The 72,089-nt window shown below is 35.8% G+C and overlaps 3 protein-coding genes, 1 long non-coding RNA gene and 1 other non-coding gene across 6 annotated transcripts; 3 read left to right on the top strand and 2 right to left on the bottom strand.

Annotated features, from left to right (window-relative positions):
* The first annotated feature begins 4,092 nt into the window (after nt 1–4,092).
* On the top strand, nt 4,093–5,088 carry LOC145073804 (uncharacterized). Its single transcript, XR_013691547.1, has 2 exons — nt 4,093–4,465; nt 4,758–5,088. It is a non-coding gene; the product is annotated as an uncharacterized LOC145073804 (long non-coding RNA).
* A 17,310-nt stretch (nt 5,089–22,398) lies between these two features.
* LOC145073328 (E3 UFM1-protein ligase-like protein) lies at nt 22,399–27,155 on the top strand. The gene is made up of 19 exons (XM_079019878.1): nt 22,399–22,694; nt 22,776–23,087; nt 23,284–23,550; nt 23,634–23,681; nt 23,769–23,834; nt 23,911–24,014; nt 24,141–24,234; nt 24,334–24,390; nt 24,474–24,864; nt 24,947–25,098; nt 25,181–25,315; nt 25,419–25,511; nt 25,610–25,675; nt 25,823–25,869; nt 26,224–26,287; nt 26,386–26,463; nt 26,558–26,620; nt 26,725–26,817; nt 26,922–27,155. The coding sequence occupies exons 1-19, from the start codon at nt 22,521–22,523 to the stop codon at nt 27,039–27,041; spliced, it is 2,424 nt and encodes an 807-aa protein (XP_078876004.1). The 5' UTR covers nt 22,399–22,520; the 3' UTR covers nt 27,042–27,155.
* Nucleotides 27,156–27,334: 179 nt separating this feature from the next.
* Nucleotides 27,335–31,437, bottom strand: LOC145073329 (putative NOT transcription complex subunit VIP2). Its single transcript, XM_079019879.1, has 13 exons — nt 31,273–31,437; nt 30,403–30,536; nt 30,206–30,317; nt 29,553–30,119; nt 29,261–29,464; nt 29,080–29,181; nt 28,909–29,003; nt 28,620–28,778; nt 28,141–28,551; nt 28,005–28,057; nt 27,886–27,927; nt 27,668–27,812; nt 27,335–27,583 (listed from the first exon to the last, which is right to left on the bottom strand). Exons 2-13 carry the CDS (start codon nt 30,421–30,423, stop codon nt 27,524–27,526), a joined length of 1,971 nt encoding a protein of 656 aa, XP_078876005.1. The 5' UTR covers nt 30,424–30,536; nt 31,273–31,437; the 3' UTR covers nt 27,335–27,523.
* On the top strand, nt 30,206–30,289 carry LOC145077341 (small nucleolar RNA snoR35). Its single transcript, XR_013693122.1, has one exon. It is a non-coding gene; the product is annotated as a small nucleolar RNA snoR35 (small nucleolar RNA).
* An 18,267-nt stretch (nt 31,438–49,704) lies between the features above and the next one.
* Nucleotides 49,705–56,160, bottom strand: LOC145073327 (putative LRR receptor-like serine/threonine-protein kinase At1g51880). Of its 2 annotated transcripts, XM_079019876.1 has the most exons (9): nt 56,016–56,160; nt 55,401–55,914; nt 51,186–51,667; nt 50,967–51,099; nt 50,812–50,880; nt 50,656–50,727; nt 50,437–50,508; nt 50,185–50,363; nt 49,705–50,014 (listed from the first exon to the last, which is right to left on the bottom strand). In XM_079019876.1, the coding sequence occupies exons 1-9, from the start codon at nt 56,080–56,082 to the stop codon at nt 49,866–49,868; spliced, it is 1,737 nt and encodes a 578-aa protein (XP_078876002.1). In that variant the 5' UTR covers nt 56,083–56,160; the 3' UTR covers nt 49,705–49,865. The 2 variants fall into 2 exon arrangements, with proteins under 2 accessions (XP_078876002.1, XP_078876003.1); XM_079019877.1 differs by lacking the exon at nt 50,185–50,363 and having other exon boundaries at nt 49,924–50,014.
* Nucleotides 56,161–72,089: the final 15,929 nt, after the last annotated feature.

Here is a 72,089-nt window from a genome sequence, read left to right as displayed (position 1 = left end):
TTCAGGCCGAAAAATGTTTGGTTTTTTCGGAAAATTCGGGTATTTCGTGCGATTTTGGTTCTGACTCGTAAATGAATTTAATTATATATAACTAGATGATTTTCTGAACCAAGAAGTTTGACGGAAACTCAATAAAATTCATATTTTATTAACGGAAATCGGTTAATGGTAACGGAAAAAGGTTCGGGTTGTCACAGATATTAGTGCCTTTGATCCACAAGTACAGTGAGAAGACTCATCTCTTAGACAAGGCTCAACTGCTACTGTTATCACTGTTAAAACACCGCTACTACGCACCACCTATACAGTCATACCAGATAAAACTCTTAGCTCTTCTTCCAAAATAGGTGTTTGACCAAAAGTCAACTCAAGCCAAAAGTTAACGGTCAAAGTTAACAGTCAATGTTAACTTTAGTCAACAGCCACGCTGTGGCCATCCATGGCCACGTCGTGGCCCTCATACATCGAGACAGTAGTGATTTTCCCAGTCGCCACTTTGTGGCGACCTAATGCCATGTCGTGGACACTGGGTTTCCAACAACTTAATGGTTTAAGCCGTTTTCTTTGATTCGCAAAGCTCTACAGCTCGGATCTAGTCCAAAACATTGTCTAGAATGATAAATTTTCCAAATTTATCAATTAATACCACCCCAAAGATTAAAATCTCAAACTCTAGGCTCCAAAAAGAGTAAATAAGACATGGATTCACCCACTAAGCACTTATTCCAGAAAGTCCTTAGCTCATTTACTCTAAAAGGGTTACTAATACAAAAATCATCATAAAAGTCTGTATTTTATGGACATGCATGTCTAGAATCCATAAAGAATCAAAATAAGTTTTTGATAAAAATCACATGCATGGCTCAAAAACTCAACTACACTTCAGATCCAAAACCATATTCATACCAAATGATCACCCACCTGGAATTCGAGGTCCGATTGACACTGGTCCATATAACTCTTCTGCCGACTTTGTGCGATTCACAACTTATCGATCATCTGTTATATCAACTCAGTGGTCTTAAGTACTATCTCAGTACTCCCCATGACTCGATGCCCGACCTTGCCCCACCAAACCGAGGTCCTGCACTTCCTTCCGTACAAAATCTCGAAAGTCGGTCGATCAATACTGGCTTGATAATTATTGTTGTAGGAGAACTCGGCCAGTGAAAGGTAAGTATCCTAACTTTCGCCAAAATCTAGTACACAAGCCCTAAGCATATCTTTGAGCCTCTGAATCGTCCGCTCATTATGTCTATCGGTCTGGGGTTGTATGTTGTATTGAAATACAGTTGAGTACCCAACTCCTTATGAAACTTCCTCCACAACCTAGAGGTGAAACGAACATCTCGATTCGAAACCACCAAAACTGGAATCCCGTGCCGAACCACCACCTCCCATATATAAATACCAGCCAACTTCTCAGTAGATATACTCTCAGCGATCGGTATGAAATAAGGACTGTTGGTCAATCTATCAACAATGAACCATATAGAGTCAACCCCACATGTCTTCATTGGCAACTTTGTGATGAAATTCATGGTGATATCTTCCATTTTCTACATGGAAATGGGTAACGACTGCATCTTGCCATGGGGTCTCTGATGTTCGACCTTGACTTTCCGACAAGTCAAGCACCGCCCCACAAACAATGCTATCCCCCTCTTCGTACAGAGCCACCAATAGCTCAACTTCAAATCCTTATACATCTTTGTGGCCCCTAGGTGGATCGAAAACTTTGACTTATGAGCCTCCTCCAACACTGTCTACCTAACCCCACCAGTAGTTAGGACCCAAACCCTTCTACACTTAGTCAACAAGCCCAGACTATCTCTGGCGAATAATGGAATTTGATCCCTGATTCGTTCCGATTTCCAATTTTCCTTCTTCAATCCTTCCATTTGTGCCTTCTTAATCATATCTAAAAGAGGAGAAACAATAACCATCCCCAAACATAAATCTTCAATAGGTGCACTAGTCGCCTTGCGGATCAAGGCATCGACTGCAACATTGCCTTCTCGGGGTGGTATAGGATCTCACAATCATAATCTTTCACCACATCCAACCATCTCCACTACCTCATGTTCAGATTCGGCCGATCCATCAAGTATCTCAGACTCTTGTGGTCAGCATAGATAGTACACCTGAACCCATACAAATAGTGTCTCCAAATCTTGATGAAAAAAACCACAGCCCCTAACTCTAAATCGTGCGTAGGGTTAATTCGTCTCATGATGCTTTAGTTGTCTTGAAGTGTATGTAATCACGTGACTCCTCTGCATGAGTACAACCCCCAATCCCAAGATAGGCGCATCATAATAAAGTATAAAATCATCCATACCCTCGGGAAGTATGTGAATCGGGGCCTCACATAATCTCTATCTCAACGTCTCAAAAGCAGACTGTTGTTCGGGCCCCCATCGAAAAGTAACATTATTCTTCGTCAAGTGGGTTAATGGTACATCGATCTTGGAGAAATCATGGATAAACCTCCGATAATAACCACCCAACCTAGAAAACTCCGAATCTCAGATGGCATTCTCGGAACCTCCCACCTCATTACTGCCTCAATCTTGGCTGGATTGACCAATATACTTTTATGGTTGACGATGTCCCTCAATAACTGCACCTTGTGCAACCAAAACTTACATTTAGAGAACATTGCATACAACCTCTCCCTCCTCTAGGTCTCCAAAACCTCCCAAAAATGATTCTCGTGTTGCTCCCTGGTCTTGGACTAGATCAAAATATCATCAATAAACACAATCACCGACCGATCCAGCATCGATATGCATACCTGGTTCATGAGATCCATGAATGTTGTTGGTGCATTGGTGAGCCTGAATGGCATCACAACGAACTCGTAACCAAGATATTTAAAAGGAAAGGATCTCGTTTCACATCCAAGAATATTGGCCCAGTTTGCAATTTCGCCATTGGAAGTCCTAATTCCAAACACCCTTGATTTGTGAAAGTTCACTTTTAAATCAGAAGATATGTGAAAGAATCTTAGAATTCGTGCAAGATTTTTTAGATTGGATCTCTACCATTCATCAATAAATATCGTGTCGTCTACATAAAACAACTCTGAGAGAATAGGTCCTCCATTTCGGATTTGGACACCTTTGAATAGTCCTTTGTCTTTGACAGCCTCCACCGTCACGTTAAGACCTTCCCTGGCTATCATGAAAAGGAGTGGTGAGAATGGGTTGCCTTGGCGTATACATTTGGATATTTTGAATTCTTTCATCGGAGAACCATTAATGATCACTGAAGCATGGGATGAATTCAAGCATCCCTTAATCCAAAATCGCCATTTAGAACCAAAGCCCATCTATGCAAGGATAGAGTCAAGGTACTCCCAATTTATCGAATCAAATGTTTTATATAATATAATACTTATAACCCAAAATAGCGGGGAAACCATTTCCCTCAAGGCCCTTATAGCCTTCCGCTCCCAATCACATCCCTGGCATACATACTTGTAATTCAAATGATCCTTCCTTTTCATTCAAAAATTTAGAGACACACACTCAAAGAAGTTATTGAAGAACCAATTAATACAATAAGTGAATGAAGAACAATAAGCCCTTATCTCAATATAAATCAAGGGAATTAAAATTTGTATAGGTCACCACCACAACGAAATTCATACAATAATTATTGGTGAATGAGCAAAAATTCATGCCTAAATCATCTCAATGGATTATCTTATTCTCAAGACAATCAAGAAAGATCAAATGAGTCTTCCATCAACAATACATTATGTTTTTCATAAACTATTTATGTTTTGAATTTACCTAGTTATCCATCTTAAAAATGTTATTTTAAATTGTTGAATATCATTCAAGCAAATAGTGCATTAGAAAAACAATCAATGCCGAATATACAGTGTGTGTTTGTCCCAAGACTTTCTAATCTCTCTACCTAATAAAAACCTCTTTAAGGTGCCACATGTCATTCTTATAAACACATCCATTCCACGTGTAATTTTCTCCCATTTTCTTAGAAAATTGTTCCCGCCCACTGCATTATCAATTTAGTCAATATTCAACAATAATTTTTTCGGTTATATCATCAATCAAAGTCAATATTCAGCAAATCGGTTTCTATATTCTATCTTATACCTATAATTCGTTCCTACAAATAAGGACTTTTGAGCCAGTAATGTTTATGGTGTGATTTTTCTTCTGGATATTTACACCGTGAATGGAGGGATTCAAAATTGGAAATTTTAATACCCTGTCCTCCATATCTATACCATGCGTTTCTTCCTCCTATTCGGGTATCTCGCTGGATTAGCAGCTTTTTGATTCACCTGGTAGAAAGTAGAAACGTTATCAATGGAAGAGCTATTATGCTATCTTTGATTTTTGTTTCTCTAAAAACCCTATCCACCGCTAATCATCTTTATGAGGGAACAAGAATCATCATACCTTCTTCTTCTATGCAGAAATTAGCAAAGGTTAGTCAGATATCTGTTTTTTCTATTTGAGCCCTAAAATGTTCATATTTTATGTTGATTGTTGTTTCTTTTTTGTCTAACGTCTGGAACACAATAGACTGGTGCAATCTACTGTCTTTAATATAAATCTTATCCTAAATTAGAATTCAATTTAATTCCTATCTAATGAAACATTCTAAATTCAAATAGCCTAAAATTATTCTGTATCCACAAATTAAGGATAAATAAACGGATTCCTTATATGCTTTCTGAAGTCGTATGAAATCTCTTCTTAGACCAACTCTATTTACAGGTTTTATACGGTTCCTAGCTACACTGAAGGCAACTCGTTCTCCACGATCTGCTATCTCCCCTCTACGATCATGGTAATGTTGTGTGGCATGTGTTTGATTCCTTTCATTCTTCCATCTACGACTATGAATCCTGGTATCGATGGCGATTTCTCTTTATCTCTCTACAAAAATAATCCCCACTCTTATAGGCTGAACAATACATGTATAGAATACACGAGATGATTAAGGACATACCTGATGATTGGGTTGCAAAAATTAAAAAATCCAATGTGTTATTTGAAATGTTTAATCATTTTTTCAAATTGCTATGAAAAGTTACTGTTTTGGTTATTTGTTCAGGTATAATTGATAATGGTTTGTTGTCTTTTCATTCTTGATATTACAGAAAAGAGTTGTTTGATTGTCACTAGGTCGATGTGGAATATTGATAGCAGTTGAGTTCATCATGTAGCTATATCCCCACATTAGCCCTTTTTCTTTTACACTATTTATCCGAGGCTTTGGAATCAGAGTATGTTTGTGTCATCCACAAGAGCATATAAGAAAATTAGAACTTACAGTAAAACAAATTACCTCTTAATGTGTATATTCCAATGTGTTTCTGCTATTATTTCGCTCAGAAAACCAGAACTTGAAACCATAAAATGCCTTTGTAGATTGATGGCGAGCGTTAAACCAAATGTTTTAGCAGGTAATAATGGTTTATGTTCTTCAATCAATATTAAAAGCAACTGTTGCTATAGAAATATTATAAGGAATTTAATGAATTCACCTTGATAGATGATCTTGTATTGAACACAATATAAATACAGGGAAATATAACAAACTATACTATTTTAGAGAGGATCATGTATCTATCTCTATCGTTGACTCTTATCAATGATTTTAGCTCTTTAAGACATATTTACATCGGAAATAGCAATACACTTCAATTTTTAGCAGGTATTCATGGTTCCTGTCGGAAAATGTCATTTCTTTTACTTGCCATTTAAACTGTGATGCTATAAACATCAAAAAATACTGTTTTTTTTACTTTTCATTTTATAACTGTCACAATTTTTTTATATATAAAGATAGTTTCATCAATACATGTAACTTTGTACAACAAAGTCAACATCATACCTTTTAATTTTTGTGTAAAGATAGTTTCCATTTGGAAATAACATTTTACCTTCATATTACTGTGTCTTTGTATGTGTCGCACAATTGTTTTTACTTAATTCTGTTTCTGTGTTTATTTTCATACCAATTTTCGTAACTTTGTTGCACATGTTGATGTTTGGTATATATTTTTATTATTAATGCATTGTACTTTGTAACTTGCTATGCCATTTTTCTATTTATTGCATTTATAACCTTTTTGTATAAATGCAAGAAATAGCAAGTATTGATATTGATTTGTTGTATGGCACTCTTTCATGCAGTAAATTTGTTTTACTAAAGTTCAACTACTACTCTATTATGTTAGTTTATGTATTCCTTTACAACAGGTACCATTTATGATCCTTTTTTTACACTACAATGCTTATGATGAAAATAACATTAATAAAGAAAATAAGAAATAACATGATGTATACCTTTTGGTAACTCTTGGCTGGTCTGTAACCATCTCCTCTAAAAGCATATGTCTCTTTTGTGATTTCTACAAAAAAAATCAAAAAAATAATTAAAGGGTGTTTGGATGTTTGTAATTTAAATGTTGAATAATCAGAAATACATCACACTCCCGCATTCACTTTTGAAGTCGAGTTTCTTACCTTAGAGTTGTCACGTTAATACTATGTCAAGGAAAAAAAAGATCATGATAAAAATGCAAGTTTGTTTTAAATGAAATTATGCTAGAAAACAAACTTGCATCTGTATATAATTAGATCCAACAAAGAATTGTGTTAAATCCGAAATGAACTTTTATAATTTCAATTTCACTCTTAGTTTACTTTGTTAATAACTTATGGTTCCAATTTTCCCATACGACCCTATCATGTATAACTAGATTCGTATTACACTATTATTTTTCACATTAATTATGAATCAAATAACATTATTTGAATTTAGTAACCATTTTTTATATTATTTATAAAAACTTTGTACAATTTTATTATTTATATCAAATTTTATTTTTATTTTATTTAAATTTTGATCCAATTCTACAAAAATGATATTCTTCTAACATATATAGAAATGCAAATTGCCGATTGGATATTCAAACCACTATGCTTTCGTAATTTTAACGAATCATCATATCATTATGACATGACTAATAAAACATCTATATTTATTAATTATTAAAAAGTTCATTATCATTCTTCAATTATTAAGTATTAATAAATATAAATAAAATTACTTTTAATTTTTTCATCCGTGGTGTCCACGGGTTATAACCTAGTTGGAAATAATATAGTTTTGCTTAGACTAACACAAAACGAAAACTAGTAACCAATATAAGGTCATTAAAGTAGTACCAAAAACCAAATAAAGGCATGACCATTTATGGGATTTTCTAAACCTTTATATAATAACCGGATGACAATGACCTTAAAGTATAATGACTGAACCAATGTACATCCGTCATGTATCATGTACTAATACCTACTTAAAGGGATGAATCTTTAATATTGTGTCCTGGACCCCTTGTTAAGAAAAATATATTGGGTTGATTAAAACGTATTCAAAACACAAATAATTCAACAAGGACCATAGTTGGTATAGGAATTATAAGCATTCAGATGGATTACATTTTTATGTTTTTGTGTAACTTAATGAATATAAATAAATTAAAAATAGACGTCACTTATTTGCATGGATTGGACAGATAAGGTCATCCGTTATACCCACCACTAACCACTATAGTTGTGGATGTCACATCATCACCACACTCTCTTCCACTAACTATGGAATACCTACCACTAAACACACCACTCCACCTCATTTTTTATTTAAATTTAATTCAAAAATATATAGAAAATCATATAATTTATTTTTTTAAATACTATTTTTCATTAATTTAAAATACCAATTTTTATTAATTAAAATAAAAAAAAACATTAGAAATAAAAATTACATTAATTAAAAAAAATAAATAACAATATAAATAAAAATTAAATTAATTAAAATAAAATAAAATAAATAACATTAGAAAAAAAAAAAAAAAAAAAAACTAAAATTACCAAGTTTAACTAAAAAAACTATCCCCTATTCCTACGTCGGACTTGAACAGACTCCTTCATCGCAAGAAATAGCTCCAAATCTTCGCATTCGAGGTCATCCGTTTTCATTTTCAAGATTTCCATATCGGTTTTTGTTTGAATCAACCATTGTGTTTCTATCATTTTTTGTTCTACCCGACTCAACATCTCCGCCTTCGTTTCTGGAACGTGCACATAAATTTCTCTCCAAGTTGATCCATAACACTAGATCCCGAAGACGTCGAAGCCGGTTTTTTTTGCTTTATTTCTTCTAACGAGCCGACGAAGAGGTTGCTAGTCTTCAAGATCGAGCGGTTCGTCGTTGATGTCGAAATGTGTTCGGTCGTCTGATTGTTGAGACGTTCCGTCAGGGTTTCTTGAACGCTTTGAACCGGAAGATTGTGAACTTCCTTCCGTTTGCTCTTTCCGTTTCGGAGCATCTTTCAACTTTAGCCAAGGTTTCATATACGGAAAAGCTTTGCGGGTTGCAGTTGTTTTTTTCAAATTGATCCAAAGCCGCCTTGAAAACATCAAAATCATTTGACCCGCTTTTTCGTATGTTTAGGAGGTTGTTGTAAATTCCTCCAAACTTGGTGCATTTGAGTCGAATATCGCGCCACTTGGAGCTAATTTGATTGGGATTTCGACTTTCATTTCCCATTAACTCATAAAACATCGTGCGAACTTTCTCCCAAAAACAACCGAACGTTTGACTATCGCCTTCAATCGGGTCTTGGGAAGCCGAAATACATGCCTCTTCGTGTAACGCCCCAAATTCTGGTATGTATTTAAATACCTATTTTTCAAATCTTCAAGAGGAACTCGACGATTCTGTAGCCCGACTCGTCGAGTAGAGACGGGATAAGCACGTGTTTGGAGCCGGCTACTCTGCGAGTCCATATGCTTGGACTCGGCGAGTCCACCAGTCTGGATGAAACCCTAAATCTAAGGGTTTGCACCTTATTTAAATGACTTTTTGTGCACTAATCAGCCTCCCTCACCCACAGAGAGTTCCCTACTAAAAACCTAGCCGTTCCTTATCATTTTTGGTGTGATGTCTCATATTGTGCAAGTTGTTGGTGCAATTAAAGCTAGAAGAAGAGAAGAGAAGATGAGGAATCAAGGGGGAGCAAAGTAGATCCGATTTCCTTGTTGTATTTCAGTCTTCTTTGAGGTATCAAGCTCAAACCTCTGTCCTTCTTCAATTAGATCTCTTATTTGGCTTGTTTTTGCCATTTTTGGCTTGATAGTAGTATAAAGAACATGCGGTGATGAATAGCCATCAGATCTACCCGTGTCTGAGCTATAGAAGCTCAGATTTATTGCCTTTATGGGACCATTCTTGCATAAAAGCCCTAGATCTACACTTTTGGTCCCTTTAGAGCCTTTAAACCTTCATCGATGCATATACACACGTAAAGTTGGAAACTTTACGTGTGAAAAAAGCCTTAGGAACCCAGATCTATAAGTTGAGTGCAATGGAATTGATCAGAATCGGCTGTATAGTGTTTGCATGGAAGCGACTCGACGAGTTGTTCTTCAGACTCGGCGAGTCGAGTCATGAGTCCCCGATTTTTCCCCTTTAGAGTTATGTCGAGGGGAACCAGTGAGTTGGAGGTGGACTCAGTGAGTCGGAAGTCAGACTCAACAATGGAGGGACTCGGCGAGTCAATGCCCTAACTCGGCAAGTCCAGGGCAATCTTTTTGCCTCAAGAACAGACTCGATGAGTTGTTCATACTACTCGGCGAGTCACAGGCTAGAATGTTCTTATGATGAAGGAGAACTCGACGAGTTGTTCATACAACTCGGCGAGTCAGATGAAGATAGACTGTTTATTAGTATCGAGGAGGGACTCGACGAGTTGGCGGCCCAACTCGACGAGTCAGGTCAACTATATGTTGACTTTGACTAAGAGGTTGACTTTGACCAGGGGTAAAATAGTCATTTTACCCTCAGTATAGATAACAATAGTTGAGTGAGTGTGCTTATGGGAATTGTAGACGGGAGAGACCGGAGCAACAACAGACAGTTCCTGAGTAGAGTTTCAGCAGCCAGCTTTCGAGGTGAGTTTTCCTTCCAGTAGGAACGGGTCTATGGCCACAATGCCGGCCCGTTTAGTTAGCAGTAGTTCCGGACCTCGGTCCGATGCAGTAGTTAGATTGCTTGATGTCTTTGTGATTCAGGCATGTTTCGTGTTATGTGTTCCGGACTTCGGTCCGATGCAGTATGCAGTATATGTGCTTATGCTAGTTGATATGTTTATGCTATGCTATGTTATGCTCAGCCAATTTCGGACTTCGGTCCGATGCAGGGGACAAGGTCCCAGTCATTTCCGGATTTCGATCCGATGCAGTTAGTTCCGGACTTCGGTCCGATGCAGGGGACAAGGTCCCAGACAGTTCTGGACTTCGGTTCGATGCAGTTTCCGGACTTCGGTCCGATGCAGAGGGCAAGGCCCTGGTTAGTTCCGGACTTCGGTCCGATGCAGTGGGCAAGGCCCGATATGTGTTTATATGATTGTATGGTATGTGGTAGTTTGGGGGAGCTCACTAAGCTTCGTGCTTATAGTTTCAGTTTTGGTTTCAGGTACTTCCACAATTAAAGGGAAGAGCCCGGGATGATGGCATCGCACACACCACAGCTTCAGTTTTATCCTGGGAGTTGGTTCGGTTGTCTTAGATATGACTTGACCCAGTTTTGATACAGTTTTTATCACAACACTTTATTATGGTTTTGAGACATTAACATATGATTTATATTTTATGACATTCGATGTTATGGTTTTAGTATTATTTAAACGAAAATTTTTAGGTCGTATTTTGGGACGTTTCACTCCGAGCTTTTCTTCTTCGTCTTTTGTCCATGGGACCCTTTCTTGGGTGGTGTTGGGTCGGGCCGATTTTTTTCCTTTTTGTGACAACCCGAAGTTCTTCCGTCGCCGCAACCCATTCCGTAAAACTCGTCTTAAGCGAATTGTTCCGATTTCGTCTTTGAACTAGGTCAATTAAGTTAAGACTTTTATTTTGACCTTGTAAGTATCCAAACATGTTGGAAACATGTGAAAACGTCCCAAACTAGTAATTAGAAAAATTTTAGTTTCGACCATATCGGGTAACGACAACTTAATCGGGTGCGGCCAAAAGCCTCGGTTAACATCAGTATCGGGTAGAATTCCACCGTGTATCAAATTCAAACCATTTTTAAAATGAATTAAGACTCATTTGGAGCCTTTTCACTCTCTCTCTCTCTCTCTAACCTCTCTCCTCAATCAAAGATTTAGGTCCAAAAATCATCCATTTCAAGCCTCAAAACACCAAGGTAATCATCCTAGCTCCTAGTATAACATCCTTAGCCTTCAAATTCGAGTTCAATTCATGGATTACGACCTTTATCATGAGTTTACGGCCCTAGAACAGTCCTAGGCCGTGAACTCATATAAATGGGGGTTTTGAGCCTTAAAACCCTTCTAAATCACCATTAGAGCTTAGATATGGATTAAGGACTTATTGGATTGGACTTAGGACACCTTGAACATCATTTTTGAGGAGTAAACATGAGTTTACTACCCAAGAACAAGCTTGGGCTGTAAACACCATTTCATGGGGAGTAAACTCCTTTTTGGGTGTTAAAATGCAACTTACACACCTCATAAGCCCTGGAATAAAATCTAGAAGCAAAAATGAACAACTTAGAGGCCTAAAACATAAAGAAATCACCCCTCTAAGGAGTTCACGGCCATGAGGGGATTCATGGGCCGTAAACTCCTAAAATCATGTCAAATGATGCCTTTAACTCACCCCTTGGCTTGTAAAATTGAGTAGAATCACTTGTGATAAATCATTGACCTTCAAAACACTTAAGAATGATGTGGGTGAGAGTTTACAGCCATAAACACTTAGTTTGCTTCCGTGAACTCATCAATTAGTCCCTATGATTGATTTAGTCCCTTTCAAATGCCCTAGAACCAAACCTAGCAACACCCCTCATTTGATTTAAGGCCATTTAGTGCATAAGAACACCCCACCATGAGTTTACGGTCGTAAACTCATAGGGATGTGGTGTATAGGGCCGTGAACACTCCTTAGAGTTTACTCTTGAAAAGTAAACTCCATATCCTAGCCATTCATGTCCAGAAACGTCACCCGGGTCACTCCATACACTTATTTTGAAGTGTTTTCGCGGCTTGGAGTGTAAAATCGTATATGATTAGTGTTTTAAAGTCTAATTAGATACATTTGTGTATCATTTAACATTACATAGGAACCTCGCACGTTTTCAAGCCTTGATCCGACGTTTAGCATCCCAGTCGTCACATTTCCTCGTCCGGTGAGTTCATACCCCTACCCTTTTTCAATGGTTTTTCAATGTTTTCAGGGGGAGAATACAAGCAAAAGTACAAGAATATATTGTACTTAAATTCATTATTTCATTTAAATGGTTTCATAATCCGTACACTTTTAAGAATTGAAAACATATTAACAAACGGTTTAACTTATAGAATTGTTCTTCAAACCTATTTCAATTCTTATTTAGTGATATACTTTATACTTCACAATTGAGTTGTTCACACTATTATTGATAGAAGTCATAGAACATTTGTATTGTCCTTAATAAAACACCTAGGTTCGAGTGTGAAGGACAGGCTTCATTAGAACTTAGCCAGTTATAGATACTACTCCCCTAGGCACGAGAGTAAAGAGTAATCTTAAAGATTGGAGACACGTCCTTTGTAACACTTCCCTTGGCATGAGAGAGTGGAGGACTATCCCTGTAACCAGAATCTCCAAAAGGGAGAACGTGACTTGAGTGTATAGATCTATACGAGACTGACTATCCCGCACCTGGCTGCTAGCTACAGCCGAACCGCAAGGTTCAAGGGTGACAAAAGTCATAAAAAGATACTGACCACGGCTCGAGTCATATCTAGTCTGAAGTATGGTTAAGGACTCGCAATCAAGATTATGAACACTTGCACTTATTTATTAGTCTTCAATATGTGTTAGAACAAATGTACATTTAAAGGTAATCAGACTTTCAGGAGACTCCACGCACACACTTTAAGTATGGTAGATACTTGTACATTACTTTCAGATTTCGATAACATCTCACACACATTTAGGAAAATATAGGATTTTCCTGGGGTAACAGTAGTACGTAACCAGAAACGTGTAACAATTTAAATAACTAAACTTTACAATTCACAAGAACAATCATGTTTTCAGTGTACATCTTTTACATTATATGTTGGATTCAATAACATTACTTTTAAGAAAATATGGGATTTTCTTGGTGTGAAACTTTTTCAGAAAACAGAAAGGAACTTGTACATATGAACTCACCAGCTTTTTGCTTCTTTTTAAAATGCTTGTATTCTCAGGTTCTACTTAGACAGGTAACCCGCGTCCTTTTGCAGAAGACGGAGCGAATGGAAGTCACGTCTTTCTTTTGTTAAACTTATGTATCTATGAAACTTGTACTACTTTACTTTTCAACTGATGTAATGAAATCTATGTAATGTAATGTTTTGTGTTTTACTTCGCTTACTATGTATATTGGTTATGATATTCACATGAAGTCACCTCCGCCCTGAGACGTTTCCGCCTTCGGTTTCAGGGTGTGACCTTTTTTTTTAGGTTGAGGTGGTGGTGAAGGTTGAGTTTCTGAAACAAAATTCAACGAATAAGGTGGTTGTGATGGTTGTGGTTGGAGTTGTTGGAATTGTTGGAAAGCTTGATATTGTTGAAGTTGTTGTTGTTGGAAGGCCGTGAAAGGTTGATATTGTTGGTGGAAAAATGTTGTTTGTTGGATAGGGGAACTGGTTTGAAGCAAATTGACAAAACCACCTTGAGGTGATTCTATGGTCGGGATTTGGCGAGGGGTTGTGTCTAACGCAAATGTGTTATCAGTTTGCGAGTTATAAAGTTTAGGAGGGTGTTTTGGTTGGGATCCATTTTTGATTGATATGAAATTATTGTGTGGGTATTGTGTATAAAGAAAGAAAAGAATGGTGTAAATATTGAGTGTAAAAATGTGGTATTTATAGGTAAAAATAGAAGTTGTTTTTTTTTTAAATTGTTTAAAAAATTAGTTGTTCAATGGCTAATTGTTTTTCTCTTCCCCCATTGGTCCTTATCCCACAACCAATACAATTCCGTCATTTCAATTCGTGATGCGTACCACAAACGACCACGAAGGTCCGGGTAGTGTGCACGAGGCCACGAGCCACGATCATGGCCACCTAGACCACAGAACCCTTCGTGGTATGCATACCGGAAGGTCTAATATATACAGGTTTTTCTTTAATGGTTTCCTGCTCAAAGACCAAAAATCTAGACTACCTCTTTACAACTCTACGCTGATACTTCATAGACCGAAACGAACGTTTATATACCTCTAAGTTCTTTCATAAAAAATAAAGCCTAACACTTGATTAGAGGTAACATCATACTAATTGACAATTATGATTAACGTGACAAATTAATCTTTAAGTGTTTAGTTAATGAATTTCGAAGAAATCTGGAGGATTTAGAAAGATAACTTTTAATAAAAATTGTGTTTGGTTGACAAACTCAAAGTAATTGGAATTTCTAAAATTCTATTAAATTTTGCAAAAATAATTAATCATTCTTTGGCTAAGGTCAATGATTTTAGATTCATTTTCATATATATTATTAAAAGGACAAAAATGACCCCGTCTTATTTTTAATTTTAAACATAATTCATCAAAATGAAAACAAATTATGATCATCTTTCGCACACCTCGACCATCCACCCACCCAACCCTGCCATCACCTACCCACATACATACTCACCCTCACTCTTACACCCGCACCCACACCCACACCCACACGCCTACATTTACACTACTTCACGCGACGTTGTCCTCACATCAAACCCACCCCACATCCTTCTACCCATATTGCCTCACCCACTCATACACCCACCCATACCCCACACTCACATACCCCACATTCACACATAACCACAAGCTGACATTGTTGTCAAACCCCACCACACCACACCCCACACCCAACTTTGCTATCCTCTCCACACCTGCAAACCAATGAAGGAAAAAAGATAATAAATCTACTTTGCTTACACTACTTTGCTTTATATATTATGTGCAAATTCATTAAAAAACATAGGTTTGAGTAGGTAAGAGTTTAATAAACGGAATGGTTTATTAAATATTTGTCTTTTTATTAAAAATAATAATAAGTTACAAAAAAAAGTAATAATAAATATGTAATTTCTTAATAAATTTGCAAACCAAAACAAATTGCATAATGTCAAACAAACCCATAATATATTCCAATCTATTCAGTTTTTGCTTTCTTTGACATATTTCATTTCTTCCTAAAAAACATTATGTGAAATGCACCTTAAGAATTTCAATCCTTTTGCAAATTTAATTTTCTTATTACAAAACAAAACAATAAATCATATTATATCACCTCATTTGCTCAAATTTACTTTCGTAAGTGATGATTCTTTGCTTAGATTAGACTTGCACATTAGTGGTTCCAAACCAGTTTGAGGTTAGTCTCAGAACGATTTGATATTGTTTCAGGTATGAGGTTGTCTTTTTTTTTTATCCAATTTTGTGGTCATCGCATGCATCTTTTTCAGTTTAGTTTCAGGGTTTTTTTGTTGGTTTTTGTTTCATATTTTTACAGTTAACAAATATGTGACTAAAATTAATATAGTTTTTTTTTAATAGTGTTTGATTACTATAAGAATTATATGTATGTTAAACTTTAGCTTTGGGTCTTTTATGATACCGATATTGAGCCAGTTTTGAATCGATTGTTGTCTTTTTAGATCCATCTCGAAATGATCATTTTTCGAGATGATTTTAGTTAATAAACTCAAAGTAATTGGAATTTTTAAAATTCTATATATTTTGCAAAAAGGAACTAATCATTCTTTGGCTAAGGTCAATAATTTTAGATTCATTTCCATATATATTATTAAAAGGACAAAATGACTCTGTCTCATTTTTAATTTTAAACATAATTCATCAAAATGAAAACAAATTATGAGTATCTTTCCCACACCTCGACCATCCACCCACCTAACCCTACCATCACTTACCCACACACATACCCACCCTCACCCTTACACTCACACCCACACATGTACGCCTACGCTTACACTATTTTGCGCCCACATTGCCATCACATCAAACCCACCCCACATCCATCTACCCATATTGCCTTACCTACTCATATACCCACCCATACCCCACACCCATATACGCCACATCCACACCTAACCACAAGTTGATGTTGTTGTCAAACCCCCACTACACCATATACCTAACCTTGCTATCCTATCCACACCTACAAACCAATGAAAGAAAAAGATAATAAACCACTGTCACCTCTGTCATAACCATCTCGTCTACCATCAATTGTCATAATCATTTATGATTACTCAATCTGTGAACAGACATATATGTATAATCATTTATGATTAGGCATATATGTATAAACATATATAATCCTATATGATTATACATCTTTGCCATATAATCATTTATAATTAGGCATACCCGTTGTTGTCGGTATGCTGGAGCATTAAAGCGACAAATGAGAAATATGTGGTTGAGGTTGAATGTCAAGATCTCTGCTTTCTTTTTAATCTCAAATGAACCGTCCCTTATATATATATATATATATATATATATATATATATATATATATATATATATATATATATAGGTAAAGGTTCAAATGAGAACCGTCAAAAGTTAAGAACCCTAAGAACCTGTAAAAAACATCACTTCATCTTTCTAACATAAACATCATTAGTCCATTCTTTCACCTGACTTCAAACATATCTTCATCTTTGCTTCTTTCTTCATCAGATAACATCCACCATTTCCGTCGTCCTTACTACCGGGCCCCGGCGACTTTGCTCTGACGACTTACCACCGTCGTCTTCGATGTCGACAACATCATCGCCACCACCATCTCCTTCGCCGACGTCTGCTACCACCATAAATCACCACCTCCTTCTCCGATCCTCGGTGAATATCCATATCTACATCAGATCTTACTAGATCCACATCAGAGATCACCAGATCTACATCAGATCTGACCAAATCTACATCAGATCTGACTAGATCTACATCAGATCTCCAATGAAACATCCATACCTGACTATATAGCCTTCTATTCGAGATTCTGACATCATCGTCGAACCTCCGACATGTACCACCTCCAAATGCGTCATCACCATCATATCTTCACTACACCTTCAGATCTGATTCGCCTCTATAATTTTGTGTCATTTCGTTGTTCATGCTCGTGATTCCAGATCTGATTTTCAGATCTAGTTTAAAACCTTCAGATCTGATTTCCTTCATGTTCTCCATGTCTAAAACCTCTGAAGCTTTTTTGTTTATTTGGATTTTGTTCTTCGTTTTGAAGCATGCTCGCAACTGAAACTCTAGCTGCCACAAGATCTGAAGAAATCTAACAGAGCTCCTGTAAGATTGAGACCGGATCTAAGACCACAGTCAACCGTCACCACCTATGTTGCTTCGCCGCTCTATTAAACACTGTCAAATATCCTCCATCTATTTATCTCTGATCTCTAGTGAAACACATCAGGCATGTTGATATTTGTTTACTTTGTTTCTTTCTGTTAAGTTGTGAATTTAATGTTCTAATCTCTCATTTGTTAAACATAGTTTTTTCTACTATTAAGTTGTTAATCCATGTTTATTATGTTTTTTATAATGTTTGCATCAAGTTTTTATTCACACTTTATGTTTTATTGTTGTTAAGCTGTGAATTGAATTTAAAATATGTGTTATTATGTTAGTGTTTTCTCAAATAATATGCATTTTGATTTTTTTTAAGCTTTGAATCGTGATGTTTTAGTGTTTCAACTATTGTTTACTTCTATTTAAGTTAGTTACTGTGAATGCGTGAATGAATATGTTTTTTTTGTTATAAATACTAAGAATGAAAATCCTAAACTGATGGTTAAACTGTGAATGAGAGTTCTGAAAAGCTCTATTAAACTGTGAATTTGTGTGGTACACATAATGTATCTGATGAATTTTATATACTAAACTATGAATTATGTATTTATTATATTAACGTATAAATATAAGTGTTAATTTGAAAATATGGTTGTAAATATAAAAAAATTTGTCTTAAATTTTGAATTTATTATATTAATCTGTGGATTTTGTATATTAGGCTGTGAATTGTTTATTACATTGTGAATTTTATTTACGACTTAATATATTAAATTCACAATTTAATACATATAAATGTCTTCATATATTAATGTATAAATATAAGTTTTAATTTGAAAATATAACTGTCAATATAATTCTTTTTCTTAAATTGTGAATTTATTATATTAAGCTGTGATTTTTTTTATATTAAACTGTGAATTGTATGTATTAAGAGTTTCAAATTGATATGATTGTTGTGAATTTATATTTTTTGTATTAAACTGTAAATTTTACGTATTAAACTATGATTTTTGTATTTTTAAACTTTGAATTAACTGCATTAACCTGTGAATATTTATTTAAATTGTGAAATTGACTATATTAAACTGTGAATTTTTTATATTAAACTGTGATTTTTGTTTTTAAAAATGTGAATTAACTGCATTAAACTATGGATTTTCTGTTTAAACTATGAATTGACTGCATTTTGTTGTGAGTTTTTTATAATTTGTGTTAAAATATGAATGATTTATGTATAAATTTTTGTGCTAATTTTCTTATGAACATATTTATTTTTTTGTTGTATAAATTTATAAGAATCCACTAGTTTTATAATTGTTTTGCATTAAATTCAAAATAAGTGAACTAATATGTTTTCTTAGACTGTGAATGTAGTATATAAGTTGTTAATGCATGACTTTATTTACAGATCTGATTTAGAAGAAATAACGGCTACTATGTTGATACAAGTGGTTGGTGACGGCATGTGGTGGTAGAGTTTGAATTTTTGACTTCTTTGAATTAGTGAATTATTATAAACAGTTTGTATTAAGCTGTGAATTTTTGCATTAAACTGTAAATGGACTGTGTAAATCTTTATTTTATATAAGTTTTGTGTTAAAATATGAGAGCATATACGCATGAAAATATTAAACTGTACAAATTATAAGTTTGCTATTTTTGTACCAAAAACACAAAAAAAATTAGGATTTTAACATGTTTAAAAAGAATATAATGTAAATATTAACTAATTAGTTGGGGTTCTTAGGGTTCTTAATCTTTTATGGTTCTCATTTGAACCTATATATATATATATATATATATATATATATATATATATATATACACTAGCCGTCTACCCGCGCAAAGCGGCGGGCGGCGAATAGTTTGATCTCTTTAGAGTTAAAACCATTTTGCATTCACTTTGAGAAACGAATATTAAATGACATCTATTTTTCAAGAGCATTACCATACCATATTAAGTTAAAAAAAGTGTTTGAATTAAAATAACTTATTCCGGTAGGAAACCTCTAATACGTCATTTTTTCATAAGTTACCTTACACTTACTTATTAACTTATAAGTTAATAAACTAATAAGCAATAAGTTTTTTTGCCAAACACCCCCTAAATGGTTATTACTTCCATTTATACATACCCAAACCACCTGTACTGTTTATCGTCCTCTTTTTTTTCGTTTTCCTTAATTCCTTTATTAATTTAATGTCCTATTAAGTAAAATGCTAAAATATATAAATAATAGTTTATAAAAATAAACCTTTAGAATATCAAGTGTTGTGATTCAAAAGTCGATAATAGTTTATACATACCCAAACCACCTGTACTGTTTATCGTCCTCTTTTTTTTCGTTTTCCTTAATTCCTTTATTAATTTAATGTCCTATTAAGTAAAATGCTAAAATATATAAATAATATTTTATAAAAATAAACCTTTAGAATATCAAGTGTTGTGATTCAAAAGTCGATAAATAGGCCTTTGAGAAGGACAAAATACTCAGGTGTCAACTTGTTCATTGTGATTTTAAACCAAGTTTGGTCACAAATTAAAACATTTTCAACGATGGTATGTAATTCAAGGATTCATATTGATTTAGGTTCTCGAAACCTTAAAATATTGAACAAAATCTATATAGAACCTTCTAATAAGGACAATAATCACCATAATTAGGAAGTCCATGTGATGAAACTTGATATTATAAGGATCAATGATGAAAAAGGTTTCATTTTTAAACTAAACAAGATGAAAAATATATAAACTACCTTAATCATGTCAAATCTTGTGTTTAACCGTTCTTTATTGCAAAAGTAAGATGCCAAAATACACAAACTAATGATAATACAATGCTCTAACTGGCCCTCTTGGTTGAGTTCTTTGAACCTGCAAAGCCAACACATTAAAGAAACATAGTAAAAACCTTTTTAGGAACAAACCTGATATAATAAAGCCTTCACCCAATATATTTATAAGATAAAAAATACAAAAAGTTAAAAATGATGAAATCAATTACAAGTAAGGATTAAAATAAAAACCTGTTAATATTGTTAAGATAAGGCCTTTGCCCTATCCATTCCCAGAACCATCACATCCATAAGAAGATCCAAAAAAAATCAAGTGTTTTGAAATCAAAGAATGTCTAGGTCAAAAATGTCACCTGAAAGTGGAGGAATGAAAACACTTTGTTGACATATCAGTAACAACAGAAATCCGAGCTTTCTGTTACCAAAAAATCACATACAAATTGATCATATGTCTAAATAAGATGAGAGGTAAACAAAATCTTGAAGCTTTATCATTTGATGTGTAGCAAATAACAACTCCAAATATGACCTGGGTGTTTTGATTTGCGATTCCAACTCAAGATACAGACAAATAAGAAGTGATAGGAAGGAGTCGCCTGATGTGGTGGTGTCTGATGGTTTTGACAGCGATGATGGTTGATCTTGTGAATACAATGGTGGCTGATGTTATTAGTGAAGACATGTGAGAATATAGGGGTGCAAGATAACCTGAACGATTCGAGATCATCATTGTGTTTAGAGAGAGAAAAAAGGATTCAAGAAGAGGATTCTTACCTAACTATGATAAAATTTTAGATCTTCAACATCAAAAATATAACATGCTATACTTTGCAAAATGTTGCAAAACCTCCATTAACAATAGATTCACGGTAGGCTTTATAGCAGGGGATGTAAGAAAGAGCCATCTGCAGGAGGGATATTTGAATCAACATGTATTTTCTGATGGTTTCAAATTTTGAATTATCCGAAATTCGGGGAAGGAGATAGAATTTGTTGAGAAATATAAGGATTCAAAACACGGGTTAAATTTAATATTATTTTATTGATGACTACTTATACTATTAGCTTAATGATTTGAACGTCTTAAAAAAATAATATTATTATATTCAATCTATTTTTAGAAATAGTGAGATTTCTTTTATAAGATAGTAAAGATATATATATATATATATATATATATATATATATATATATGTGGCAATCATGTCGTGTCGGGTTCGTGTCGTGTCGAAACACTAAACGGGTTGAAAGTGTTTGACCCTAACCCGACCCATTTAATTAACGTGTCGTGTCGTGTCAACCCGTTTATTTTCGTGTCGAGCTCGTGTCGGGTTTCGGGTTAGGGCTATACCTTGAAATATGTCGTGTCATATGAGGTTAAAAGATTGAGCATGTTGAAAGAGTATGAGTTAGGTAGGCGGAGAGGGAAAACTAATGGTTTGGAGGCAGAATAGATGAAGTCAAAGCAAGTTCAGATGACAAAATTAAAAGAGTAAGAGTTAGAGAGGCGGATAAAAAGGTCGCGAGGATGTGAGAGTGGTGAAAAAGACTAGGTAGTTTGGGAGAGAATGGAAAAACTAAAATTAAGTCTTGATTTAGACGGCTAAGTCATTTCAAAATTACAAAATGACTCAATTTGAAGGTTTTCTTTTACTTATGGTTTTGGTTTTGTATCTTTCTAGTTTATTTAAATAATTCAAAAAATTTGCATATAAATAAACGGGTCATATTCGAGTTGAAATTCTCAACCCTAACCTTACCCGTTTAATTTTCATGTCTTGTCGTGTCAACCCGTTTATTTAAACGGGTTGAAATATCTTACCCAAACTCATTTATTTCGTGTCGGGTTAATTTTTGTCACCTCTCTCTCTCTTTTTGTGTGTGTGTATATATATATATATATATATATATATATATATATATATATATATATATATATATATATATATATATACACTTGTCTTTTAATAATGTATGATTAATATAAGAATTATATGTATGTTAAACTTTAGCTTTGGGTCTTTTATGAAACCCGTATTGTATTGAGCCAGTTTTGAATCGGTTCTCGTCTATTTAGATCCATCTAGAAATGGTCATTTTTCGATCCGGTCTATCGAAAACCGGTTCCCAGTCTTTTAACGGACTCGTCTAAAACCGGTCTTTTTGTTATGTCTCGCTTAGATTCCATCTTTGAGACTCTGCATCTTTGTCTCTTACTTAATAAACCCTTTGCAACACGAAAACCTCACCACTTTGAAGTGATCGGCGATCAGTCATCGGAAAGATGGATGAAGAATTACTCGAACTACAGCGACAATTTGAATCCGCTCAACAAGCGAAATCAAGCATTCGTTTATCAGAACGTAACGTCGTTGAATTAGTACAAAAGCTTCAACAACTCCATATCATCGACTTCGATCTCCTACACACTGTATCCGGCAAGGAGTACATCACTCCTGTACGTATACTCGCTGTCCTGTGTGTAATTTTGATTCATTTCTAGTAATTTCTTATTGTCATTTGACTTAATGTGTTTTAGGAGCATTTACGGCTTGAGATTGTGTCGGAGATAAAGAAATTAGGGCGTGTCTCGTTGATTGATCTTGCTGATATTGTCGGTGTTGATTTGTACCATGTGGAGAAACAAGCGCAAGTTGTTGTTGCTAATGATTCATCGTTAATGTTGATCAATGGTGAAATAATATCTGATTGGTACTGGAATAACGTATGTGAGGAGATTAATGATCGGCTTCAAGAATGCAGTCAGATTGCGCTTGCTGAGATTGCGGCTCAGTTGCAAGTTGGTTCGGAGTTACTCGTGACAGTGTTGGAGCCTCGACTTGGATCCCTGGTAATGCAGGAAGTTTCAATTTCATTTGAATTAACCTTACAAAATTGTAGAGAGCTGCTATTGTGCTACTGCTTAAGTCCCTTATGGTAATAGAATTTGCTTATGAAACAAAAGAAGATGAAGAAAAGGTCACCTTTATAAACAAATCTATGTTTATGATATCAAATTTGATAGGATTATGTTGTATGGCATGTAGATAAAAGGCAGACTTGAAGGTGGACAGCTGTACACACCAGCATATGTTGCGCGTGTGAATGCCATGGTTCGAGGGGCTGCTAGAGGCATCACTGTCCCTATGAACCTGTCAGTATTGTGGGGCTCGTTGCAACTATTACTACAAGAAATGGATGCTGCAAGTGGTGTGGCTGTTGAAGCTTCATTTTTCCAATCAATGTTTAATGGATTGGTGAAGGAAGGTCAAGTTCTTGGATCAGTTCGTGCTGGAGTTCATTGGACACCTAGTGTAAGTAACCATATCTTTTTCCTTCATTGGTTTGAGTCACGAATCATCATCTAGTAACCTAATTAGGTAATTACACCATTCAGGTGTTTGCCATTGCTCAAAGGGAATGTGTGGATTCTTTCTTTTCACAGGTATGAAGTCATAGTTAACCTAATTAGGCAATTACATCACTTCTTTTCAGTGATATATTTTCAACTAAGTGATACTTTATGTTACAGAACTCTGTTGTCAGCTATGATGCTCTGCATAAACTTGGAATTACACAACCAATTCAGTTTCTTCAGGTATTACAAGTCTCTTTGTTGTAAAGCTTTTTGTAATATTTATCTAATCAATGGTGTGATCATGCATGTAATGTAGTCCAGGTATCCTGAAGGTATACCCTTGATTACTTTATTTGTTCACCCTTCAACTGTTGAGATGCTGGATGCTGCTGTGGAGGATGCCATTGAACGTGGCAGCTGGTAATAATTCTCTTTTCCTTCTATGTCTCTCTTCATAATTCTCAAAGGTTAAACTAATATCATGTTCTAGTAATAATTAAATAATCAAATATTTTGACCAAAGATCTTTTCTGTTGACTACTACAGGATTGATTCCCTTTCAGTTTTACCAGCATCCTTTGTTTCCCAGGATGCACATAAGATGTTGTCTCTTTGTCCATCCATACAGTCAGCACTTAAGGTGTTTCTCTTTCTCCTATAAAAGCTCCAATTTTTTTTCACAATCTTGATGCTATTCTTAAGCTTTTATTAAACCATTAGCACTGTGTTTATTTTTCAGGATAATAAAGCACTCATTTTGGGAGACTCTTATGTTTTCAGCACCACATTCATCAAGGTATTATTGCATCGTACTTTTATTTCTTTCTATTAGAGTATTGTGAATTAAAACTTAAAACAGTTTGTGAATTGTTTTTTTAGGATCTTTATGAACGAATGGAGAAAGATCTGGATACCATTAGTCTTACTGATGTTGCTAAATCAGGACAAGAAACAAATGGCACTCCATCTGAAGTCAATGACACGATTAGTGAAAGTGGGTCCTACAAACAACCATCAGATAAAGGATCAAAGAAGAAAAAAGGAAAATCCAACACAAATACCAAAACAGCTGATTATAATCAAGATAATGATCAAGAACCTATTCCTCCTAAATCAAAGAAGAACCACAGAAAAGGAAAAGCTGCATCTTCATCACATGGATCAGACCAAAAATCAAGTGCCAAAAAAGACGAGGATACCCTTGGTATCTTTTCAGAAGAAGAACTATGTCAAAAGATAAATGGACTTGTACCTGACTTTGAAGATCAAGGTGAGTTCTTGTTTCCTATTTAACTTCCTTATTTACTTATTTATTTATTTATATATATTATTTTTTTTTCTTCTCAATTTAGGTGTTGATCCAGAGACAGTTGTTGTGCCCTTAGCTAATCATTTACGACCCATGCTGATCAATGCATGGAATGAGAGAAAAAAAGCTTCTTTAACAGATAATGCACAGAAAATCAAACGTGTCCTTGATAATTTGCAAAAGAAACTAGATGAGGTAACTTACATTTAACATTTTCATAGAATACTAAATTAATTTTAATTTCTTTTTATTGCCTCTGAAACTTTTTAAATTGCAGTCTTCATTGAATATGCAATTATATGAGAAAGGTCTAGATTTGTTTGAAGACAACCCATCAACTTCAGTTCTTTTGCACAAACATTTACTAAGAACTACAGCTGCCCCTATGGTCGATATGCTCTTATTACATTTGGTAATATTATATATATAATATACAAATCTTTGCATCTTAATTTTTATTATATTGTAGCCACAATGAAATATAAAGACTGACATGATTATGGCTCTCACATCAGGATCTGCTTAATAAATTGAAAAATGGAATTGATGTTCAAGATTTTGACAACACAGAATCTGTTTCACTTAGCTCTGGGGATCGAGTTGCTCTGGTATTAGATATTTTTATATTGTGTTTGTTTTTTTAATGTTGTTATTTTATTTTTTTTATTACATTAAAAGATTTTTTTTTTGGCTTGTTTGATCATAGGCAAAGAAATTTGAGGGACCTCTATCTGTGAAGGCTAATGCAGTTGTTGAAGCTTTGGAAGGGAAGGTAATTTTTTGTATGTTTTCCAAATTCCAATAAAACAATTGAATCATACTTATTTTAATAGTGTAATGAAACAATTATAAAATATGAATTAGTACCTTATTATATATACAGTCTGATGTTTTGTCCAATGAATGGTTTATGTGACAGCGTGTTGAAGCATATATGACAACACTAAGAGCATTTGCAGATGAGTGGTAAGTAGCAAGAAAACTAATTATCCAAAATAAAAATTATTATATTACTTCTCATACTAAACCTAAACCAAAGATTTGTTTTTTTTTTTTTTATAAAAAAAAAAAGCAATTTATTGATATAATAAGATGAAAAATAATATAAAGGACAATCCTTTAAAAATATTCAGTGATAAGTGATATAAACAGGGCACCCCAACTTTCAATTTGGGTGTTACCAAATATGATGTAAAAATTTACAATCATTCAATTATAAATTCAGAAATTCAATTTTAGGGACCAGACTTTATTGAAATGACAGTTGGGCAAAGTATTGTGATGAAACTGAATATAATAATTTAATATATATGTGTGTAGTGGGTTAAGTGTGAAAAAGCTTGACAAGAAGTTGGACAGAAGTCTCCTCCATTCATATCGAAAGGTGCCTACCTTACCTTACCTTTTTATGGGTTCAAAAAGGAAACATCACTTATATTGACTACTTATTCACTATAAAACTATAAATAATAATGTTTTCAGGATTTGTCAACTCAAGTTTCTGCTGAAACTGATCCAGTCACCATTCTGCCTAAAGTCGTTTCTCTACTTTATATACAGGTTACTTCTTTTCTATTATTAAAATAATTATTATCTCATATTTTTCATCTGTTGACTTAGTTGTGTTGTCTTGTGTTGTGGGCCATATACACAGTTTTTTGGAAGAGCTCTTCAAGCACCAGGGAGGACCATTTCGGTTGCAATCTCTAAATTAAAGGTATCGTATTCACAATGGTGACGCCAAAACTTAACTTATTTATGAAATGATTTGCATGTTGATTGAAGATTATGGAAAAACTGAAAAAGAAAATAATCTGACAGGAGAAACTAGATGATTCAGCATACAAAACCTTGGAAGAGTACCATGGTGCAACAGTCACACTTTTGACCCTTATATCAGCATCAACAGGCGATGTAAGTCCTTAACATCTTTCTTTGTGTATTTATAAAATAAAATAAAAAATCAGATGACTTACTTATTATGTACATGTTTATTAATTACTATTATTATTGTTTAGGAAGAAGATTGTACATCAGACAGAGCTTTAACCAAAAAGGAACTCTTGGAACGGTTAATGCCAGCATTGAAAGCCCTAGTCTCCCCCAACTCCAACCCTAACCCTCGCCCCTCTCAATAAATACCGCTTCTAGTCTTCTAGATAGAGACACAACAATTTCATTTTCAATATAAAGTATTTATTATGTTGGAAACTTTTTATTATGAATGCAAAATAGATGAATTATTGTGGTCATTTATGTCTATACATGGAACTGAAACTTTAAACAATTGACTACTTACGAAAAAATCAAATTATACCAAAGTAGAAGTAGGATAAAAAAATACAATAATACATAATGTATATACTTTTACAATGTCGGTCACCAAAATTTGTCTCATATTTTCAAAATCTGCCAACAATGAAAGATGTAGTAAAATAATGTTTCCTGATGATGACTATTATATGTAAATGATGATAATATTTGACAAATTGAACCTAAAAGTAAAACCCTCCCTAGAGAAATGAGAAATGAGAAATGGAATCTGATCTGACTTACTGACTGAATCACTACCTAAAATCCAAACGACTTTACATGTAAAACTGAAATACTCAATCAAAAGTCAGTGTTGAGGTAATGCCGGTCTTTTTTCAAACATCTCATAGTAGATCACAAAATTATCCTGCACACACACACACACACACATATATTTATTAAGGATTTTTCAAATAATAAACAAATAAAAAGCCACAGCTAGCAACCTAACCTTGCGTATGGTTTCCCATGTGTTTGGGTCAAAACAAATGTAGGAACCTCTCTCGTATGTGTTTGTCTTGACAAGAGGGTCTGTGTTTGCAGCTCTCATAAACCATAACCGGTGCTCTCTGTGATAAAACCACCCTCTGTTGTATCTGCACCCACCCAAAATATATAAATTCACATTCAAATTCAAATGGGATATTGTGTGAATTTCTATTTACTTACAATTCATTTGCAGCATACAATTGGGCTTCATCTTGAGGCATGCTGCATAAAACAATCAAATCACTTTCAAAATATAATAAATCACAACAAAAACAACAGACTGTGCTCTAGAATTCTACCTGTAAAAGATGTAGAACAATGTGTTCAACTGAAACTTTGAAAAATACCGTTGCTGCAACAACAACACATATACCCATTTGAATTAATAAAATCCCAACATATTAAACAATAAAAAAAAGAAAAAGAAAAACTCACATTCAAAACGGGTGCTTGTTTAGCATAATAACACTGAGGCACCATGAAATCAGGGTCCCCTTTGACCGGTTCATCTGACCATGGAGACCCAAATGTCCTGTGAAGATTTTCAGCCGAATTCAAATTCAACCCAAGAGTTGTCAAATCAATTCCAAGGGCAAGAGATGTCAAATCTGGATCACTCATTCTAATTACACTCAACAATCCAAGCAAACCGAATCGATCTGGAGTCTGTAATGACTTATTAACAACAACCCCTTGATCCCCATACGATTGCAATCGGAATTGAGACTGATTCCTTTGTTGTTGTTGTTGCTGTTGCTGTGATGGATAGTGTTGCATTAGTTGCTCATACGAACCAATTCCAGAGATTGGATTCTGAGAATTCATCGGTCTCAAACCTCCACTTCCCTAAAACCAGTTCACAAGGTCAATATGGTAAATTTCCATTCCTTATCTCAACCATCAATAATTAATACCTGTGAGTGATATGATGTATGTGAGCCTTGTTGGAACATATCCAAATGGTGTAGATCTTGATTGTTTGCGGATGCAAAAGATGAGACATTGCTACTTTGTTGTTGTGGACGATGTGACGAAAATGCCCCTCCCAAGTTGAACCCCGAAGACCTTCCCATCTGATACATATATATATATATATATATATATATATATATATATATATATATATAAATGCAAAGTAAATTGATAGGTAAAGGGCATATATTATATTTTGGTAAAAAAGAGAAAATATTTAAATTAACTCACGGAGAAATGTGGAGACTGCATCATTGAAACATTGGTATCATGAAGCTGTTGCTGTTCCTTCTGGTGCAAATCCATAGGATAATCAGCATTGCCACCTGTACAAAATCTAAAACAGTGTTAATAAAATTAACATAAACATATTTTATAATGACAGAGTGTTAATGTTATCACCTTTAAATCCTGGTAGAGCAGGAAAATCTTCATTCTGTATGCTAAATTCTTGATTTTGCTGTACAATTGGACTAACCCCAAGTCCTTGTTTTCTTAAAGAACCTGAAATTTCAAAATTCAAATCAAAAAAAAAAAAAATACCCAACTAAAAAAAAAAAAAAAAACTTTATTTGGTATTTACCTATTTGCCCTTGGGGACCTCCGGAGGAACTAGGGCGACTACTCAACTGAGGGAAATCATTTATATCAAATGGGGAACCATCATTGTTGTTTACATCATTCAACATGCCCATATTAAGACTGTTCACACCCTGAACATGATTTTGAGAAAGTGGGCCCCCCGAATGATATGAATTTCCTAACATGGACATTACCTGTGGTGAAGCTGCATCAAAAAATCATTAGAATTCATACATATTTTATAATGCCATACATTAATCTATAATAATAATAATAATAAATACAGTATGTACCTTGTTGAAGCATCCCACCCATTAATCTATTTGAACCCTGAACATTTACATTTCCAGACCCACTATTTGTGTTGAGATTTAAGCGAGAGGAAAGACCCGGAATCGATAATCCCCCACCAGAATTTAATGTTCTTCCAATATTGCCCCCACCAACAATGTTCCCAGTTGAGTTTGTGATTCGAGGACTGGAATTACCTAACATAGGAGACACACCAACCCCACCAACCCCTGGAATGGAATTGCGGTTTCCGATTGCGGCGGAGGTGGGGAGGATTCCGGGGATGGAACCACCGACTGCATTCGTGCTGCTACTATACCCAGGGCCTCCAACCACCCCCATTCCACCTCTATTAGCTAGCCCTGGATGACCATGTGAATTCCCATGAGATATTTGAGAAAGAGCTACAGGAATATTTGATGTAAATCTTCCACTAGAAAGGTTTCCAGTTGGTTGTTGAAGCCCACTTGAAGGGACATTAGACATTGTTGAGTTTCTTGATCCAAGTGTGCCTTGCATGTTGGGAACATTGTAACTACCATGTATGTTATGAAGCCCTTGAATAGATCCTAAAAAAAGATTGTTCCTATGTAAATTTACAAAAAGAAAGGATGCAAATGTTTATATAGTAAAATGCATTAACTATATAACTAACCACTGTGTTGGAAAACAGGGGAAGGTGCGCCAGATTGAGCAGTGAAAGAAGTGGAAAATTGTCGCCCTGCTGAATTATCTTGAAGATTTGAAGCTGATCCGCTCAAAGATGACTACATAAACAATAACTAATTACGTAAATAACATATATTAGCATCACACAAATAATAAATGGTTTAGGTAAAGAAGATGGGGTACATTATTAAGCAACCCTGACATTGAAAAAATGTCAAAATGTCATGCAGGAAAGTGTTCCTTGATGAAGTGGAGCTTTCTTCTTCAGTATGGTTTGCTATTATTAAACTCTTATCTGTGCCTTAAAAGCTTATTATCTGAAAATAAGAGCAAGATTGAGAACCAAATCAAAACATAAGTTATCAATGAGATCTTTTAAGGGAAACATCTACTTAACCAATTATATAAGATTTTTGTTACATAATCTAGTGATATCTAAACTACTTATCAATGTCACCTATACTTGCATTAAATCACCATCAATTATATATTATAATAGTCTCCAAAATGTTGTGAACATGTGAGTGTAACACCAGTATTTAGTAGAAACAAGTGTCTTGGACAGTTGTCTGTGATATTAATAAGTGAACCTCATTTCATTTAATGTATGCCTCTCATACTCAAAGAAAAAACATCATAAATTTCAATAAATTCATCTCTAATTCAACCTAAATACATCTCGTTTTCCTCGTTAGAACTTGCAACATCATTGAATTAGTCCAAGCTCTGTAACTTCTACAAGAAATAGCATAACAGTAACCAAAAAACGAAAACCAAAATACACCTTCCACTCTCATTACACATGGCTATAACAATTGTAACACAATAATTTCATGCTAGACATACCGAATCGCTGATAACTTCTGGTTTTATGAAAAATACATAAATTCAGATAGCGTCAACCGAATAACCGATTCTGTTCTGGATTATCTGAACTATTTTGGGAAGTTCAAAAACCCTAACCCGTAGAGATTCGAAACTTGTGTGTAAGCAAACATATACATACATACGCGTGCTCTCTCTGTGTGTGTGAGTGTAAGAGGGAAAGATTACCTGCAGGAGTAGAAAGGGTGAACGGATCTGTCAAAAAATGTCAAAGCGTGAATATGTGTTCGAGTTTGAAGGTGATAAGAAGAAATTGAAGACGCAAATAGAGAGAGAGAGAGAGAGAGAGAGAGAGAGAGAAGTGGGGAATCCAATTATATGGAACGACCCGAAAACGCAAGCCGATGCTCATACACGCACACGGCCTGGTTAAATTACAAAGCCCCCTTTATTGGGCTGGTTAGGATCTGGTTTGGATTTAGCTCCATTTTATTTTATTTTATTACCATTGCATTTTCATATACATCAATTAATAAGATCTCTCTTTCACTAAATTAAGCATTGATTATTATTAATTAGTTTATGAATTAAGCATATACATCACTTAATAAGATATCTCTTTCACTAAATTAAGTATTGATTATTAATTATTTTATTAATTAATGATTTGTAAAAATAACTTACTTTTTCTTGTGTAAGTTTTTTAGATGATTTATTATTAAATTCTAAAAAACATCATTATGATCAAGTATTAGGTATTGTAGTTTAGTCTGACATCTTCAGTAATCATTTCCGGCCAAAATCAATTTTATGATCATATTCTCGTACATGAGGAAAATCTAGATCAAAACGATTTTCACATCAATGTCCCTAAGGAAATCCACATCAAACATCCCAGAAACGATTTCCACATCAAAACGATTCTCATTCAAACGTCTCAATTCAAAACGGATTTTGGATCAAACATCTTAGATCAATTAATGAATGTGTGTGTTTATGATCCATCTCATAAATTTCAAAGAAAGGTCTTGTCCTTATGATTCGTACAACATTAGGACAAAATCAAGCGAAAATAGGTTGTTTCTTTTTGTTATGGTTCATCTCACAAATCATATAAATAAATAGGGTCTTATACTAGTTCTAAGAAAAGGAAACTAAGTTTGGACCATATCCGGAAAGTCATAAACACAAGAACAAAAATGTTGTTCGGTATTTAAGGTTTGGGGACATATTAGGCATTAAAGAAGCATTGTAGTAAGCATGGGGTAGTTTTATTGTTTTCTAAACAACTATGAATGAAAGTTAAAAGAAAAGGGAAGGCATTACTTATGTTTTGGAAAACAAGGAAAAGTCAAAACAAAGTTACAAGGATGTTTTCGGTTTGCAACTATTTGAGATAAAATTTTGGGGATTACGTGTTGGTGAATTGTTTCACAAATTGTATGTAAGTGTAATGGATTGACTTGTTGCCAAAATCAATCTGATCAATATTAAACAAGTACGAAAGGTGCGGAGTGCACACTTGTTTAAGTTTATTCAAGATTCAAAGTAGACTGTCATTTATGAGTGAAACCCCTAAACGAACGGGGGTCCGGAGGCAGTGTGTAACATCCCAAAAATTTGTAATAAATTTTAACTTTTCAAAAACAACCCATAACCATAAATGTTTACAAAACCATTGTTTCATGAATGTATTTTAGTAATCAAAGTATCCCAAAATCCAAACAACATAAAAACCAAAGGATGTGCACGGTCACGCCTTCGCATTGCCACGGTCATCTGAAGTACCTGAAACAATAAATTAAAACTGTAAACCAAAGCTTAGTGAGTTCCCCCTAAGTACCATCACATATACAATCATGCATACTTGGTCCACAACCTCCCGGTTGGATTGCCCTACATGTTATTATTGGGTCCACAACCTACCGGTTGAAATACCCTAGCCCATAACCTCCCGGTTGGATTACCCCGGTTTGTTGACTGAAAGCACAAAGTAGTAGTCTCAACCCCAACATAACATGGCGACATATAACAGATAACAAGCGTATTCAGTAAACAAATAACTATACATACAGAAATCACAAGTCGTCCTACAGATCTATCAACCTAACGCATATCAGCGTCCATCATACAGTCATACTGATCTACCACATACTCAATCAAATGGGCTGGCCTTGGTGCCTTTGACCCACAAGTACAGCGAGGAAAACTCACCTCTCAATCTGAAAAAGATCGATAAACATGACACAACTCTGAATATTAGCTCAAACGGTAACCTATTCATCAAATAATGACCAGTCTCAATTACCACTCAAAATACTCAAAATACCCAAAATACCCTTAGGTTAAACTTGGTTAAAACATGTCAAAGTCAGAAAGTCAAACTTTGTCAACACAGCTAAGTATATGCCCAACGTTCGCAACATGGTTCTTTTCCTTCTTATTAAGAGCTTAATTCTTAAGCTCTTTTGTCCATATTCTAGATCTAGCCTTAAAATAACATCCTTAACCATAAAATTTCCAACTTTATGGTCTTGCATGGCCATTAAGTGCCCAAACACAAAAACTCTAACTACTTAACCCATTAAGACAACCTAGATCAAGCATGGAAGGAAACTACCAACCAATATTACATTTTTAAGCTTTTAAATGCTCCAAAACATTTGAAATGACAACTTATATGGATTGGAGTAATCCATACTCATAATACCAAGCTTATGGGACTAAAAGAACATCATTTCATAACTAAACAATATCAAAACAACTCTTAATCAAGTTCAGATTTTTTTACCTCCAAGTAATGCCAAATAATGTTGCTATTATGGATCCAAAGAGTCCCACTCCTCCAAGATGATCTTCTTTTCTATCTCTCTCATTCAAGAATGCTCTAAAAATGGATTAGGGTCTTCTTGGGGATAAAGGTGGGTTGGAGGTTGATGAAAGAAGGTAGGTTTAGGACTTAGGGATGTTTAAATAGGGCCTAAACCCTAAAAATCAAGGTTTGCACTCTGGCAACTTACGCCCAACGTACGTACCCAACTCCCATAATGTATGAAAATGCCAATTTGGTCCAATTTTGCAAATAATTCACATCAAAGGTCTAAAATGAAATAAATTCTCATACTTATGGTTTAAAATGAATATACCTCAATATCAAGATGTTATAATTTTCCCCCACTTGAACTAGACTTCGTCCTCGAAGTTCGTTGTTGAGAACAACTCAGGGTAATACTCCTACATCTCCAACTCGGCTACGTGCACTCAGAAACCTTTCGATGTTGCCACTGAACATTGACCAAAGACACCACCTTGTTGCGCAAGGCATTCATCTTCTGATCCAAAACCCACTGGTCTCTCAACATAGTTCATGCGATCATCAACCTGCATATCATCCATAAGAACAACCGTTGAATCATAAACCACACACTTCCGAAGCTGAGACACATGGAAGGTGTTGTGAATTTGACTGAGCTCCTCAGAAAAATCCAATCTGTAAGCTACCTTTCCAACCCTGGCAATCACTCGAAATGGCCCAATATACCGGGGGGCCAACTTGCTCCTTTTCCTGAAGCATATTACACCCTTACAGGGCGATACCTTCAGCAAAACCATGCCACCAACCTGAAACTCCAACTCAGATCGACTCTTGTCGGCATAACTCTTCTGTTGACTATGAGTTGTCTACAATCTTTGTTTAATCTGTTGAATAAGCTCTTTCGTGTGAAGGACTACCCCAGTCCTTCCCATAACTCTATGAATAATCTCTCCCCTACCAAACTAGGGTACGAAACTTCCTCCCATAAAGAAGCTCGAATGGCGGCACGCCAATACTTGAGTGATAATTATTATTGTAAGAAAACTCAACTAAAGGAAGGTAAGAGTCCAAACTCCCACTAAAGTCTATGATACAAGCTCTCAACATGTCCTCGAGTTTCTGAATGGTTCGCTCACTCTGACCATCAATCTGCGGATGATAAGCAGTGCTAAGATGCAATTAGTACTTAGTTCCACATGGAACTTCTGCCAAAAACGAGATTTAAACTGAACATCTCGATCAGATACAATGGAGATTGGAATACCATGCCGAGTAACAATCTCGCACATCTATAAATATTAGATGTCCATCTTAAGCATGCTCAAGTACTGGGTCATCTGAGCTTGCTCAGAAGCAGGAAACTCAGGGAAAAACATAGCTCTCTCTGTAGACATCTTGGTGATCTCCATTACCGACTCGGTTCCCTGCCTCAAATCCAAGTACTTCTAGGCTAACCTTTCTCGCTCCACCATTGGAGCATATCTAGAACGGAACATCTCAGAGAATTACTCCCAAGTCACGATAGTCCTCTGCTCTGGAGAATACGAGCTAGTAACCAGCCTCCACCAATCCTTCGCTCCATACTGAAGAAGGTTCAGAGCACACTTGACCTTCTGGTCAGCTGGACACGAGCACGTAAAGAAACATCTCTCGATGTCAGACAACCAACTCATGGCTATGATCATATCCTGAAATCCATCAAACACTGATGGCTTCATATTATCAAAGTCCTGGTATTAGAAAGCCCTCCATCACCAATCCCCGCAACAACAACGGTTACAGTGATTACAGTGGTTACAGCAGCAGCAGTCTCAGAGAGTGCAGTGTATTGGTCATCAAAGAACTCTATCATAGTGGTCTTAATAGACCCAAACAACTCTGCTACCTGACCTCGGATGATAGAAACGACCTTTTTCCTGAATGATCTCCCTAACCTGGTCCTCTGTTACAGTTGGTCTATCATGGCCACCTACTCCTGATCCTGATCTGGATCTTGTCTCAAATCGCCTTGTAACCGCCATACTAAAAATAAACAAGGGAGATATCAGATAAGCGCACATAATACCATAGGGACCAATTCCCAACAAAACCTTAGGGGTTGTGACTTCCCTGCTATGCGTAAGGGTCATGTGCTTCCGGTAGTACGGGCCCATACTACCTTCCACACCTACTCGTATTTGTCTCAGAAGATCATCACAACAACCCTAACAATACTCACTAGAATACACATACACCATATTCTCATTAACTAGAGGAAGGTTAAACATTACACAACTGGTCGGCTGACCCCACACAACTCATCCATTAAACTTCCACCAACCCTACAACACTCGTGTATGCTAATCATATATAACATTGGATCCTATAGTCAGACGAATACTCGATTCTACCATAAGCCCACAACCAAACAAGGAATAGGAAATAAGGATAAACCAAACATTCTCAGGCTATAAAATCTTAGTTATGTACAATTTTGATGTATACACTAAACAACTACAGTAATGATGTCAATTTCATATAAGGAAAACCCTAGGTTATCAGGCATCATATAACCAAACAATTCTATCATGCGATTCCTGAAGATCCCTAGCATATCACTAGCATGTTGTTCTAACATATCACAATATCAAATAACAGTGTGGTAATTTGGGGTCTACTTACTAGCTCCGGTTAATCGTACACATCACATCCTCTCTTGATTATTTTGAAAATCATTTTTAAAACCTTTTCATTTCCTTAGTTTGAGACTGGATTCACACGGGTGTTCCTCCAATTCACTCAAACCAAGGCTTTGATACCAACTTGTAACATCCAAAAAATCACAAAAAAAATTAAACTTTTAAAAACAACACATAGTCATAAAATGTTTACAAAATCATTATTTCCAAATTGTTTATCTATATCAGAGTATCCCAAAATCATAAAGCCATAAACCCGAGGATGTGTACGGTCACGCCTTCGCCTTCCCGCGATCATCAGAAGTACCTGAAACAACAACTAAAAACCGTAAGCCAACATGTCAGGTCTAATCAACATGTCAGGTCTAATCAACCATCGGGTTGGAATACCCCAGGCCCAATCAACCTCCGGGTCCAGTCACCCTCGGGATGGAATACCCCAAGTTGGAATGCCAATATATAACAAGTCCAATCATCCTCGGGATGGAATACCCTCGGGACCAGTCAACCATCGGGTTGGAATGTCCCTGGTCTGTTGGCTCACGCACAAAGTAGTAAAGCCTCTACCACAACTTAAATATGTCAACATATACATAACAAATAAACATATAATTAGCCAACAGACAAATAGGCAAATCTATAGATCACTACCGCATAGCAACACCCTAGAAACTAGGATACATATCTAACAGATCACTATAACATAACAACATACGGTAAACCAGGATATCAATCCAATGGGTCAGCCTTGGTGCCTTCGACCCGTAAGTACATCGAGGAAGACTCACCTCACTGTCTGAACAATAGTTGATGAGATCTTGAATCCGAGTCTTAGCTCTAACCGTCACATATCCAACCAAATGACCAATTCTCAACCATAACACAAAATACCCTTAAGTCAAACTTGGTCAAAGTGAAATTCAAACTGGTCAAAATCAATAAGTCAACTAAGTCAACCCAGTTGAGTCAACTCATCCGAGTCGACATAGAACGTGTATGTGGGGCGTACTTTGAAGGTACGTTGGGCGTACTCAAGCCTTGAACGTAGTCGGGATGGTTGACCTCGTACGCGTTGTGTACTTCAGTTATGCAGGGCGTATTGTGACATCCCCAAATTTTACGGCCAAAAAAGACAGATTTGTTTATGCTTTATTTTTTTTTTTTAAATCAGAGTAATCATTTAAAAAAAACTATTGCGGAATTTGTTCCCAAATACAAAAATATGATAACCATTTATCAAAACATTTCTCAAAGATAATGTATTTTTGTTAAATAATAAAACCTCGGGATGTCATGTTCGATACAGACCAAAAGCATAAACAATATAAAATAAACCTTACAACAATTATTTATAACTACTGATCTATAATCCAAAATCTCTCGTCAAGTCCACCAACTTATACCCTTGTGCCATTACCTGTAATGAAAAGAAAACTGAGTGGGTCAGACTTGGGAGTCTGGTGAGCATATAGAGTTTTCAATCCACAATAATACATTTATTATATTCAAGTATCAAACAATCAACCCAAATACCCATCCCCATATCTCCTTTATTTTCTCAAGGGTTTTCCCTAAGAATCCACTATCATTCATTCATTCATTCCTAAGGAATTACCTAAGGAATTGGCACAAGGTCCATTTGCTACCACAGTTTATACAACAGGCACTACGTCACATAGTCACCAGGGTTCATACAATAGGCACTACGTATCATAGTCACCAAGGTTTACACAACAGGCACAAAGTCACATCGTCACCAAGGTTTATCAAACAGGCACGAAGTCGCATCGTCACCAAAGCTTACTCAATAGGCACAAAGTCGCATCGTCACCAAAGCTTTACTTAATAGGCACGAAGTCGCATCAACACCAAAGCTTTACTTAATAGGCACAAAGTCGCATCGTCACCAAAGCTTTACTTAATAGGCACGAAGTCGCATCGTCACCAACTATTCCATCTACCCATGTTCTATCCAACATTTTTGTAGATATAAAATACAAGCACAATTTAAATCATTTAACACCCATATAAAAACATCAATTCCAAGCCCATCTCAAATAGACAAATAATATATAACACATAGCACGTATTTCATAGCTAATACTTTATATTTATGTGTTAGAAGAAAGTAGTTATACACTCACTTGATCAGAAGATGATCGGACAACACTACGGCTTGTAAAAGTAGTATTCTTCGGTAGATCTGGAAGATCTTCACAAAAACCGGGCTCCTCGCGGGCAGAGCTTCGGCTCGGGAATTTCACTTCTCGGGATCTTCGGGGCCTCGGGACTTGCTTCGGGGCTTCGGGATAATTCTTGCACGAAAAACGATGCAAAAACGCGAGAGAAAGAAGAGAAATTAGCAAATGAATCGGCTGCACTCGACTCCCTTTTATAGGGTCTGGATTCACGATTTACGTTGGGCGTAATCTTAGGTTACGCTGGGCGTAACCTGGATAAGCCCGGTGACTCCCCCCTTGGATAATATCGAAAATTTATATTTAAATTTAATATCGAAAATATTTAATAAACTTCAAAAATCCATATCTTCCTCATACGAACTCCGTTTTTGACGTTCTTTATATCCCCGCGTAGGTGAGACTACGCTCTACAACTTTCGTTTAGACTCCGTCGGCTAATTTTGACTTTATTTTTATTATTTATTTTTAGTAGGCCGGGACAGGAAAACTCCGTTATAAATTGATAACTTCTTCATCCGACGTCCGTTTTCGCCTATCTTTTTATCGTTTCACTACAATTAACGAGATATTTGATTCTTGTTTAGATTGTTTCAGCTAAAAAACTACTCGGTCTCAAATCGAGTATTTGGGCTGCATACTGCTAAGTCGAAACTTAGAAAAATCATAACTTCCTCATACGAAGTCAGATTTGGACGTTCTTTTTATGCACGCTCACGGTTTAACGTATTCTACGACTTTCATTTAGATTGCTAAGGATAAATATCGCTCTAACGTCTTTACGTCGCGTTGTGTCGTGCCGATTCTGTCGCGAAACTTCGACAGGTCATAACTTATTCGTTATAACTCGGATTTCGGCGTTCTTTATATGTACGGAATCCTTGTAACATATACTACAACTTAGTTAAGATTATTCATTCTAAATAATCTTTTATGAAAAAGTCATTTTTGACGCTTATCGTCTCCAAATTGACTAGCCCTGATCTACAGGCGTTACAATTATCTCCCCCTTAGGATGATTACGTCCCGGAATCATCAACGAAACAGTCCTTAAGTTAAATTTCCATCCTTATTAATAACCTTGATGCTTAATCTTTCATCTGCTTTTCATACTATGTTGGACTTTCAATCGTAACCTTCAAGTTACAAAGTAAATCCTTATTGTGGACTCCTTCTTCTTCTTAGGATAAATACATTCATTTATCTATTGTAACTAACCAATGGGTTGTGTCCCGATGACCTCTCATCATAGTCGGACTCAATTGATATGACCACTAGGGTCGAAATAACAACTATCTTACTAGTCATTACCGAAACAATGGTAATGACATACTTGAATAAAACGGAATCAATTACTAGCTTCTTGGTAACCTTGCGACTTCCCATGATCCAAGTGTGAGTCCTGTGCTTCCGGTAGTATAGATCTCTACTACTATTCACACCTACTCATACTCGTCCCAAGTATTGTCTCGTAGTTAACCAAGTCACCATACATAAATCATATAATCATTCAACACATCAGATAACAAAACCAGGGTTTATATTTAAAATTTTGAAACTATTACACAAAAGTTCAAGTTCACCCTATACTATGCCTCTAGCAGGCTATGTTTCCTGATACAGACTTTATATATTAATATGAAGTCTTCATCTTTTAATCCTCCCATAGTTTTCTGCTTCGTCGAGGAACATGTGGAATGCCCTTGGCTGTGGCGGTGCGTTTTTCTTTGGGCAGTCTCTAGAAACATACCCTTCTTCGTTACATCCGTAGCACGCCTTTTTGTTAGCTGCGCATTTGTTGGCAAAATGCCCTGTCTTCCCACATTTGTAGCAGGTCGTCTCCTAGTTACACTTCCCGAAGTGTTTCTTTTTACACTTCTCACACCACTTAGCTTCATCTCTTCCTCCAGATTTCGAGAATTTTGTTTCTTTGTTGATCATTGAAGATCCTTCGTGTTTCCTTTTCTCTCCGACTTCAGCTCTCTCCATAACCTTTTCTTTTATTTGGGTCTCAACATTTTTGGCTGCCCAGATGGCGGCTTTCAGAGTGGTTGCTTGTTTGACTATCGGACCAAAGACCGCTGGTAATCCATTGGCAAACTTGTTGACCTTTGGAAAGTTCCGTTGGAATTAGGTATGGAATAAGCTTCATCTTCTCCGTAAATCTTGTAGCGTACTCAGTGTCTCTTAATTTTCCCTTCTTCAGATTCTAGAACTCATTGTTGATTTCCAGAAGATCCTACTCAGAGCAGTATTGCATTTCCAGTTGTACCACAAACTCTTCCCAAGACATCTTGCTAGCTTCCCCCTTGGGCATCGAACCAGCTAGTAACTTCCACCAGCTCAGTACTCCAGATTTTAACAGAGGAATTGCAAGAGCGGTCTTCTGTCTGTTGCTACACTCGCAACTTTCGAACATTGTCTCCATCTCGGAGATCCAGTCCATGACTTGCACCGGTGTCGGGCTCCCAGAAAGACACGGTGGTTTGGATGCCATGAAATCATTATACTTGCATCCACGTCCGTCATTTCCTCCATCCTAGTTGTTTTGGCGAACTATTGGTGGGTTGGCTTGACCAACGGTCCCATTGTAGTTTCCTCCTTCAGACTGCCCTCCATTTACTTTGGGCTCTTCAACTTGAATTGACAATTCTTCGTGATTCTGCCTAATCAGACGTCTGGTTTCTTCCATCTGATGATCCAACATTGCTTGGATCATCACTTGAACTCCGGCCATTGTCATTGGTTCAGGCGTTGCTGCTACAACAGGTATTTGTTCAATTACTGGTATTTGATTCCTGTTTTCATCAGCATTTCCAACTCCACTCCTTGTTCTCACCATTTTTGATCTATACACCGAATAAGGTGAAATTAAATCCTTATTCACGATAGATATTCAAATCATCCTTATCACTCTGAAACGTTTACATGCTAGTTCTAATATCGTAGACGCACGCTTAGAATCCTAAACACATAAGGTTTCCAGATCCGGTCGGCAACAGACCATAGATCCGAACAAATAATATCATATATGGCAAACATATAACAATTAGCACATAATAGCATTTTAGGCAATTTTCTTAAAATATACTAGTGCTCATGTCTTAAAATATGGTAGACACTCATCTCACAATCATCGCTTAGCATTCTAAGTTTAAGTCTAGAAATCCTACAAATTCCTAGTTCGCTTAAACTAATGCTCTGATACCAACTGTGACATCCCCAAATTTCACGGCCAGAAAAGACCGAATTGTTTATGCTTTATTTTTTTTAAATCAGAGTAATCGTTTAAAGAAAACTATTGCGGAATTTGTTCCCAAAAACAAAAATATGATAGCCATTTATCAAAACATTTCTCAAAGAGAATGTATTTTTATTAAATAATAAAACCTCGGGATGTCATGTTCGATACAAACCAAAAGCATAAACAATATAAAATAAACCTTACAACAGTTATTTATAACTACTGATCTATAATCCAAAATCTTTCGTCAAGTCCATCAACTTATACCCTTGTGCCATTACCTGTAATGCAAAGAAAACTGAGTGGGTCAGGCTTGGGAGCCTGGTGAGCATATAGGTTTTTCAACCTACAATAATACATTTATTATATCCAATTATCAAGCAATCAACCCAAATACCCATCCCCATATCTCCTTTTTTTTTCTCAAAGGTTTACCCTAAGAATCCATTATCCTTCATTCATTCATTCCTAAGGAATTGGCACAAGGTCCATTTACTACCATGATTTATACAACAGTCACTACGTCACATAGTCACCAGGGTTCATACAATAGGCACTACGTCTCATAGTCACCAATGTTTACACAACAGACACGAAGTCACATCATCACCAAGGTTTATCAAACAGGCACGAAGTCGCATCGTCACCAAAGCTTACTCAATAGGCACAAAGTCGCATCGTCACCAAAGCTTTACTTAATAGGCACGAAGTCGCATCAACACCAAAGCTTTACTTAATAGGCACAAAGTCGCATCGTCACCAAAGCTTTACTTAATAGGCACGAAGTCGCATCGTCACCAACTATTCCATCTACCCATGTTCTATCCAACATTTTTGTAGATATAAAATACAAGCACAATTTAAATCATTTAACACCCATATAAAAACATCAATTCCAAGCCCATCTCAAATAGACAAATAATATATAACACATAGCACGTATTTCATAGCTAATACTTTATATTTATGTGTTAGAAGAAAGTAGTTATACACTCACTTGATCAGAAGATGATCGGACAACACTACGGCTTGTAAAAGTAGTATTCTTCGGTAGATCTGGAAGATCTTCACAAAAACCGGGCTCCTCGCGGGCAGAGCTTCGGCTCGGGAATTTCACTTCTCGGGATCTTCGGGGCCTCGGGACTTGCTTCGGGGCTTCGGGATAATTCTTGCACGAAAAACGATGCAAAAACGCGAGAGAAAGAAGAGAAATTAGCAAATGAATCGGCTGCACTCGACTCCCTTTTATAGGGTCTGGATTCACGATTTACGTTGGGCGTAATCTTAGGTTACGCTGGGCGTAACCTGGATAAGCCCGGTGACTCCCCCCTTGGATAATATCGAAAATTTATATTTAAATTTAATATCGAAAATATTTAATAAACTTCAAAAATCCATATCTTCCTCATACGAACTCCGTTTTTGACGTTCTTTATATCCCCGCGTAGGTGAGACTACGCTCTACAACTTTCGTTTAGACTCCGTCGGCTAATTTTGACTTTATTTTTATTATTTATTTTTAGTAGGCCGGGACAGGAAAACTCCGTTATAAATTGATAACTTCTTCATCCGAAGTCCGTTTTCGCCTATCTTTTTATCGTTTCACTACAATTAACGAGATCTTCGATTCTCGTTGTGACAACCCGAAATTTCTATTCTGAACAAACCATATCAAGCCAATAGATGTAAATCAGTTACAATGTAAACTCAGACTTCGAGTATAAGTTTGGCAGTTTTCAGGGTTTTACACCTAAGGAGATATTAGGAGAGTGGATGCACTAGGGTTTTGTGCAACACTGTAATTCCAATACTCTAGGACATTAGAATTCATTCCGAGAATAGAAATATTTTCTGCCAAAAATCTCAGGACTATAAATAGAATTCTGAACCAAATTGGTTCATTAGTTGAATTCCAATTAGAGAAAAGCCAAATTCTCTCTCACGGATCTTCGGGTTTTTATCCCAAATCGTGAGTACACTTCTCTAGTTGTGTTTTAATGCTTGTTTTATGCCTATTAACATAGATTGTAAGTCAAATGTAAGAGATACAGGAGTTTACCGCCCAAGAACGTTCTTGGGGAGTAAACTCCATTTTAAGGTCCTTAAGGGTTCAAATGACCCTCAAAGCTTTAGAACTCGAACTAGGAGCCTCCAATTCATGCTTTATACCACAAAACAATTAGGAATCATGGTTAGAAGGGAGTTTACAGCCAAGGAGCTTCTTAGGCCGTAAACTCCATGTTTTAGGTGCCAAATTGCTTTGAAACACTACCTAAGGCTTGGACTCTATTTTAGACAAATACCCTAAAGGTTTAATACCTAGAAAACATAAGAAAAGCACAAGTTTTGAAGAGTTTACGACCAAGAGTGGTTCTTGGGCCGTAAACTCCTATTAAGGGGTCAAAGGACACCCTAAATCCTTCCTTGAGCCAAGAAACAATTTGGGCATGTACCTAAATGAGTTATGGACTAGTTAAAACACTTAGAACCCCATGAGTGAGGGAGTTTACGGCCCAAAAGGTTCTAGGGCCGTAAACTCCATAAAAATGGTGCCAAATGTGCCATAAACTCTTCTAAAGACAAGTACCAAAGCCTAGTTTAGTTCCTAGAAATGTTTGAGACTTGAAAACACCATAAGAACCCTCCCAAGGGAGTTTACGGCCGTAAACTCCAAGGGAATATGGTCTATGGGCCGTAAACTCCTCAAAGGAGTCAATATGGTACCCAAAAACTTGTTTAAGCCTTGAAACAATTCCCCAATAGAGTTGTGATAATTATAAGCTCCATTTAGGCCTTGGTTGAGAGTTTACGGCCAGGAGCTTACTCCCCTGGGCCGTAAACTCCAATGAATATGGTCATTTGACCATAAACTTCCATTAGGGGCATTGCACTCCTTTGTTGCAACCCATTAGCCTCCTAGCACTTGACCAAAAGTGTTTTCCTCGCGCTTAAATGCTATTACTTGTATAATTAGTGTTTTAATCACTAATTATTTATATACATATGTTTTCATATGTAATTAGGATCTTTGTGTGTGTCTAAGTCTTCACTTGACACCAAGCACTTGTCCGATCCTTCCGTACGATAACAGTCCGTTCAATTCCAGTCACTTACTGCAGGTGAGTTCATACCCCTTAACTAATGTTTTAAACTACTTTTAAATGTTTTATGGGGGGGGGATACAAGTATATTCATGCTAGTTATTATATCAATCACATGTGATTAATATACAACATTCAAAAGATTTGGCTACTCATTAGCCGTTTTACCAAACGGTTTCCTTCAAATGATTTTTATAAACATTTTATATGTTTTAAACTACTTATTACACTGTACATCTTACTCTGTACATTACCTTTCAAACTTATTTACAACTGTGTTTCAAACAAATGTTTCCTTATACTCAAAACTGTTTTATCATACTTATGCCTTCAAATTGTTTTATAAATTGACATCAAGTCGATCTTTTCTTAAAATAATATTTCCGTTTCAAATGTCTTAAAAAACTTATTTATGCTTTTATTGTATTATAAATTGCATGCCTCTATATGTATAGTTATATAAGAAATGTTTAAAAGACTTAGGAAGGCTATCCATCATATTTCCTTTTCGCGCTTGAGATGTGGTCTGGTGGGATATTAGGTACTCGTCCGAAGGTCATTTAAACATTAGTTATATATCATGTGTACATATATAGTCATAAAAGATCCTTCCAGTTCATCCCATGCCCTTGGGTAGCAAGGGTATACATCCATGACCATACGTACCAGATATATTACTAGTAAACTACCATATGGGTAGTTTAGGAAGATACTAGAACAATTACTAGAACGCAATATCATACAATGAGTCAGTCCATTCATGAGTCAATACTTTCTAGAACATTATTGTACATTACATATACACCTATACTAGGACGAGAACAGATACAACGATACTAGAACGATTACATTACTATACTTGCTAGGTAGAGAGCACGTACATTACAGCTAGAACAGTTCATTACATTACATATACTAGAATACGTTAATTACTGTGATTTAAATCGGAGCATGACTTAAATGACATGGCCCGAGTTGTAGCCAGAGTCTCTTGAAGGGAGAGCGTGAGTTTTCGTATAGATTCTATAATGGATTGACTATCCTACACCTTGCTGCTAGCTACAGCGGGACCTGTAGGTCTGCGGGTGCCAAACGTCATACATTAATTTCGACCATTCTTATGTCGATGTAACCAGTCTATAGTATGAGTTTGTGTATAGATCTATACTGGATTGACTATCCTACACCTTACTGCTAGCTACAGTGGGATCTGCAGATCTGCGGGTGCCAAACGTCATTTCTTATTACGACCATTCGTATGTCGTTGTTACCAGTCGATAGTATGGTACAATTTATCACATAATGCCTTAGCCTAAAATCCGGTTTAAGGTAGTTAGTACGATAGTAGTCCTTTTAGAGCTACGTTTCAGTACTACATTAATTTCCCCATTACATATTTTTAGTGATAACCTCACTTAAACATTAATGTACAAACTATATTTTTGGATAATGATAGTTATATTTTGGAAAATACATACTCTTACAAGAGACACACATACAGAACAGTTAGGTCTTGGTAGAAGACACCTTCATTATACTAGAAAGAATCATAGGGATTCTAGGGTTTTTCAAACACTTACAGTTCATATACACTTACAAATACTTACATACAAATTAAGACACTAAATGCTTATGATCTCACCAGCTTCAAAGCTGATACTCGCTTTCAAAATTACTTGTATCCTCAGGTCATCATAGACAGGTACCGATGCAAGGAGAAAGGAAGATGGAGCTTGTTCAAGACTTATCTTTCATTTTGATTTATGCTTTAGTGTTTATCAAAATTTGACAGAACATATTTGTATAATAATTATTTTATTAATGCAATGGATGATGTTGTTGCTTGTTTACTACTTTACACTGTTGTTGATATTATACATGACGTCCTCCGCCCCAGAACGTTTCCGCCGTTCTTGGTTTTGGGGTGTGACACTCGTTTAGATTGTTTTGGCTAAAAAACTGCTTGGTCTCAAATCGAGTATTTGGGCTGCATACTGCTAAGTCGAAACTTAGAAAAATCATAACTTCCTCATACGAAGTCAGAATTGGACGTTCTTTTTATGCACGCTCACGGTTTAATGTATTCTACGACTTTCATTTAGATTGCTAAGGCTAAATATCGCTCTAACGTCTTTACGTCGCGTTGTGTCGTGCCGGTTCTGTCACGAAACTTCGACAGGTCATAACTTATTCGTTATAACTCGGATTTCGGCGTTCTTTATATGTACGGAATCCTTGTAACATATACTACAACTTAGTTAAGATTATTCATTCTAAATAATCTTTTATCAAAAAGTCATTTGGACGCTTATCGTCTCTAAATTGACTAGCCCTGATCTACGGGCGTTACACGTATGCCCAGACCTCTCAAACCTCCATTAAGAGCTTAATGCCTTAAGTTCTCACATCCATCTTTTAGATCCAAGGCCAAAATACTGCTAGGAGTCATAAAATTTCCAACTTTATGACTTTGCATGCCTATTAAGTGCTTAACTCAACATCTTAATGCTTTAAGACCCTTTAAGGAATGCATGGAGTGAAATTAACCCCCAATGCTATGCTTTTATGACTTAAGACCCCTCCAAAGGTCTGAAAGGACGAGTTATTGGGTCAAGAACATGCTATGCTCAAGAAACACCACATTTGGGACAAAAAGAGCCTAAAATAAAGCCCAAAACAAGATCTAAATGAAACTTTACCAAGTTCATAACTTTATACCTCCAAGTGATGCCAAATGAGGGTGTGTTTCTGGATCTAAAGTGCTTTACTCCTCCAATATGGTCTCTACTTCCTTCCTTCTTCTTTTTATTCAAAGGCACAAAACACACACACACACAAGCTTAGAAATGCTACACAAGGTGGATTAGGGTTGCAAGGATGTTTGAAATGATGGAGGTTGATGGAAGGAGCCAAGGTAGGGAGTTAATGATGAATAAATAGGGTGGGTCTAAACCCTAAAGATTAGGATTTGGGACTTCACCGCGTACGCCGTGTGTACACAAAGCTTACGCCCAGTGTACGTGGCTCTGCCCCAACAATCCAAAAGTGGCAATAACAACCCATCCTATCTACAAGTCTTACATTATAAGGACCAAAATGCAATAAATCTTAATATAAAGGCCAAAATGAAAGTATCTCAAAACACGATGTTATAATAGTGACATGTTTTATATTGAGATGATTCTTGGTTAAAATTGATGGTTATATGGGAATATGGAAAAGTTTCCATAATAAGAGTTGATTGTTAACTCTACATGTGAATTGGAAACTTTAATGCAAGAGAAGTGTTCAAGGAGTGCACATTGAATTTGAAACTTCATTACCATGGAATTGTTTCTAGTAACAAAGTTCCAATGGAACATTCTGTAATATCATTGGCTCAGTCTCTGTGAATTTGAAGCCTCGACATCACAGAAGGTCAATACATGTTATGTTGGAATTCCAGTACATTTTAGATGGTGACAAGAATTTGGAATTTGTGAAATAAGCATCATTAGAATAATGTCCAGTTGATCTGTTCACAAAGTAAAGACCATAGAGAGGCATAATATGCATGTTCATAACATGGCATGACTGATGTTATTTAATTCAAGTGGTTGGTTACATTATAAACTAATATTTAGTTATTTTAATTAATTTATTTTGCAATTACATTTATGCTTTTGACAATTTTCACCATATACAATTTAATTTTCAAATAAACCCTTCCATCTTATATATTTGTTAATTAATAATAAATAATTTAAATTTCTTTTTATTAATCTATACTTCAGTTAATCTCTTTTTAGTTCATTTAAACACTGTTAAACTCTTTTTTTTTAATTAATTTGAATAGTAAATTAACCCTTACATGTTTAAAATTTCAATTTTAGAAAATTTAATTATTCAAAAGTGAATCATTTTATTGAATATTTACTCTTTATAAAGGCATAAACTCTTTCTTTCTAATTACAAATGTTACATAAAGATATAGGGATTGGATGTGTTTGTTGCATTGAAATATACGAGGCATGTTTGGATCGATATGTTATTCATGGTGCGATGCTAATAAGAATTGTACGAAATAAAAGTTGAAATAGTCATGATTATAAAGTACAAAGTATCATAGTGGTCTGATTATGGACCATAATGATTAGGCTAGTATGTATAACAGTCTGATGTGGGACCATAAGGATTTGGTTGCTCAACATAACTATGCTATGTTAAAGTTACGTGTCTATATAGTGGGACGAGTTGCAGATTCCGATTAAGAAGTCAAGGACAACCTTGATTGATATCAAAGAGACTCAAGAATGAATCCTAACATATTGGAGGGACCCAAGGTTGAAGTGTGTTGTTTTTATAGGCGAGTGACTCTAATAAGAAGAATTACTAGGGAGGTTCTTGATTAAGGAGAATGATCGATATGTAGGTCTAAAGATGATTCCTTAATCTCTAATACTATGTTAGCCCCATATATGGTATTCGGACGAGAGAAAAACAATAATCAATGTGGCCAAAAGGTTGAAGTTGTTGTTCGTATTCTCTTGAAGAAGAAGAGCATACAAAGTAATTACAATACAATATAATATGTATTAACCTAGCTAATGAGGACTAAATATGGAAACCATCTAAGTACAAATAATTACAAAAGAGAACCTCATAAGTATACAAGAATACCCGAAACACTAACACACAACATTTTTATATAAATTGATTCCAAAAAAATAAAACAATCTTTTTACAAAGAATGGTTTTTAAGATATAGATTAGTCTCATTGGGGTTCACATTACTCAACTATTACATTAACCTTCGGCGAGTAATGGCGAAGGTGAAGCATAAAACCGTTCTTCCTTGTTTCCCCTTAACTCATTGGCACCTTCGTCATCAACGTTACCATTGGGCATAGTTCCTCTTGTATTACTTGGACCATTTATATTTTGACTCATATCACCTGAAATATTCATTACAAAACTAAGCAAAAATACCCGAAGAAACGTGACTATAAAGTTGCATATGTTGAGATGCAAGCTATGTAAAGATGCATAATAAACACAAGAGTGATCCAATTTAATACGCCACAAAAAGACCATTATAAACAAATTGGTGTATCAATAATCCGACCTGTATGTGGTATACGTCTATTATGCCTTATGACCAAAAAGCCAATGATAATTGCAACAATGAAGAATACCGGAATAGTGATTCCGAGTATTACTGGTAATTTGCTGGTTTGCTTTTTATTTTTGTTGTTCCTGGGGCATGACTTATCATTCGTACATAACAAGGGGTTTTCTGTAAGTCTGTGAAATACTTGACAGAAAAAATATATTAAAAACGATTAAGAGAAATTAAGAATTGATTAAAAAAACTTACGAAAGATTTAAATTGGAATTTGTTGATAGTGATCTTGGGATGGATCCACTAAACTGATTATCTGCCAAATACCTAAAAAAAGTTGAATTCATTAAAAATTAGAAAAGTTATTATTGAAAATAGAAAATAACAAAAATGTTTTACTTTTTAATATTAGAGTTTACTATAATACTATAATTTTATATACAAAAACCACAAAAAATAGGAAATAAAACTCACAGCTGCTTGAGATTTCGCAATTTGCCAATAAAACCAGGAATTGGACCGGTCAAGCTATTATTATGAAAATCTCTACATAATAAAAGTAAAATTAATTCAATAAACATAGGGTAATAAATTAAATATTGAAAACAATTAATTAATTTCTAAACTCACATTATCTGAAGAGCATCCATGTTGCTAAAGTCTGGAAGTGGCCCAGAGAGGTTGAAACCAGTAAGATTTCTGTAAAAAAAAATATATATACATCAAATAGAAAATTTAAAAATACTTAAATTACATCCAAAATTCCAAAGAGATATGAAGTTTACAATGATGTCACACGAGGTGTGGAGTCATCGTTGCAATTTATCCATTCCCATGAATATGGTGCCGGGAGACAAGGATCTCCGCCCCATTCTTGCAAAACGTCAAATGCGTTTTGGAGAGAAACCAAACCTTCAACTACATTAAGCAAAAAGAAAAAAAAATATCTGATATAAATTGAAAGTTAAAAATTTTATTAAAAATATACATATTAGAAAATGTACCATCATTGTTGTTGGTTCCATTAGTTAGTGCATCACTAATAGAGTAAACCTCGATAGCATTTATAAGAGGGGGAAGTGTGGTATCACCGAGAGGGTTTATTGAGAAGTTAGTGTTCGGGGTGACTGTAAGATTACTAATGAAATAGACAGATACATTTCCGAAAGGAGGTACAATCGGGAGTGAGAAGGGTAACCTGTTTTCCAAAACCCTGAAAGCTCGTATATTTGTAGAATTGACTTCTTGAATTTCTGAGAAATACCAATTGATGTAGAGAGGATAACGAATGGGGTAATCAATGGTAGGTAGTCCTAGGGTTATCATTTGGCTTGTGTTTGGTGCTATGATGGCATGTTTTAGGACCTCTTGAGGAGGATTATTGGGCACATCGACATTGATGACAGATGCATCGGATTTCAAGTTTAGTAGTGAACCACCACCAAGCATAGGAAGCCATATTCGATCATAAGTGTCTGCTGGAAACCTTAAAATAAACAATAGTTTGCATCTATTAGTTCACTATACAAAAATATGATAAACAATACTACATTTTACCTAGAGGGTATAGCAAGGTGGCTTTCAAACGAAACTTATGTAGCCTCATTTTAATGGAAGTCTTAAGTTCAAGTCATTGCTCTCATTACTTTCGTATTTTTTATATTTTTCCTAAATATATAGTTGTTTCTTTTATTTTAGAAACATTGTGTACTAGCTAGGTTAAAATATTGTTCAAATATCAATTAGTGTGGGGAAAAAGAAAGGGATAATGACTTAAAATGGTAATATACTTTTTGATTTGTATATTTGGTTACTGAATTTTTTTCGTCCATATTTTTCGCTTCTACTTGTTTAACTGTACACATTCAGTCCTTATAACCGGCTACTTCAGGTAAGCCGAAAAAAAATAACTTAATAGAGTAATATATTTCTCATTTTATACACATTTAGTTGTTTGTGTGTGTGTGTGTGTGTGTGTATATATATATATATATATATATCACATATAGTTCTTAATATTTTTTTGTTGCAAAATAAGTCTTTGTTATTTTTGTACGTATTCAGTACTTATGAACGATTTTTTAGGTTTTTATCATGACATTGTACATAGGACAATAATTAATGAGGTGTTCGGGGTTGTTTATGCTTAAGACCACTGCAACCTTGAATGCTTGGTGCTTAGGTCTTGTGTATTGAACATCGTAGCTTCTTCATACGATCTCAGATTTTAACGATATTTATATTCGCATGTTTGTATTTGAGTCTACTACAATTTTCGTTTAGACTAATCCGTTAAAAAGTAATACATTTTACTTACGATTTTATAAAAAAAATATTCATACATACATTCATAAAAAATACATGTATATAATGATCGTAAGTAAAAATATATTACTTTTTAACGTGAGTGATCTAAACGAAAGTTGTAGTAGACTTAAATACCAAAGTGTGGATTAATGATCGTTAAATATAACCAAGCAATTGAGGTCGCGTTGGCCATAAGCATCAACAACCTTGAACATCTCATTAATGATTGTCCCATGTAGGATGACATGAAAAAAACCTAAAAAAACCGGTCATAAATACTGAATGTGTACAAAAACAACAAGGACTTATTTTGCAATAAAAAATATTTAGGTCTAAATATGCAAAAATATTAAGGACTAAATGTGTAAAAAGTGAGAAATATATTACCTTATTAAATAAATTTTTTCAGTTTGTCTGGAGTAGCCGACAATAAGGGCTAAATGTGTACGGTTAAACAAGTTGAATGTACAAATGTGGATAAAAAAAACTCAATAACCAAATATATACAAACGAAAAAATATATTGTCTTTTTAAGTCATTATTTCAAAAAGAAAATCAACAATTTAGTCTACTACGTACTTATTTGTCCATTATTGGTTTATTTCAACATTTTTATCTTGTAACTATTAAAAATTGAAAAAAATTACTGAAATCGTTCCTGTAGTTTGGTCAAAATTGTGTGTTTGACCCATAACATTTTTTTGCACTCGGACCGTCCCTACAATTTTATTTTATTGCGTTTTTCATCCCTCGCAAACATGAAAAGACTTTATTATCCTTGGCCATTTCTTTTTTCTATTTTATTTAATATTTTTTTAATATTAACCTAATAAAGAATATTATTAAAAATAAAAATGTAGGTCCTTCCATAATCTCTTCCCCTGATACCAGTACTCTCTCTCTCTCTCTCCTCTCTCTCTCTCTCTCTCTCTCTCTCCCCCCCCTCTCTCTCTCTATACATATATATATATATATATATATATATATATATATATCTCACTCACACTCTCTCTCTCTCACCGGACACCACTTCCGCATTTGGACCGCCGACTCATAAAAAGGAAGGGGATTGACTTTTCCTTGAATCGGCATGGGGCTATCTAATCAGTAATGGGAGGAGGAAAGAGAACTGGTATGCCTAGAGTTTGTAGGTATTTTGTGATGAAACGATTCATAAAGGAACATCTTAAATTGAATTGATTTTTCAACGCACAAGAACATCTTAAATTGAAACAGATTCAAAAAATGACTGCTCGAAACATCTGGGGATTTAGAGATCGAAAAAATCAAAAGAACTCCATTAATTCATCATAAAATTTTCGAAATTGAATCGATTTTTCAACACAAAAGAATATAGCTCGAAATCAAAGAGGGGAATAAACATAACTGGTACGCCTTCTCTCTCTCTCTCTCTCTCTCACACACACACACACACACATACACACCAGAATCATTATGTTGACTTTGTATTTCTTGATTTTGGGTGTTTCGATAACTGGAAATGACAATGATGAAGTCAAACGCTTCGATTTTGATTTTGGGGTTCTTCCGATTCTGGATTGAACGGAGACGATGGAGTAAATGCTTCATGGGTTTCTTCGATTCTTGGATGGTGACTGATGTTTAAGACTTCTTTGTTGTCGGAATTAACTGCAGATATGGGACGTGGTTGACGTTTAACAAGTTCAAGATTGAAGAATAATGTTGACTGGGTTTACAAAAAAACACTTTTGGACTAATTTTTATTTTTCGGGCGATTTTTTTTGTTTACGGGAGTTGAAATTAGATTTAGGGTTTATATATTTTCCGGGTATGTTCTATATTATTCATCTTGAGTTCAGGTTTCATTTCAAGATTTCAAAATTTGGTTACATGGGAGCTCTAGTTCGCGGGGTTGTGTTTACCGAAGCTGAGAGACGTCTAAGACCATCTCCAACCCATCTCTATTTTTTCCCCATAAACGGAGTAAAAAATGGAGTAAATAGTGTTTCATTTCCAACCCTACTCCATTTTCTACCTATTTTTTACCCCAAAAAGTATATTCCTAGAATATTCCATTTTTATAACTTATATATATTGTCAAACACACCCCTCTACTAATTAAACTCTATATTTATGATTAATTAATATAAATTAGTATATAACATGATATTATAAATATTAAATATTGCATTTAAATTATAATTAGTCGAGAAATAAATTAGAAATGTATAAAATAAAAATGAGAGAGACTAAAATTGGCTACCAAACTTCACCTCTATTTTTGGAGATATGAATAGTATTCCCCCATATGGGGGAATACTATTCATATATCCAAAAATGGAGGTGAAAATGAGATAGAGTTAGAGAAGAATGGGGGAAGAAATGGAGTTTGGGGTGGGTTGGAGATGCCCTAAGGAAAAAGAAATGATTGGTAAGAGAGAAAAAACAAAGTTTAAAGGTGTCAGGGGTGGGATAGTATTAGGTTTATGGAATATTGAGGATGAAACCGATAAGTATAAAGAGAAGTAGGGACGACAGTGTGAGGTGGTTTGGGCACCAAGACAACAATGGTGGAGACATTTAGTTTTTTGGTAGTGAAAGAAGGAGATGCAGAGGGAGGTGGTGGTAGAGTGAACCTATTTTATTTTAATATTAATAAACATAAACCCAATAATAAAAATAATTGAAAAATAAATCAAAAAGGGCAAAAGTGTTTTTTTATGTTGGTCAGAGACGAACAACGCAATAAAATAAAATTATAAGGATGGTTCTAGTGAAAAAAAAAATATTAGAGACCAAACTATAGGGACGATTTCAGTAATTTGTTATAAAAATTGTTTTAATAATTTGTTATAGAAATTGTTTTAGATATATTAAAAGTAAGTAAATATTTACAAAATAAATGAAAACACATAATATTAGTTGCATACCTTATAGCTTCATTTGTGGCATAAGCAAACCTCGCGTTCATAAACAAGGCGTAATTTGGGTCGACATATTTGTTAACTTGTGAGTCGACACTACGTACTTCAAGAGCTGATATAAATGGAAAATTGTTGGGCCTTGTTTGTGCCACACATACGCTAATAACTTTCCTTTTCACAAAATAAATAGCTTCGTATATTTTTACTTGAGAAGTATTTACAGTTATCCAAAAGTTCCCATCAAAATGTAGATCAAATATTGGAGGATTTGACTTTTGGTCATAGTTCCCATAGTTGAAACTTGCACGAACCAAAACTTTTCCTCCTTCTGCTTCTATAGAATAGCAGTTCTTTTTACGGGTGGTGAAAACCCTCAAGGTGTCCATAACATGAGACACAGAGTAGTTTGATTGCACAACGTGTGTAACACCATTTGATATTAAGTCACCATCTCCTTTCCAAACTATCGAGTTCTCATCTGTGAAAGAATCCGAAGCTCCACAATCGATGCTCACAAACACTACAAATATTATCAATCTCAAAAATCCCGCATTACATATAAGTTATAATGACAAATTAAATACCTTATACATCAAATCAATTTGATGAGAGTAAGCTTACCGTTGCCTAAGACTGAGATTGTACATAGAGATAAGAGAAGAATTAGAAGCCATACATGGTCGGCCATGGAGGAGGGAGAGGAGGCCAGGAGGAGGAAGAAAGGTGATGAAATGGGAACTTATGCTCTTAATTGGTCGGTGAATCGAAGCTGGGATTCCAAACAAATAAACTTTTTGTTATGTCCAAGTTGTAATAAAAGATTTGATAGAGTCCCCGTTGACCCATGACATTTGTGATATTATGTTCTGTACCTATCTTAATAAAAGTATATATTTTACTTTTTGTTATGTGTTTGAAGTATATTCAAATACATGAAATCTTTTAAATAATCTTGTTTTAACCTGTTATTCATTATCATAATATATACTTTTTTTTTATCATCATATCCAACCCATTAACTATTAGTAAAATGAAAATTTAAACAATTTTTTATGCAAATCAACCACGTACCTATGCATCAATCAATTTTAAGTAGTGCTAAGAAACTACATTTATTGATTCTTTGCTAATCTTCACCTACCATTTAATTAAGAAGAAAAAAGGAATATTAATACATCAAAAGATCAATTTTCGTTGAAGTTTACAAGCCAGCGTTGACTTTAAACATTGGAAGTAAACGTTTTAAAAAGAATAACATGTTCTCGCATTCCTTTAAAGAAAAAACTGCATGTTATCGCTGTTGAGGTCTTTGTACATAGTCGGAAACAAATGGCCGTACCAAAAGGCTTCTAGTCTACGGTATGTGTAGTTACTCTTATTCATTGAGATTGAAAGTTTAAGTCTTTGCGGTGGACATTAGTGAAATTAAAAAGTAAATTAGATTTATCCTTTAAAAAAAACTCAATGCAAGAATCGTTTGCTTCAACGGGAAAAATTCAAATTTAAAGAAACAAATATTAGAGTAAATTACAGAAATGGTCCATGAGGTATGCAACTATCTGCACTTTTGGTCCAAGTTGTTGGAAATTAATTCCAACCGTACCCATGGTTTCCAAATCGATCACATTTGGTTCCTATATCCATTGCCGTCTACATGGTCCGTTAAAATCCATCATGTGACTTGCATACACGAGCTTTTTAGTCTTTTACACCCTTCCCGTCTTACGTGTTGTTGCTATTTGCAGTGTAATTATGGAAAATATTAAGACCGGTCTTTTTAAAGTTATACTTAATCTCCTTCACAAAAATTCATCCCTATTTTCATCTTAATCCCCAAATTGCTTTGATATGGTCTGTGTTGAACCAAAAGATCTACAAAGAAAAGACTTTGCGATCACGAATAGCTATCATTTGTTCTCTTCCAAAACAATTGCTGGTCGACGTTGTAGCCCGAGTCAGATCATCTTCATTCACTAATGTTTCAATGCTAATGATGGTTCCTTATACAATTTTTACACTTATAGTTGTATATAATTCAATTCTTCATATGTATATTGGTTATCATGAACATTCTGATTAATTAGTTGTTTAATTTCCAAATAATTTCTTTGATGTTTATATAGTTGCAAAAGTTTTCTAGAAACAATCAAAAACATTTATATTATTCAATGCTTTTTAATCGAAATGTTTTCAATAGTTCTATGGTTCCCTCGATATCCTAAAGTTATCTCATTCCTAATGGATTGTTTCAACTTAGGAAACCTGAAGCATTATTAGGAAAGGAACGGTATTACTGTTAATATCATTATGTTAGGTTTACATTAATCTAACATATATTTTTATGAGATTTTCTAATATTTGCCCTTACGGCACATATTAAAAAATCCCTATTTTTATTCCATATACAATATTTCATTTTGGGGGATATTGAAGCCGAATTGGAGTACTTAGATATGACACTTGAGAAGGGACATACAAAAGTTGAATAATTTTCAGTCTTCATATTTAATTTACACTCCACTATAAGTATATCCGTATGTTGCACATAATACGTTAACTTGATGAAAATATTGAGAAATATATGTTATTAAAAATAACTCTATAGTTTTTATTAAATTTGAGTTAATAATTAGTATGATTATTTTAAATATACGATAAAATATGTCAATATTACACATCACCTCAATAGCCCTTATGTACGGGTTGCAGATTAAAATGAAATTATATTAACATTATATTTAAATTTAACTATTTTTTAAAAAAGAACTTAGGGTATTTTTCTTATATATCTATTTAATATTATGATTTATGTTTTGAATTTCACATCATATTTAAATTAATGAACTTGCTGCATTCTAGTTTTCAGGAGCGCACTGGAGTTTGATCTTAAAGTCGTTCATTCTTCAAGGCATAATCTTTTGTGACAAGCGGAAGACGAAGGAGCAGGCAAGAAGAGCAAGTATAGTGAAATTATCCTCATGGGCTAAACAAAAAGAAGTTGAGCCCCAACGTCAGTTCATATGCTTTCCAACGTAGGAGTAAAGGGAGTTGGTAGCATTCCCCTGACTTTCCATTTCCTTAGACTCTAGTCTCTAAGAAAGATCGAGATAAGAGAATTTCTTTTAGAAAGCAGTTAAGTGTATTAGATTAATAATTATAAATGGGATGTTTTCAATAAAAAAATTAACATTTAGTTTATATTTTGAATTTAACACCATATTTAAATTAAAAAATAAAACATATTATGTTAAAAAGTTCAGAGTAAATATTGAAATTAGAAAAATAAATGATTTAATATATTAAAAAAGAAGTTAAAAACGTTAAATGTTTCAAACTAATACCGATAACAATGTTTTTTTTTTATTATTTTATTTATTGTGGAGAGACTGTGCATATTTGTCTAAATTGTCCAAAAGATGAAAATTAAAGATCAAGTGGGTGGATCGTGATTAGATTGGGGAAATGTTGGAGAGGAAAAAAGGGGAGGAGGAAAATTGAAGTGTCGCTTCTTCCATATTACGGTATAGGAAGCCAAGGAGAAACCATATGTTGTGTCAGGTACTCTTATCCTGAACTCATTACCAATACATGTATTATTTGATTAAAGAGCAACCTTTTCATTTATGTCAACCTCCTTTACTCTTAATTAACAACCTTACTAAACCCGATGATCGATAGTGTAACGACCAGTTCCCAGGTAAATTTCTTAAAATTCTAAATGTTTAATTATTTTGCAAAGGATGGCATTACACTGAGCGTAATTGAGGTACGTTGGGCGTACCTCGTCGAGCCTTGGACACAAGTTTTTTTTCCCTAGTACGCTGGGCGTACTCGAATCAGGGGCAAACCCTAAATTTTAGGTTTTAGACTCAATTTAAGCACTTTATAACCTCAAGGCCTCTTCTAGGATCAACCTCCTTTGTCCCGAAGCAGTTCCCACAAAACCCTAGCCTATTTTTAGAAAATATTGAGCCTCTTGTGTGTTTGGTGTGTTTTGGTGCATCTTGAAGAAAAAAGAACCCTTTGGAGAAGCACTTGTTGATTTGAAGCTTGTGGATCCATAATCTATTCACATTGATCATCTTCTTGGATGTATAACGTCCCAACCTTGTTAAATTATCTCTTAAATCAAGTTAGTTTAGGGTTTTGGCATATTTTAGTCCCTTGAGTTGATTCATGTGAGTATAAGCTACCCCAAAGAGCTTATGATAGTAGATCTTAATGTTTTTGAGGTCCATAATGCATAAAAATAGCATCTTGATGGATTTAGCTCAACCATGCAAAAGTTGATGTTCATATTATGGAGTTAGAATGTTCAAAATGTGTGTTGGGCCTCTTTGAGCCATGCAGAGGCATCAAGTAGATGAATTTATCATTTAAGACGTTTCCCAATAGCAAGATCTGTCATTTGGACGTTTGGACTTACGGCATTAAGTGCTTAATATGGGTTTTGGTCGTCAACGAAGTACGTTGGGCATAAATTAGCATATGCTCAGTTTAACACGATTTAGCCCTGTTTTCCCCTTGCTGTTAGAGCTTGTATGGCAAGCTTAAGGGGGTGGTACGCCTAGCATACTCACTAAAAGATCTTTGGGCCTTAGGTCTTTATGGCTTTGGGCCATTGTTGGGCCTTAAGTCTTTATGAGCTTGGGCCATGGTTAGATAGGTCAAATAAGAGAAGGGTAAAATGGTCTTTTGTCCTTAGCATGTTAGATTATAATATGGAGCTTTTTATGGGTTATTATCCTGATTATTTATTAGGATTAATTTGGATATGTTCAGTTTGAGGATCCATGGTAGCAGCAACCCGAAAGTGTGATTTATCTATCTTCAGACGGAGGTGTGTTTCCTCACTAGGGATGAGCAAAAGGACCGAACAGGCCCGAACCGGACCCGACCCGGAAATCGGCTTCAACCAAAATCAAGAACCGAACTGGCCCGACGGTTCTACCGGTTCTTTTCGTGTCTTCAAATGTTGGAACCGGTCCTTGAAAAATAACATCATACGGTTCCGGTTTTTGCCGGTTCTACCGGTTCCGGTTATATCGGTTTCGGTTCCTACCGGTTCTCGGTTCCAAAAATCCACAAAAATAACGTCCCGATCCCGGCCCGACCGGTTCCCTGGTCCATATGCTCATCCCTATTCCTCACTATACTTGTGGGTCGAAGGCACCAATGCCAGCCCACTAGATTATGATGTAGGATAGTAGTGATCTTTGTGTCACTTACTGATATGTATGTATATATGTGCTTACTGCATTTGTGAATCTTGCTAGTATGATTGTATGCTTAACTAGGGATGAGCATATGGACTGGGGAACCGGTACCGAAACCTGCTGGAACCGGTCGGGCCGGGACCAGGACGTTATTTTTGTGGATTTTTGGAACCAGGAACCGGTAGGAACCGGAATCGATATAACCGGAACTGGTAGAACCGGCAAAAACCGGAACCGTATGATGCTATTTTTCGAGGACTGGTTCCAACATTTGAAGATACGACAAGAACCGGTAGGAACCGGGAACCGGTAGAACCGCCGGGCCAGTTCGGTTCTTGATTTTGGCCGAAGCGGGTTCCCGGGTCCGGTCCGTTTCGGTCCTTTTGCTCATCCCTATGCTTAACTGTAGGGGTGAAATAGACTTGTACTGGTTGATAGATACTGAAGGAGTCGGAAGGGACTCAATGATTCGGAAGGGACCCAGAGAGTCAGAACGGACTTAGGGGCGAAATAGACTCGTTACATGTTTCAATATGATATGTATGATTGTTTTATGGTATGTGGTATTTAGGGTACTTACTATGGTTTATGCTTATGGTTTAAGTATATGTTTCAGGTACTTCCATTTTAAAGGGGAAGGGCCTAGATAGATCGCATCGCATCCACCCGTGTTTCCGCAATTTTTATGATTTTGGGATTTGTACTCTCATAACGATTTTCACATTGGCATAGTTTGATGGTTTGATTTGATGGATTTTGGTTGATTTAAAAACAAAATTTTTACTTATGATTTTAGGATGTTACAAGTTGGTATCAAAGCCTTGGATTGAGGGAGTCAGACACACTCTTTTGGTGTGTCTGAACCAAAACTGAGGATTTGGTAAGTTTTTCATAAAGAAATGATTTTTCTAAAATGATTACTACTAGAAAGAAGGGGTGTGATGCATGCAATCGGCCGAGCTTAACTAAGTGTTACCAAAATACCCACACATGTTAGTTTGATTCAGTATGAAAATCTATTAATAACATGCTAGATTAGGGCTAAGGACCTGCTCAGGATTTGTAAGATAGGAGAGAGGCCTTATGTGCTTATTGTATGAGCCCCTAAAACGGCATGCTTGTATGGACTACTGATGATATGTTAGGGTGGCCTGTTATGTAGTGATCTGGTTAGAACTCGATGCTCGAATGTTGCTTGCTTTGTAATTTTAGGAACCACTGCTAGTGCTAGCTGACTATCAAGCGAATATGCTTGGTTACATGTTGCAAAAATTAGATAATTTTAGAAGGTTAGGTTTAACTCTATTGCACAACTCTTGTTTGAGCCTAACCATTGTAGTGTGAGACCTTGCAGTCGAAGAATTATCTAGTGTCTGTTGTGTGTAATTAAATTTGTAAGGTAGTTAACGGGTGTTAGTGGGGGTTTCTTCTGCAACTGATGGCAGAGAGTGGTGGGAAGGGAATCCTAGGAGAAACTAGGAAGCATGTTAGCATTAGAAGATGCATTGTTTAGGGAGTCACTTAGGGGAATCGGGACGACTCTTGAGGAAAGTACGGATAAGTATGGAAGGTAGTATTGAGCCCGTACTACTGGAAGCACAGTATCCGTACTCGAGTCAAGGGAGTCACAAGGATACTTAGGGACCTGCTGGGTGTAAGATTCTTCGAGTGTTTTCTGATGGTTTGTATGGTTTATTTTTAGTATAGTGTTCACTCGAGGTGGTTCAGGCCCTGGTGAGGGATCGAGTTCTGGCTCTGGAGTCGGACCATTGGATGATCAAATGCGAAAGTTCATTTTGTCTAAGATTACCTGCAACGTTTTGGAGGATACTCCTATGATCGTTGGTACGATCAAGTAAGGTATCATGGAGATTCTGGATGAGCGTCTGGGCGTATTTTTCACCGAGGTGGTTGCTATGGTGGGTGCACGCTCTATGATGTTCCGAGAGTTTCATGCCTTTGGGCCTCTTGAGTTATTTGGAATGAAGGACCCTATTGCTAGAAGACGATGGTTGGTGGACACCGGGAACATCTTCTGGACTAGCTTTTGCCTCGAGGGTCGAAGGTTAGATTTGCATCCTATCTTCTGAAGGATAGAGCCTGCGATTAGTGGGAGGAGGCAGACAATGCTTTGGGAGGTGAGGCAGTTGAGAGGATGTATTGGGATGATTTTATTATGGGATTCAGGGTTGAGTTTGCGCCCGTGATTGAAGTTCAATAGTTGGAGAGGGAGTTTCAAGACCTTCGTCGGACTACCGAGACCGTGGCAGAGATCACCACCATGTTCCGTGAGAGGAATTTGTTGGTTCCGCAGTATGTGGAGGACGAGGAGATGAAGAAGGATCGGTACCATGATATGCTAAAGGATGAAATTCGTGAGTTTATGAGTATGTCTAGTTGCAAGACATTGGATGATATGATCGCTCGGGCTTGCGAGTAGGAGATTGATCTAGAGACTGTGAGGAAGAAGAAGCCAGTCCATACTCAGATATCAGAGGGCTCGGGTAAGACGCCCAAGGTTGTTGATTCACGATCGTGAGGACAGTAGGGCCAAAACCATTGTGGCAAGTGCGGTAAGGGGTACAACGGGGTTTATAGGATGGGTGGGTTCGGCTGCTATTTCACCACCATCCAGATATTTGATCTAATTTGCTTCCATTGTAATCAGATGGGCTACAAGAAGGCCAATTTCCCAAGTTTGGCTAGAGGAGCTATTGGAGCACCCACTTCGGTGACATTGAGGATTACCGACGGCCGCCAGGGCCAGGCGAATGTGCCAATTGTGAGGAGTCGAGCTTTCCAGCTGTCAGCCAAGGAGGCTCGTGCCGCACCAGATATGGTTATTGGTATGTATTTTCTCTCTATTTCATTTATTGTTTTGATGATTATGCTGATTTAATGATTGTTGTTATATAGGGACGTTCCTAGTGAACGGTGTTCCAGCTTTAGTTATGTTTGATTCGGGTGGAACCCGATCATTTGTGTCTCTTGTGCTTAGTAAGCGATTCGGTGACGCTCTAGAGGATCTTGATTTCCACTAGAGGTAGAGATTTTTGATGATTTCCCACTTCGGGTATCGAGGGTTCATCGGGGTTGTTATTTGGCAAGCGGTATCCGATTGATTTGGTTCCTATTCTTTTGCACGAGAGCAAGGTGATCGTGGGGATGGATTGGTTGAGCCCTAATGGGGAGATGATTGATTGTGAGCACCGGTTAGTTCGGGTTCGAACCCCAAGTAAGGGATAACTAGTTATCCATGGCGAGGGTTCCTAGCATGGACCGACGCTCTATTCGGCTGCGAGAGATAGGAAGGGTTGTTATGGTTTTGTGGCTTATGTGTTGGACACCAGAGAGGAGGAGAAGAAGATGGTTGTTGATGTGCCAATTGTTTGAGAGTATGCAGATGTATTCCGGGAGGACTTGCTCGGAGTACCTCCAGAGAGGCATCTAGAGTATCGTATAGCTCCGATCCCAGGTGTGGCTCCAATATCCAAGGCACCTTATCGGTTGGTGCTGCCGAAGATGAAAGAGTTCTCTACACAATTGCAGGAGCTGTTCGACAAAGGATTTATCAGGCCAAGGAATTCATCCTAAGGAGCGTCGATATTATTTGTGAAGAAGAAGGATGGCTCCCACAGGATGTGGATTGATTATCTGGAGCTAAACAAGTTGACGGTGAAGAACCGTTATCCGCTTCCGAGGATTGATGATTTGTTCGACCAGCTTCCGGGTGTGTTCTGGTTCTCCAAGATTGATTTGGAGTCAGGTTATCATCAGATAAGGGTTCGAGTTTGGAAGACGACCTTCAGGACTCGTTATGGTCATTGCGAGTTTGTGGTGATGCCTTTTAGGATCACCAATGCACCAGCAATGTTCATGGATCTCATGAATCGGGTTTACAGAACGATGATGGATCGGTCAATCATTATGTTCATTAATGATATCTTAGGGTATTCTAAGACCAAGGATCAACATGAGGATCATCTGCAAGAGGTTTTGGAGACTTTGAGGAGAGAGAGACTATATGTCATATTCTGCAAGTGCGAGTTCTGGTTGTGCGAGGTGCAATTTCTGGGACACCTTGTCAATCAGAAGAGTATTCTAGTTGATCCGGCCAAGATCGATGCTTGATGCAGTGGGAGGTTTCAAGATCTCCATAAGAGGTTCAGAGTTTCCTTGGTTTAGTTGGGTATTATTGGAGTTATATCGGGAATTTCTCCAGGATCTCCATTCCGTTAACTAGGTTGACGAAGAAGTCTACTGCTTTCCGTTGGGGGCCTGAGCTAGGGGTGTTGAACGGGTAATTTTTTTGGGTTTCGGGTCGAGTAATTCGGGTTTTTCATGTTAGAAAAATTACCCGTTACCCTACCCAAACTAAATTTGGGTAATTCGGGTATCGGGTCGGGTTTGGGTAATTCGGGTATTACCCGAAATATATAATTTTTTTTTGAATTTCACCTGAAAATAAATTTAATGAAATAAATATGTCGTGCTTTATTAGTCTTGTTTATATAAACAAACGAGACATAAATGAAGTTACTCAAGCTTTGAACATTGAGATTTTTTAGTCAATAATACATGAGATATCAAGTAATTTTTTAACAACTTAATCTAATCTAATAAGATGTTAAAAAAACAAATACCTAAAGATCTTAATTTAAAAGTTTAAAATGTTTAAGATAAATGTAGCCATAAGTTTTGCCATGTTTTGAAGTTTTGTCAAGATAATGAGTTTGTTAGTTGCAATAAAAACTATAATCTAGAAAACAGTTAAGTTTTAAAGAACGTGATGATATGTAAAAATTACTTTTAATATTGTTAGTGTCTTATTGTCATAATAAATATATTTATGTTTTACAATAATGATAGTTTAAGCGCGATCAAATACCTACTATATAGTACAAGCTCTACAAAAAAAAGGAATTTTTAAAATAATTTGGGTAATTCGGGTATACCCAAAACCCAAAAAATGCACCCTTTACCCGACCCAAAAAAAATCGGGTAACCCGATTACCCGGAAAAATTTACCGATACCCGATTTACCCGACCTGATTTACCCGATATCCGAAAAAATCGGGCGGGTAATTCGGGTATCGGGTATTTTCGACAGGGCTAGCCTGAGCAGCAGGCGACATTTGAGACCTTGAGATAGAATTCATGCAGGCTCCAGTCTTGACCCTGTCTGAGGGTGTGGATGACTTTGTGGTATACTATGATGCATCGATTTTAGGATTTGGTTCAGTTTGATGTAGAGGGTTCGGGTGATAGCTTATGCTTCGAGGCAGTTGAAGCCTCATGAGGGGAATTATCCCACTCATGATTTAGAGCTAGGGGTGGTGGTTTTTTGCCCTCAAGATTTAGCGACATTACTTGTATGAGGTTCGTTGTAACATTTACATGAACCACAAGAGCTTGAGATATTTGATGGACCAACCAAATTTGAACATAACGTAGCTGTTGGATTAGGTGTCTAAGCCCATAACTATAATTGGTATATACTTGCATTGATAGTAGCACAGTCCTTTTGGGTTGCCTTCACTCTTGCAACTTGACATGATTATTTTTTTAGAGAGAAGTTGAATTTATTATTTGGAAAAATAAATTGATATAAATGATTTAGTAATATGTTATGAAAATAATATATTAATTGGAAATCATGTTGTTTAATTAATATTTAATCATAAATTAATTTGGAATTAATTTTGGGATTAAAGGAATTAATTAAAAGTACAGGGGTTGTTTTGCAATTAATTGATAGTTGTGAAATAGGGCTCCTGGACTCCTTAGATAGGGGTGAACGAAAATTATAAGGATGCCCTATAATTTTTCGTCCAAGGCTTCTAGAAGAGGAGTGCATGGGCAACTTAGGCTTTAAGCAGGAAATTAGGGTTTACACCTGCAAACCCTAGCTTTAGGATTAAGCCACCTCAAGTATAAAAGGGTTCTAACCCTTGGGATTTTCTGCTCACGGTTCTAACCCTAGAAGAGTCGAATTTCTAAGAGCAATCCCTTCTCTCTCCTCTCATCCTCTCGCAAGAGAGTGTTTGTAAGCCATTAGAGGTGTCACATTTGAGGCACTTGCTTTCAAGAGTTCAAGATCTACAAGTATTAATTGTTATTACTACATAATAATTGAGGTATGTGTCTAAACCCTATATTTAGGTTAATTTTGATTATATAGATGCATATTAGGGTTTCTCTTTTGTATTTAAGTGTGCATGTTCAACTAGTGAAAACCTAGATCCAAAGCATTAGGGTTGCATGAACACATAAGATTTGTAGTTATGCTTAAAACCCATCAGTGGTATCAGAGACTAGGATGTTTTTCAGTTGAATATGATGCAACTGTGAATTGTTCAAAGGAAAAGGGAGCAGAATCGTCATTCTGTTCATAGAACTCGACGGGTTCATATTGGAACTCGACGAGTGCATTGACCAGACTCGACGAGTCGGACTGTCAGATCCCAAATTTTCGGCTTTGAAATATCTTTCATGGATTGATTAAGATAATAACTTGAATTCGTTTTAATGGTTTAAAATTGGAAAATTTAAACTGTAATCTTGTATCCTTATCATGAATTCATGATTGGGTTAAATTTTTAGAAAAAGATAAAATTAAATGTTAATTTAAATATTAAAGATTTAACCTCATATTTTTGAAAAGTTTTAAAAATACACACTTTTGTTTTATAATTTAAAATTTAATTAAATAGTTTAATTTTTAAATATTAAAATTTAGAACCTTAGTATTTTCAAAGTTTAAAATACACCTTTATACTATGTAAAATTAAAAGTGTAATATTATATATGTATAAGACAAGTTAGTCGAACCACTAGTACGCCTCATTTACGAAGCTGGTCTATAATGGGAGTTTAAGGAAGCGGCCTATAAAATAACCGTCATTGAGTATCAACTCTTACCCACCGCTCTCTTGACTAGTGGAGGGTCGTTACCCGAATGGGTTTGATAGGACATTAAACTCTCATTAATAAGTATAATGAAATAAGTAAAGTAACTAATGGTTTTTCATAAAATTCCCAATCTTAGTTACTTTAGGAAAATATGAATTTGATGCTAATCCATGGAATTGCACATTGCACTTTATAAAAAGTCATTAGTGGAGCATATGTGGTTAACCGACACACTAATATGGACTAATAAAGGGTGGCAATGGGTAGCTCGTAAATTATTATTGATCAATGGAGCGTGTGTGGTTAACCGACAAATTGATTAGGTGATAAATGACATCGAGAGTACCAAACTAATTTGCATGGTTATTCACACCTTATTTGTGATCCTCGGTATCCCAATCACAAATGGAAAGGGCATAATTGAGATTAAACATGACATTGAATAGTTCAATGAATCTCAAAAGATCTAGGAATTTCATTTAAAACCTAATTCGCTTAAATTTCATTTTTCATGGTGAAATTGGTAAATTGTCATTTATCTACCTTCAAATAATTTACAATTGGATTACGACATCCCTTTTTTGAATTTTGAATTATTGTGTTGGGTCCAAGTCTTAATATTTCATTTGGGTGTTATATTAAGGATTTCCCTATCTAATCAAAAACTTGTCTTTCTTCTTTTGTAGATGTCAACTTCCAACAATGCTTACGGTTCCTCCAACAACTCTGCGAACACCGTCTCGCTCTTGAGCATTTGTGCCAAGGTCACATTTGATGGCTCCAACTTTAATGATTAGATGCGCAACATTAGGATGACCTTGTGATTCGAGGACAAGGAATATGTCCTCAACAAAGAGCTGAACGAGATAGATGAATCAAAGCTACTCCTGAAGAAATAACTGAGTATAGGTCACACTGCAAAGATGCGACCAAAGTGTCGTGTATCATAGTAGCCACTATGACTCCTGAGCTACATCGGTTTTATGAGAACTATTGGCCTTATGAAATGTGTAAGTACTTGATGGAGAAGTACCATCAAAGAGCACATCAAGAAAGGTATGAGACAGTCAAGTCACTGATAACCACTAAGATGAAAGACGGAGAGTCCGTCACGATCCACCTGCAACGCATGCAGCGCTATTTGGATCGTCTCTTGAAGCTTAATGTGAACTTTAATGAGGAGTTGGCTATTGACATAGTCTTGCATTCATTGGCTTCTTGTTATGATCAGTTCATCATGACTTATCATCTGAACAAGGATGAAGTCACATTGAGTGGCTTCAGAGCTTGCTAAGAACCACTTAGAGTGGAATAAAGGGAAAGAGTATAGCCTCCACTCCTCCTGCTGTTGCTGCTCCCGTCTTGGCCATTAGGCAAGGAAAGGGGAAAAAGAGGAAAGCTTCCTCAAAACAGAATTAGAAGGGAAAGTCCCAAGTTGGGTCGTCTAAGAATGGCCCTAAAGGAAAATCTAGTTCTGAAGCTCCCCCTGCCTTTGATCCTAAAGAGGCTACCTTCTTCTACAGCCATGACAAGGAGAATTAGAAGAGAAGCTGCCCCAGGTACTTGCAAGATATAAAGGATTGCAAGATCAAGCCAACCTTGGAATGTATTTACACTATTCAATCTAAAAACTCATCGCATCCTAATTCTTGGGTCTGTGATTGTTGGGTCAAAATATGGTTTATACTTTACTTTTCTGGGCAATTGTATTTTTCTGTAATATTTATGAGTTTATCGTCATGTTTACGGCTGAGTTTACGGCCGTAAACACCTTACGGCCATAAACTCATTTACGGCCCATGTGTGTCCGGCCCATATTCAAGTATAAATAGAGGTGTTAGGGTGAGGAGTAGAGATTGATGAACACGAAGGAGTTTACGGTTTAGAGAGAAGAGAGAAACTAGAGAGCATTTTGTGTGAATCTTTTGTAAGAAACTTAATTCATATCAATACATACAAAGATTCATATTATTCTTCTTCTCCTTCTCTTCTATTTGATCTGACATCATCCTTTTGATTGGGATTCCGCACCATCAAACGGATCTGATTGATACACAGGCAAATTAGGGACTTACAATTGGTATCAGAGCCAAGTTGTATCAGTCAATTTTGTCAGATTTGGGGCATTATTTGATCTTATTTTCAAAATATTCTTGCGTTTTTGGATAGATCTCTGAAAAATAAGGGGGGTTTGTTCTTCGTGTTTTTCATAAAAACGGGTTTTTGATCGAGTTTTGGAGCAAAAAAAGGGCAAAAAACGGTGTTTTTAGTCGTAACCAGCGAGGGGGTGGCGGCCGGCGGCTAGGGTTTCGGAGTTCATGGCCCGAGGTTCACGGTCCGAGCTTGCGGCCTCGGATTTTGCGATCCAGCAGTCTCGGTCTTCGCCTCGCACCTCGGTCCTTGTCATCGCTTCGCAGCAACCTCGCAGCAGTAGCAACCCTTCGCATATAAAAAAATAGCAAGCGAAGGTGGAGGTGCCGAGGATCGAACCCGGGTCTCCTCCCTACTAGTCCACGCGTTTAACCAAGTCTTCTACGTTGCATCTTGGTTTATCCCTTCCGAATTTAATTCATAAAGCTTCTTTCTCGGTTCTAATTTTGCATTTTTGACACTTTTAACCCAAAATTCACTTTTTTTAGTTTTAAATTCTATTTTCATCCAAAATAAAAAAAAATAATAAAAATAATAAAATAATAGTAATAATAATACTAATAATAATAATAATAATTGTTTTTATTTTTGACTTTTATTTTTGACTTTTTATTTCAAATTTTGACTTTGACTTTCAAGTTTGACCTTTGACTTTAAACTTTGACTTTTTCATTTAATTTTTAAAATTTTCAAATTTAACTTTTCGGTTTGACTTTCAAGTTTGATTTTTTCAAGTTTGACTTTTTCAAGGTTGACTTTTTCATGTTTGACTTTTGAGTTTGATTTTTTTAAATTTGACTTTTAAGTTTAATTTTAGCTTCTATTTGTGTTTTTTAATCGATTTTAAGGTCTACGAGGGAGTTGAAAACATGAAAGAGAGTCGTCAGGATATGTTAAGACGAAATTTCAACATTTTTGATTATATCCCTGGAGAAACCCTCGAAACTCATTTGCAACGATTTACCACACCCACTACTGAGATGAATATAGCTGGGATCTTCTTGTCCAAATCTGAGATAAACAAAAAGCTATTGAATTCACTTCCGAAATCGTGGGATATGAACGTGGCTATCATCAAGAAGACAAAAGATCTCAATAGTCTTAGTATTGCTGATGTAATTGAAGAGCTTGACGCTTTGAAGTGTGGAAATACAATGAGTTCTGCAAACATATTGGTCAATGAAGTTTCAGGTTCTCAATCATGTGAAGTTTCATGTACACTATCTTGTGAAGATACGATTAAGTTTCTTCGAGAACAAATTGATGTATTTAAAAGAGAAGTTGAGGACCTGAGATATGAAAGATATCAACTCAGGAAAGGACAGAAACCCCTGAAGGCTGAGTTAGAAGCAAAAACCAAGGACTTTAGGAAACTTCAGGAAGACTACAGTAACAAATGTGAAAACTATGATTATGTAGTCAAACAAAATGTTGAGCTAGTGGCTGAAGTTGAATCTTTGAAAGGAAAGTTTGAAACCGCTAAACTTGATGTTAGAAAATATGATTTCTCAAGTGAGGTGGTTGCAAATATGATAGACCAAAGCATGCAGTTTAAAAGTAATCAAAACAAGGGTCTAGGGTATGATAGTGTACCTCCTCCTTATAATCATAACTACACATCCAACCCTATAACAAAGAAAGAAATTGACAGGGAGGCACATCTTCAATATGGAAAACGAGCTGGATTTGTGTCAGGAGGTGTTATTAATATTGAAGATACTAATGATGCCACTTCTTGTGCAGGAAAAGTAACAGAAGATGAGAACAAGGAGAAAACCATTGAACAATCCAACATCTCCTTGAGCATCGAAGAATTCGCATTTGAAGGAACAAGAAATGAAGATTATCCTTTCGACATTGAATCTTTCAACCCCAGAAGCAAGGTGAAGCAGAAATTGAAGATTATGTGACAGATTGCATTGAATCCTCCTCAATCAGTCTGCTGCTATCGTTGTACCTGCTAAAGTGATCCATAAAATTATTTCTCTCTGATGTTCTCTCTGAAGATTCTCAAGCTGAAAGCGTCATCTTTCAAGAATTAGTACAAGAAGCCTCCTCACCCAATGGGCGTTCAATGCCAAATTCTGAAGAAAGCCCAACTGCTCAAGATGAAGTCAATTATATGTTCATCCTGATGCTGTGAAGAAATCGAAGGTTAAAGCTGAATCCAAGCTCCCATTGAAGATTGAAAAGAAGAGCCAACTACTTTTTAGGGGGATCTTGTTGGGTCATTAAGAAAAGAAAGCTATAAACCAAGGGGGAGAGTGTTGGGTCAAAATATGGTTTATACTTTACTTTTCTGGGCAATTGTATTTTTCTGTAATATTTATGAGTTTATCGTCATGTTTACTGCTGAGTTTACGGCCGTAAACACCTTACGACCGTAAACTCATTTACGACCCATGTGTGTCCGGCT

This window comes from Lactuca serriola, chromosome 9, assembly GCF_051521515.1.
Source record: "Lactuca serriola cultivar US96UC23 chromosome 9, Lser_US96UC23_V15, whole genome shotgun sequence".
Taxonomy (NCBI): domain Eukaryota; kingdom Viridiplantae; phylum Streptophyta; class Magnoliopsida; order Asterales; family Asteraceae; genus Lactuca; species Lactuca serriola.
The sequence above is the reverse complement of the archived record's forward strand: the minus strand, read 5'-3'. Positions and strand labels throughout refer to the sequence as shown.

Bases quoted from the DNA above. Each gene is read 5' to 3' on its own strand.
- LOC145073328 (XM_079019878.1), top strand. From the start codon at position 22,521: ATGGATGAAGAATTACTCGAACTACAGCGACAATTTGAATCCGCTCAA. The intron at 23,088-23,283 runs GTAATGCAGGAA...TATGGCATGTAG, and splicing joins AGCCTCGACTTGGATCCCTG to ATAAAAGGCAGACTTGAAGG. The intron at 23,551-23,633 runs GTAAGTAACCAT...TACACCATTCAG, and splicing joins GAGTTCATTGGACACCTAGT to GTGTTTGCCATTGCTCAAAG.
- LOC145073327 (XM_079019876.1), bottom strand. From the start codon at position 56,082: ATGGCCGACCATGTATGGCTTCTAATTCTTCTCTTATCTCTATGTACA. The intron at 51,668-55,400 runs GTATGCAACTAA...GTTTATTTTAAG, and splicing joins GCCACAAATGAAGCTATAAG to GTTTCCAGCAGACACTTATG. The intron at 50,509-50,655 runs GTGAGTTTTATT...AACTTTTTTTAG, and splicing joins TTGCGAAATCTCAAGCAGCT to GTATTTGGCAGATAATCAGT.
- LOC145073329 (XM_079019879.1), bottom strand. From the start codon at position 30,423: ATGTCAGGGTTGCTTAATAAT. The intron at 28,779-28,908 runs GTGAGTTAATTT...TATATGTATCAG, and splicing joins TGCAGTCTCCACATTTCTCC to ATGGGAAGGTCTTCGGGGTT. The intron at 27,928-28,004 runs GTAGAATTCTAG...TGTTTTATGCAG, and splicing joins TTGTTCTACATCTTTTACAG to CATGCCTCAAGATGAAGCCC.